At 39.4% G+C, this 72,089-nt stretch overlaps 2 protein-coding genes across 6 annotated transcripts in view; one reads left to right on the plus strand and one right to left on the minus strand.

The window, feature by feature from the left end:
* Positions 1-646, plus strand: part of USH2A (usherin) — a 733,563-nt gene extending 732,917 nt beyond the window's left edge. Inside the window, exon 71 of the mRNA XM_046679838.1 lies at positions 557-646. Coding sequence (XP_046535794.1) covers positions 557-646 — 90 coding nt within the window. The remainder of the gene's footprint in view (positions 1-556) is intronic.
* Positions 647-4,678: 4,032 nt separating this feature from the next.
* KCTD3 (potassium channel tetramerization domain containing 3) lies at positions 4,679-53,811 on the minus strand. Of its 5 annotated transcripts, none has more exons than XM_046678961.1 (18): positions 53,378-53,811; positions 49,098-49,151; positions 48,798-48,843; positions 47,109-47,182; positions 41,737-41,795; positions 41,381-41,461; positions 40,275-40,415; positions 39,737-39,827; positions 35,066-35,256; positions 28,474-28,589; positions 21,595-21,682; positions 21,348-21,464; positions 19,263-19,433; positions 15,205-15,360; positions 10,492-10,588; positions 7,454-7,638; positions 7,236-7,368; positions 4,679-6,345 (listed from the first exon to the last, which is right to left on the minus strand). In XM_046678961.1, the coding sequence occupies exons 1-18, from the start codon at positions 53,458-53,460 to the stop codon at positions 5,784-5,786; spliced, it is 2,445 nt and encodes an 814-aa protein (XP_046534917.1). In that variant the 5' UTR covers positions 53,461-53,811; the 3' UTR covers positions 4,679-5,783. The 5 variants fall into 5 exon arrangements, with proteins under 5 accessions (XP_046534917.1, XP_046534916.1, XP_046534918.1 ...); XM_046678960.1 differs by having other exon boundaries at positions 7,236-7,374; positions 53,378-53,810; XM_046678962.1 differs by lacking the exon at positions 47,109-47,182 and having other exon boundaries at positions 7,236-7,374; positions 53,378-53,465.
* Between the last annotated feature and the right edge of the window lie 18,278 nt (positions 53,812-72,089).

Here is a 72,089-nt window from a genome sequence, read left to right on the forward strand (position 1 = left end):
GTTTTTACTTGCTTTTGACAGTACTAATAATAGGCAGGATGCAAAACAATTCATTGGCAGCTTTTGAAGATTCAAAAACTTGGCAACATACCTGTTCGTTATAACATTATACTCAACATTACTAACCCTATTCGATCAATACAAATACAGTAAGAGAATGGGACACAATGGAGCACAATAGCTTGCGTTCTGGCTCCCCTGCTTACATTTTGAACTAAATCTTAAAATCTTAGTATCTCCCCACTTTACAGATGAGAAAACTGAGGCTTAGAAAGGTCAAAATATGGCACAATGTAACACTCAAATGACATACATTTTGGATTAGTCTATAGTCCATGCATGCATGTGACGTGATCATTTCAATAAGGTAAACTTGAGCTAAGGTAAACTTGGAGGCAAGGATGGCCTCAAACCACACCTTATAGAGGTGAGCATAGGATATTAGCCTTAAAATACTTACTGAGGACTTTTTACATTAACCTGAGAGAACCACCAGTTGAAGGTGAACTCTCTTGACAGCAAACATCCTAACTAATGATGATTGGCTTATTTTCAGTATGTGGATGAAGAGGACCTGATGAATGCCATCAAGGGTTTCAGCTCTGTGACTAAGGAACACACCACATTCACCGACACCCACCTGTGAAGGATGGAAACCCCCAAGACGTAAAGCTGGGATTCAACTCCACACCCCAGTCCCACCGGGTTATCACTGACGCATCGTAAATGCTAAAACGCCATTGCTTGTTATTCCGTAATCCTTTAAAGAAATGAGGATTGTTTTTGAAATTGTTCCTCCCTAATTGAGGTCTAAGAAACATTATTTCTCTGGTTGTCTGAAATGAGGGGTACTATCTACATGAAAATACTTTTTTTGCCCTAGTTATTTTGTGGAAGCTAAAGAAGTGTTTAATTTTCACTTGGCTGTTTGGCAGTGACGCCATTGATTAAATGAATAATCTGTGGCAATGTCAAGTTGGCCCACAGTTGTTACAAGTGAAGTTACTAGTTTACAAACTAAGGGAGCCTTCTGAGAGTATGTCACTGCTGCTCCTTGCAGTATCCTATTTCCATGAAGGTTGACACTATCCTGTAAGGAACAATTCTAATGATCACAACTACAAAATAACTTCCCAACTCCAGGCCAAGCTGAATCACTTGGAGCAAAGCAAACTCTGCATTGAGGCTTCACACTTGGCTGAAGGTCCTACTTCATTCCCATGTTTGGGGATAAATAATGACCAAACCTTTTCATAGGCCACCACACGCATTTACAAATAAACGTCTGTTCTTCCATTTATGAGTCTTCTGAAAATCTAAGGACTAAACAGCTCATTTAGATATTTCAGAGAGAAAATGAAGCGTTTCGACAGAAACACCTTCACATATTTGACATAGTTTTGAAACTCCAATCAGTACTTTTCATAAAATGCTGTCCATTCACTGAATCCCCCGGAATATTGACATCTTCAGCTTAGCACATTTCACATGGAAACTGCTACTCTATTTGAAGTATTTCATTAGCAAATGTGGAATTAAAAAAGGAAAAATTTTATTTGTGCTCCTTCCTGCTTTGACATTGTTTAAATTAACATTCATATGTAAACATGAGATTTACATATGCATATATATCATCTGTATATATGACTCTGGACTATATCCCTCCATTTCAGAGAACTACTCAATTCTAGTCCTACAATCACTAAGACCAGAGGATATTCAACAGTACCAATTTCTGTGGGTCCAATGTTTGTCATCTGTTCTAGCTACATTGCAAAGTTATTGGTGAAAGTCCTACAGCAAGAAACATTTTTTTTCCCCAAGTCATCAACATAAAATTAAAGGTAATTTTGTTCTTCATGGAAAACAACGTAAGAAAACCTCTCTTCTTCCTTAAGAATGACTCTTCTTCATTCTTAATGAGTCTTCATGACTCCAGGAAGTTACTCTGAATCTATATGTCTCATACTCGTTTGCGTGACAATATTTTGCGAATTACATTCAGAGGTAGGTGGATTTTCCCAAAGCTGAGCTGGCCAAAACTTGTAAAATAAAGGATAACTATCCATATTCTGTTTGAAAACTATGAATTACCCAACGTCCAATAGTCAAAGACTGTGGGCTTTGGGGGTACTGAGACTTTGACCAAATCTGTGGCACAGCAACTCCTCAGACTGACCAGCTCCCGGACAAACGTTGCCAACAGTAAGTGTCCAAAGCAGAGAGCAGTATTAAGCAGAAGTCCTGCCCTCTTGTTAGAAGTGCTCTACGCAAAGACATCTGAAATAATTGTGCCCTTTTGGCAGTGGATGTATAAATTATAAGAAGCTTTTTTCTCGCCAAAAGTTTTATACTTTCTGAAATGGAAACAGCATTGGCTAATTTAGTTTTACTGGTTTTAATTCCCATCTGTTGACCTGGGTGGATCTGTTGTTTAAAGCTGGCACAAAGGAGCCTTTCCAAGGCTGAGATTCTGGATTCACATGAGCTGCTTAAGGCACAGAGAGAAGACTCTTCTCCAGTCACAAACTTGGATCCTTGTCCTTGGTCTACACTTTCGCAAATAGAATTTGCTAGTCACACGTGCATTCAGATTGAGCTCATCCTCATTTTTGAAAAATTAACTAGATACTTTTATCACAGAATAAAATTTGTAAAAGAACACAGAGAATGGCAGGGGGGGTTATATTAAATCACCTCCACTTAATCATCTCATTAGACATTTAGTTATTACATGAATTCACTTAGCTCAATCATTTACATTTTGATCCTGTAGCTCAGAGTGGACAGAAGCCTGTATGGCTTCCAACCAAGAACACTGCCCCCTGAATGCTCTTAACCTGACTCATTTCAGAGAAGCAGCCCAAGATTTTGTTTTGTTAGTTTTAAGTGGTATTGCTTGCCAAGCCTCCATGAAACACCTGGAGAGTCTGATTCAACTGGTCTCGGGTGGGGCTGAGGCATGTGTGTTTAAGCCTCCAGGTGTTCCTAATGTTGAAAAGCAACGTAAAGCAACCTGGAAGAGCTCATGGACAGGAGCAACACACTGTGCCCAGGGACCATACTCCTTGGCCCACCACGTCTCCTTTTCAAACAAGCAGTTCTCTAGGAAGCCCTTTAAATCTGCTCTCACTCTTCTGACTCACGTCTTACCACTTGCAGAGGCCACATTCTCAGCGTAATTTAAGAACTACTATGTTTTGTTATTCCTAATATTAACTGCTTATAAGAGTACATAGCTGTTTTTATGAGCTCTATTAAGAATTGTGTTTGTAGGTGATCTATTGTCATTTCCACTAAATGGAAAACCTAAATATGGATCTGTTATGGTACCTTATACCGATCTAAAAGTCATGTTGGCATCAATGTAATTCAACCTGAACAATCTGTAAATAAAATATAGATCAGGTGGACTAATTCAGTGATAAGGAACTTATTATGTCCCACATGAAGAGTAGTTTATTTCCAATGCACATGATCATGTAAATTAATCTAAAGACGGTTTGCTTAATAAATATTTAAATGTGAACCATGTTTGATTTAATGTATGTATGAAAAAATACTCTAACAGCTATGAGTTGTATTTACAAATTACACACAAATGATGATAAAAGTGAGGCCATTTAAGAAAATAAGATGCTGTGGATAATGTCTTAACCATCAATGCACATTAGAACCAATGTGCTACTTTTTTCAAAACATGAGTCTCGATCACCAGAGACGCAAGTTCAGCAGGTCTAGAGGGAGCCCGGACAACTGCGCTCACACAGCCTCAGGTGATTCTGACATAAAAGCCTGGATGAGAAAGCCAGGAGCAGACCACAGGCTCCCGAAACAGGCGGACCCGGGTTCAGATGCTGGCTCGGTGGCTAAGGAGCCTTGTGGCCAGATAAGCTGCCTATGCTTGGTGAGCCTCATCTGTGAAATGAGGAAAACAGTGCCTAGCCTATTGGTATGACAATACTTATGAGTGCTGCTTTGAAATACGTAGACAATTACTTGGAAAATTCATTTCATCAGAATTCTAATTCTGTTCTTGTTTTCCAGTCATACCAAGTATAAAGATTCATTTCAATGTCTTTTTCTTTCAGTCACAAAAACCCTGCAAAGGTAGGTATAATGAAACGACTTAGGCACAGCAGGCATCATCTGCTGAGGGCCACAAAGTTAAGTGCCAGAGTAGCTCAACCCCTGCTATGACATCAAGGTTCAAACTCTTGTAAGTAAAAGAAAGAAATAAGATTTGACCTGTAGTATCATGCAATCCACGGTATAGTGAGTTGCCTTTTGTATGGGATTTTACTATATAAGAAGTCTTTTTTTTCCCCCAACGGCCTTTTACTCTTGGAAAAGGCTGGGTAAACACTCAATTTTTTTCTTTAGTTTTCTTCTTGCCCACCCAACTATTACACGACTGTGATGGGAAACAAGGGTATAACAGATAACTAGAATCCTTAGCAACACTGAAATGATTCCTTGCCCACCATTTTCCCTCACTGATAACATAAGTTCTCCCTCTCCCCTCCCCCTTTATTACGGGAAGCAGCAAAGACGCGAGCAAACTCATACAGGTGTACTTTAAACGGGTGACCGGTCCTTAAGCGACTGAAAACACACAGTCTTAATCATTTTTATTTAATTGATAAATACAAGAGAACCGTTGTGAAACCACTGGCAATATGGTAAACTTTAAAGAATTTATTTCAACTTCACTCACTTACTATGTTTCTTGGTATGGGAATATATACATTATGCACCAATAAATGCTTAATGCTTTAAATTTACAATTACTTGCAGAAAAGAAAATCATTCCAATTAAGTGGAAAAAAGTACAAAAAATTTTTGTTGTTCTTACAATTCAAAATATATTCAAAATAACATTTTTACAGCAGCCAAAACCTTTAATCAAAAATTCAGAACTGCAGTCTCATAAGCTTACAAAATGGCCACATTCTAATTTAAATCTTGATTATTAACACTGGAAAAAAACACGGCAGCTCCTAACACACGGCAGACTAGCAACTGTACAGTTTTCCCTTCTGGGCACTCAAAGCTTCGTCCTTGATTAGTATTTTTATTTCATCTGTTCAAACACAGACAACTGCTCCAACTTTAAACAAAGTTTAAACAGACTTTTGGCATTTAACATGGTGATGCTTGCTAAGATTTAAGAACTCCAACAGTGAGAATCGGAAAACGACCCACAATTAAAATCAAATCACCCTAAGGGACTTACTACTACACGGTGTAATCTGGGATTCAACATCAATAGTGTTTTGAATGACATGGTGTTTTTTCACAAACATAGCACCTCATTAAATATCTGGTAAGCACTCTGCAATCACAATAAGGGCTGAGACTCTAAGTTCCAGAGAGACTCATGTGATTCACTGAAGCTAACACCGCAAGCCAAGCGTGAGGCATGACCCAGATTCGGAATGCAGTCTGTGGGTTCCCACGCTCTCGGGGATGCTCACCTCTATGGGCACCATCTCAGTAAGACACCGGACTAGGTTTCCAAAATTCAGAGTAGTAAACATTGAAGTGGACTCTTGCTTTTACAAATGATCTGTTAAATGTACTTGTAAAACTAAAAAAATCTCCCAAAAGATCAAAAGAGATAGTTATTTTACCTCCTTACTCCAGGTAATTCTGTTAAAAAGATACTAAATGAAGTCCAATTTTCATTTGTAAAGTTTTGGCGTAAAAGCTAATGTACTGAAATCCAGTCAAGTTTGACTTTAACCTGAATTAACAAAACAACTACTCCTTTTGGTGAGTTTTCACAAGCTGTACTCCTGACCTAAAGAATCATTTTTCTTATGCCGAGGAGAGGGAGTCGTCTTCGTGGGCGACGGGGATGCAGTGCCAGGCGAGTCAGTACCTCCATCAGAGGTACTCGGTGATGACGCCAGATAAGGAACTTTCTTTCTTCCAAGGAATCCGCCTCCTTCAAATCCTCCTTTCTTCCTTAACTCCACTTTATTTTCACTTTCATCTTCTGATGGCCTTTTCTTGGATTCTAGAAAACCTTCAGCTATTTTCTGCACTTCCACTCCACTATCTGATTCTCTCCCACTTCTGACTTCCGCTGCAGGAGACCCTCTCTCAGACGCATTGCGCTCCCCTGCTGCCCGCTTCACTTCAGCTTGCATTGCACCCGAGTTACCATCTTCAGGGGCGGCTCTTTCCACGTTTCTGTTCAGATTAACAGTCTGGAAGTCCCTGTAACTGTGAAAGCTCTCAGTCCTCCTTGCCCTTGCTAACAAAGGACTCTCTCTGTAAGGCCTCACGGAGCCGTAAGTAGCTGCTTCGTGGATGGTTTCATGGTGCTGGAGCTGAAGGCTGAAATACAGTTTTTAAATGACAATTCAGATTTGTTTCTGACATTTTTCAGGGGCACATCTCATTAATTAAACTACCAATAAAAACACATCATATAAATATATAAAGACTATTTCATCCTTATTTCTATATATAGAAATAGACTTATTAAGTATTCTAGATTTTAATTATATGTGTGTAGGTGTGTATATGTATATAAAGTTACCAATGCAAATAATACTATACATATATTCACAGCCAAGCTAGCTTTGTGAACAGCTGAAAAAGCTGGGGCGGGGGGGAACCTTCAAAACAAATGTGAAATAACATACTTCAGTATTTGGCCCTTAGTTCAGATTTTGGAATTTCTTTTTTAATATGGTAACTAAAAAGATATACTATGTAACTGTATTAAAGTACATAATGTATACCAATATCAAATCCTTATGTTGCACTCTTGAAACCAATAGAATGTTGTATGTCAATTATACCTCAATAAAATAAATAAATAAATAAAAGTACCTAATGCCTAAATGTAAGATCAGACAAGATACTGTGATCACTTTCATTAGTGTGTCCCTGAAGCAAGAGGAACAAAAGCTCCACGTACTATGCAAGGTGGCATGGGATTTTTCTAATTTCCTTTGAGTGGCTTTTGGATCACATAAGAGGCATCCAAATTGGCAACAATTCAGAACAGAAGTTAAAGGGCAAAAAATGTTTTTCTATGCAAAGAACCAGATATACATGTAGATAAATTTAAATTTAAAAAAAATTGAACACGAAGTCGGAATTAAAAATGTATTTTGAAAAATACGGTTTTCAAGAACAAGTATGTGATTACAAAATCTCAGCCAATTCTCCCAAAAGCAATCCACTCAACTTATACAACCGTCAACTGTTTAACTGACCTGGAATTGGATTCACGGAGACGGCTATGCTGAACCACAGAGGTTGCCGGGCTGATGTTCGGAGTAGCACAGCGAGACGTGCTCAGATCACACTGGTCCAGCAATTTGAGCAGCTCTTCTTCAGTCGGCCCACCTACATCTTAGGAGAACATGCACTCGTCATCATCACTTCTGTCAGAAGCTTACCCTGCGACAGCCATCTTTCCCTATGGACCTACCCTTATCTTCGCTTTTGTTCACCATATCCATAGCAGTGGTGAGATCCCACATTTGAATGCTGCCGTTCGTATGGCCCGTGAACAAGTAGCGCCTTGGTCTTGAGCCCATCCTACTGGACCCCTCACATTCTCTCACTGTAAATGAGGATATTGTAGTACAGTCAACAGCCTGGATCTCACAGATTCTGCAAGAGATGATATACAGCTGTAAACCATGGGGAACAAATATCATTTATAATTCAGATTTTCGAAATTAATTTCTTTTTTGCAAAGTTATAGTTGAATACTCCACATATGTAAAACAGATTTAAAGAGGTCAAGGTAAGTCAACAGGACAAAAATTCCAGCCTTGTTTCTTTGAGTCTAGAGAAAAAGGCTCTTATAAAACAATGTGTTAAATACTTGAAATCAGGCAAATAATTTAAGTGAACCTTAAAAGAAAAACAGAAAGAGCCTTGATAGGAATTGAGTAATTCTTTAAAAGGAAGTTAGGAACCTAAAAAGGCAGAAAAAAACAAAGCAAGTAGCCATCATTCTAGAAAAGATCTTAGGAAGTCATTTAAAATTTACGTGTAAACTTAAAAACTGAAATCAGAAAAAATGTACAGCTGTATGAAGATGCCTAAATAGTCTCCTCCACCAGGATAATACTCAACTCTTTCAAAGCATTTTTATAGCTCTTGCATTGATTTTCATAAAAGAGAAAAAAAACTGAGAAAGAACAATTACTATCCACATTTCACAAATGAAGAAACCAACGGATAATGTTGAAAATGATTTCCCAAAGTGATAATAAGGGTTGACTGACTTGTACTTGATTCAATTATTTGTCCCAGTCTACTTCAAAACAGAGCGGACGGGACTTATTTAAAAAAATAATAATAATTAAGAACAATTACTACTATGCAAATGCAAGGTGAAAAAATAAAGGAGGAAGAGGAAATACAATCCATATTAATGTGAGAAACATTACAGGAACAGAATATGAAGCCTAGCTGAGGTTCCTGGCAGGCAAGGCAAAAGTGGGTGGGAGGGATTAATTCCTCCATGTCCACATACAGTGATAGAGGCTATTGTACTCTCACACCCAATCTCAAGGGAAAAGCTTTCACTATTTCACCATTAAGTATGAGGTTTGCTACAATTATTTTTGTAGACCTTATCAGATTAAGAAATTTACTCCTTATTTTTTAAGTGCTAGGATTCTTTATCATAAATGAGTGTTGAATTGTCAAATGTTTTTTCTGTGCTTACTGAGATGATCACAATTTTTCTCATTATTATAAATGTAGCAAATTACATTTACTTTTAGTAATAATCTAAATTGATATAAAATATTTTTAAAAATCTAGATTCCTGTTTATGTTTAAAATAAAATAAATCAACCCATGTGCATGAAAACAAACATGATTTTGCTCATTTTATTTTTCCTATGGGATAGATTCCTTAGAATTACTTCTTCTTTTAAAACTTTTTACAAGGTTTTTCCCCTGCCCATTTCACTTCTCACGCTTAAGAACTTGAACTCTCTTTAAACTAAGAGCTTTGCTTCACATTAGCTTCATAAGGGTTTGAGCTTCTATTTAATTCTACAAAGGAATTTTTGCTTGTTATTTTTATAACTATAGCTTTTCCTCTGGAATTGTACACTTAAAAACTGTAACATTTGTTTTATCCTGCAGAAATTATAGTTGATTACAAAACACTGCTACTGCCTGAACTAAGAGAAGAGGGTATGATATATTACACTGTTAGAGGATGTTATGACTGCAGTATTAAGAAACATTTGGCAGCTTCTTCACCAAATACGCACAGAACACTAAATCACAGTGATTTATAACATTTCTTAAGATAATTATTTGCTCTCTAACTACATTATAGGTTCTTAGTACTTTTTCTTTTAAAAAACAGCTGACAAAAAGATTGGTCAGTACATAAAAATTTTCTGGAATTAATTCACTTAATAGTTACTGATGACTACACACAATAAACTTCGATGGAAAGAAAATTTATCATCTCAAAGAGTTTATTCATTAAAATATTAAAAAACTAGAGACAGCCTGAAGAAGGGGTAACCAAGAAACTATTAAAAATATCAGTAGCATTAGTAAGATTAACAGGAAAATCTGTAACTTTTTAAATGACTACTAAAAGGAATTTACTTTTATACATTGGTTAGACATCAAAACATTTTGTTCTTAAAGAGAAATGTTACAGCTCATTCTGTTTAAGGCTAAATAATTTTAAAAGAAGTAAAATTTCAGTCAAATGGAAGAGGAAGAGGAAACTAACTTCTTTTGAGCATCTGTTATAGTCAGGGACAAAGCAAGACATTTCCTATGTTTTTAACGCATTTTATCCCATGACATCCTGCTAAGGTAGCTGAATCTTATTTTATAAAGAAACTGGGGCTCAGAGTAACAAAGTAACTGAAGTTGAATTTACACAGCTGGTAAGAGGAAGTGCAAGAACAGAATTTAGTTCAGTGGCCGGCCCCAGGACTGAGTGGTTAAGTTGATGCACCCCGCTTTGGCAGCCCAGGGTTTCACTGGTTCGGATCCTGGGCACAGACCTAGTACCACTCATTGAGCCATGCTGAGGCAGCGTCCCACTTGACAGAACCAGAAGAATCCCACAACTAGTATATACAACTATCTACTGGGGGACTTGAGAGAGAAGGAGGAAAAAAAAAAAAAAGAAGATTGGCAACAGATGTTAGCTCAGGTGCCAATCTTTAAAAAAAAAGAAAAAAGAATTTAGTTCAGCTGTCTGCCATCAGATTCACTGGGTTCTTGTCCTATTATATCACTAGTCCTTCCTAACCGTCCGCAGCCACAGTGAACATCTTAAAGAAATTCTAGAGAAAAAGCAGTAAGTATACCGTCTTCCTTTTAAGCTAAAACGATCACAGATAATGAACAAACTTCTCTCTCAACAATGTTTCTGATAGCATTCCTTTAACAATATCAAATTACTCAATACCTTTCATACGACAAAAGTGATTTCTGAGTAAAGATCTCTTTACAGTAAGGGGTTACCTTTTCCCAGTAGATGAGAGTCTTACAAACAGTTTGTTAGTGATGGGAACAACTTTTTGGATAAACACCTGTTGATCATCTCGCTCTCCAAAAGGCCCTTGGTCAGAAAACAGAAAACGCCAGAATTAAAACTTAACTGGTTTCATTTCACAAAGTGAACATTAATATCTATACCCACAAAGAACTTTCCATGCCTATCAATAAGGCACTGCATGCCGAGTCAAAACCAGACACAAACTGCAGTGCCACAAGTACTTCAATTTTCATTAAGAATTTCTTAAAGAAATACATATTTCAAAATTATATTTTATGCACTAAGGCTGTAAAAGCTGAAGGCAAGCTTAAGACTATACATTATCAGCACTAGCAGAAAACCCGTTAAATATAAGTTCTACATTCACTATCTTTGAGAATATGCTCAGTTCCTCATAACCTCAAAAAAGGGACATATGAATGAAGTTACTTTATATATTGACTTTTTTTTTTGAAAAGCCAACACGCAAAAACTTAAAAAATAAAGTGCAACTTCATTAATAGAATTAATCAGAAGCCTGTTGCACCCTGCAAGGTTTTCAATCTAAAAAGAAAGAATCTATTATTTTTACTTTACTGTACTTGGCAAGGCAGGTAAATGGGCCATATATTTTAGAAAGATTCCATGTATCTTCTTTGGAAAAATGTCTGTTCAGATCCTCTGCCCATTTTTGCACTAGGTTGTTTGATTTTTTGTTGTTGAGATGTATGAGTTCTTTACATGTTTTGGATATTAACCCCTTATCAAATATATGATTTGCAAATATCTTCTCCCAATTGTTAGGCTGTCTTTTCATTTTATTTGCTGTGCAGAAGCTTTTTAGTTTGATGTAGTCCCATTTGTTTATTTTTTTCTTTTGTTTCCCTTGCCTGAGGAGACATGATATTCAAAAAGATACTGCTAAGACCAATGTCAAACAGTGTGCTGTTTTCTTCTAGTTTTATGGGGTCAGGTCTTAGATTCAATGGATGAATGGATAAAGATGTGGTAGACATACACAATGGAATACTATTCAGCCATAAAGACAAATTCTTGCCATTTGTGACAACATGGATGGACCTTGAGGGCACTGTGCCAAGCAAAGTCAGTCAGACGGGAAAAAGCCAAATACCGTGTGATTTTACTCATATGTGGAAGACAACAACAACAACAAATAAACACACACAAAGACAGAGAATAGATCGGTGGTTACCAGAGGGGAACAGAGAAGCGGGGCAGGCAAAAGGGGTAAATGGTAACAACGAATTCTGAAATTTATATCATGTTACAAACCAATGTTACCTCAATAAAAATAAACAATAAAGTATGAGAAACTAAAGTTTCTGAATGATATAAAGAAAAAGCTTTTCCAAGCAAGACTTAAACACAAAATTTAATAATTCTCTTTTCCCATCATACTCACTAGCTAAAATAATACCAACTTACTATTCAAAAAAATTTATGTGATATACAACACAATTTTTAAAGACAGTGCAGTCATGCATAGCTTAACAACAGGGACATGTTCTGAGAAATGCATCGTTAGGTGATTCTGTCCTCATGCGAACATCATAAAGTGCACTTACACAAACCTAGATGGTCTAGCCTACCACACGCCTAGGCCACATGCTACGAATCTCATGGGACCACCATTCTATATGTGGCCTATCACTGACCAAAACAGCATTATGTGACGCATGACTGTGTATTCCAAGTTATCTTGTGTGAATCATATCTAGTTAATAAATGGAACAATACCATCTTTATTAGTTAGCAAACACTTCTATTGTGCTTACTGTGTGCCACGGTAAAGCATTACATGTAGCTCATTTTCATCATCAGAATCACCACATAAGGGATGCACTATTAACATCTCCATTTTACAGATGAGAAAACTAAGGCATCAACAGCTGAGTTAACCAAAGATCTCACAGGTCCTTCTTGATGGAAGTGGAATTCGACCCCAAGTGGTCTGGCTCTTCACTAAGCTATGCAGTTGCCCAATTCTTGGACAACTTTCTGAAGTCAAATTCTATTGAAATGAAATGTCCTCATTCAATAACCTATAAACAAAGTCAACAGAGTGATGATGAAGAAAGTAACTAGGAATGAGGACACGGGACCGTATCTTCTCTCCCGTCAAACTTTACATCAATGTGAGATTCTCACATAATTTAACTTTACTAATTATCCACACCTCTTTCTTTATAGTTTCTCTAACTCCTCTCCCCAAATCGGCTCCTTTCCTTCAGAACACAAAATATCCTTATCTCTCGCCTATGTTCAATGGGAAAGAAGGAGAAGGGATCAAAACTGAGACTTTTGAATTTCCTTGCCTTCTACCTAGCTCCAGCACTTCTTTCTTTCATGGTCACCTCTGATATTTATTACTCCATTACCCACTGCAGTCTCGATTCCACCCATACTATCCTACCAAAACTGCACATTCTATTCTGTTCCATTAATCTATACGTGTATCTCTTAGGATATTTTTTTTTTTTTGAGGAAGATTAGTCCTGAGCTAACATCTGCCGCCAATCCTCCTCTTTTTGCTGAGGAAGACTGGCCCTGAGCTCACATCCGTGCCCATCTTCCTCTACTTTATACGTGGGACGCCTACCACAGCATGGCTTGCCAAGCGGTACCATGTCCACACCCAGGATCCGAACTGGCGAACCCCAGGCCGACAAAGTGGAACGCGTGCACTTAACCGCTGTGCCACCACACCAGCCCCAACTTAGGATATTTTTAAAACAAAACTATAAAGAGAAAAAATAATCTCCCTGCTCCCTTTAAATATTTTACAGGGCTTTTTTAAAGTAAAGATCTTTTATAAAGAACTCAGTTGAATTATCATCATCACCACGGAAAGGATGCGCTATTATTACAGTTTCCAAATCTGTCTTTATTCACATTAGACATACTCCCCCTGATCTGACCCATGACCTGATCCCCAACCACTCAGCCTCGTGTCCTACTCTTCTTACCCACATGCCAGCAACTTATGACCCTCTTGACAGTTTCTAAACTTGTCAGGTTCTCTTGGCCTCTTTCCTCTTAACACGCTGTTTTCCTTGCCAGGAATGTCCCAATGCTAGAACCTTCCAAACTTTCATGTCTCCGCTCCAACATTAAGACCTCCAATGAAGTGTTCTCCGTCTGAACGTCAGTTTCCATCAGTGTTAAGTGGGGATAATAGCTACCTCATAAACTGATGGGAAGATTAAACGAGAGCACGTGTTACAACACCCAGCACAGAGCCCAGCAGTCTCCCCTGGGTGTTTTCTGCCCTATGAACTCGAGCACAGTGTGCAAAATACAACTGTTTGCTTTTTATTCCCACTGCTCACTCTCCTATAAGTTGATGTCCACTGCATTTTGTTAGATTTCTAATCCCTGGAACAAAAGTCCTCAATAAACATCTGTTGACGTTACACCTTAAACTTACACAATGATAGATGTCAATTATATCTCAAAATAAACCCAGGAAAAAAATGTGTTGATGAAATAAAACTGTAAACTTCCAGAGCCTAGCATCACATAGGGAACTGGGATGCCACAGCAACTGTTAAAGTTGACAACACTAAGCATTTCTTTTTCTAAAAATACAAAGACTGTGGAAGTATAATTCTCGTAAGTAGCTTATATTTTTAAAAGACAACTATTTTGAAATCTTTGCTGTAGAAGCTTATTTTGGATGGACACATATTTATAATAGTTTCATGCAAAAACAATTCTAATACACTCCCTTCTATTTTCCATCAGTGCTATAATTTCTGCTTGTACAAAATCATCAGAAAGGTACATTAGTTAACCAAGAGGTCCTACAGAATTAATAAAAGTACGGTAAGATACAATAGATATACAGTATAGACTCTTTCAGATGTGTGCTGGGGGAAAATAATGTCTCCATGAAGACTCTGTGTGTGTGTGTGTGTGTGCGATATACGGAGAGAAAAATCACACTCACTTAACATACCTTTTGCTGAAATCAGAGCCTATCAGTGGAGACGTGCTATGTTGTTTCCTAATGGATATTACAATACCATCAAAACCACTCTCAGTATTAAGAGCACCAGCCCTTTTCTAGGTTCAAATTTTATTTTCAGATTAATTATTAGCAATGAAAAAAAACTTAAGTTTCAAATATTCACATCCATCATGGCTTTTAGTTATACACAAAAGGGGTTAGCATTTGGAGATAATATTATTTAAATGAGGAAATGCTAATAAGATGAAAAATTTGGTCTCAATTTTTCTTTTTTTTAATAGATTTTATTTTTCCTTTTCTCCCCAAAGCCCCCTGGTACATAGTTGTCTATCTTTAGCTGTGGGTTCTTGTAGTTGTGGCATGTGGGATGCCGCCTCAGCATGGCCTAATGAGTAGTGCCATGTCTGTGCCCAGGATCCGAACCAGCGAAACCCTGGGCAACTGCAGCGGAGCAAGCGAACTTAACTACTCGGCCACAGGGCTGGCCCCTGCTCTCAATTTTTTAAACAATGAAAAATGATGCTATAATATAATTTTGCAAATTTACAGAATTTAATAAGAAAAATGCACTAAATTTATTTCAAATAAGTTTCAAAGTTAAAATGAAAAGTTTATATTTAAAACTCATTTTTTAGGTTTCTACTATAGTTCATACATTTCTTCTGCATTACCAGCGTAGTACTAGAAAATGCCCCACAACTGAACTCACCGATGTCATTCCCGGAGGAATAGCTTCCATGACTCTCTGTCTCCTCCAGAGACAGTATCTTGAATGATGCTAGAGGAGTGGAACCTGGCTGAGTAGAGATCATTCCTCTGAATCGTGTTACTGTCCAAGTCCGGACATGATTATTATCTGCACAGACTAGGAGAGAAAGAGAACACAAGAGTTGTTACACATAGATTATAAGAGCACCAATGAAGTCACCTTCATAGACACGTTTTAATTTTTTTCACTATGATCTACATTAAATAGATCACAGCACATTTTGAGTGGCAAATAATATATTTACCTTAAAATTACACTTAATTTGTAACTAGCCAACAAAAATGAGAGAATTGAATACAGTTTACCTTGCTGCAAATATAAGGCATATAAGTAAATCTATGCATCCTTATAAAAGTAGCCTGTAGGGTATAAATGTAGAAAAGGTTTAAAAAAAAAGTGTGTGTAAAAGAGAAGATGCTGAATATGATCCTGCTCTGTGGCTACACTACACAGCAAACAAGGTGCCTAGTTTATTTCTGTCAACCATAAACAGTCTCTGCTTACGTTATTCAGATATTAAACAACCTAGATCAGGAGTTACTGAAAATTTATTGTCACAAATGACATCCGTCAAAAACCTTGTAGGAATCAGCTATTTATTGCCCACTCATAGTTACATTAAGAAAAATTAAGATTCCATGGTAAAGTTGAGAATTTTTATATAAAATAAGAGTCTGTATTTAAGAAACATACTCCAATTAGCTCATTTTTTCAGGTAAATAATATTAAGTGGGTATGTATTGAGCTATCTCCTAGCAAGTAACCTATCTCTGCTGTTTCTTCATCTGAATAGATACTCCAATAGAAAATATAAACCAAAAAATGACATCATTATTGCAAGAACTGCACTCTTGTGGCATGCCTTAATAAAAAAAGTGTACTATTACCATTTCAAAAAATTCGTTATCATTAGCAATGAGCTATGAACTCATCAGTAAATACTAGGAAAGTATCCAAAATTTCTTGTAACTGTTAGGCAACGTTTCCGACTGGGTAAAATGCCACAGTTGCACACTTTAAACAAAACTTTAGGAAGAAATTTAATTTTGGGAAATGGCAATAAGAATAAAAAGCATACAGACGTTACTTATGTAACAAAATTCTCAGTTCTCAGAATGTGAGTTTTCTGGTGAAAAAGGAGACATTTACTTTAAGGCTGTTTAATCAGTTTCATGGAAAATAATTTCCTAATTTCACTATTAAGCTTACTAGGGTTCAAAAAATAGTTTAAATATCTTTAGCTGATTCAAATAGCCAATTATAGCAATTCTGTTATATTAATCATTATCTAAAGTTTTTATTTAAGACATAAAAACTAACACTATGGAAAAAAATATCATTACATAGTATGTTGATATCCACCAGGTGGCAGAATAACATAACTAAGTATACATAAAATATTGCAGATTTTTGGCTAAACTGGACATTTTTCTTGACAAATTTATTTAAATTTCAAACCTACATGAACTATTTGGCGCTGAAATGCAAACTTTACTAAGTAGTGCTTTGGCATCACATCCCACAATGACATCAATCGCCATCAAAATAAGAGCAATGGCCACGGGGTATCTCTAAGCACTGTCATTTCAACACCACAACGATCATGAAAAATAGTCTCTCTTCTCACAGGATCAAATGACCTCAGTTTATATAACATTTATGCAGCATCTTTTGTGTGTCAAGAATTATGCTAAGTGCTGAGAACAGAATGAAAACGAAAAGTTCCCGCTACTGCAGAACTTATTATATTCTAGAAGAGAAAGCCAGATGATAAACAAGCAAAGAAATAAATGATCAAGTGATGAGTCTATGAAGAAAACAACTCAAGGCACTGATAGAGAAAGCGACTGTCAGATAGACAATTGGCTAATTTAGACTGGGTGGCCAAGGAGGCCTCACTGAGCAACTATTTGAAATGGGACCTGAATGACAAGAGGGCGGCCAAACAAATATTTAGGAGCAAAGCATGTTAAATAAAAAGACCAACTGTAGGGATTCTGAGGTATTTTTAAGAAATAGGAAAGCCAATGGGTTAGGGTGTCATGAGCAACAAGAAAGGTGACGTGGAGGACAGGGAGGAGAAGCAGCTTGAAAGGTGGAAAGGATCCAGAACAGGAAGAGCCATAGTAACTTCTACACGCAACAGGAAGCCACTGGGAAGCTGATCTGGCTTGCACTTTTAAAAGATATTTCTGGCAGCTGTGTGGACCATGTACCACAGATAGGCAAGACAGAAATTGGGAAGCAACTGAGCAGCTCAGTAATCTAGGACAGAAATGATGATCTGAGCTGGCAGGTTGGCAGCAATGGACACAGAGCGAAGCGTGTCCGTGTGTTGAAGCAAAGCTAACGACTTACTGATGGATTACACCTACGGCAGGAGGGGTGACAGAAAGGGAGGACTCAAGCTTTATTCCTAGATTTTCAGCTTGAGTAAATGAACAGATGGTGATATCGTGCACTAAGATGGCTTTTGAGAGAGAAATCAAAAGTACTATTTTATCCAGGTTAATTCTGAGACGCCTATTAAACACACAACCAGATACAGGCGTTGGATATACGAGTTCGGAACTCTGCCAGTGTCACAGGTGAAGGAAAAGTCTGGGAGCCACCGACATACAGATGGTAATACTCAAATCACCAGGGAAAATACAGACACAGAAGAATGGAGAATCTGGGAAAGAGCTCTGAGGCAATCCAACACTGATCACTGGGCAAAAAAGCAGGAACCAACGGCAGAGAGTAAGACTCCTTGCTGAGGTGGGTAAGCACTGCTTCATGAAAGCCTAAAGAAGAAAGTGTTTCAGGAAGCCATAACTAGACCCATAACAATTAGACATTCGATAAAACCATATTCATCCATCATCCACCCATCCATCCATCCATCATCCACGTACAAGGTTTTTCAGCTCCATCTGGCATCTAATCAGACTCGAGAACAGTGAAAGATGCGTCACCTTTTCATATTATGCAGTCGTCATATAAACGAACTTGATATGTGAAAATGATGTTTACAAAAAGTTCAAGATAGGCAGGAACTGATCTGCAAAAGATTTAATATAAAAGCATGCTCTACTGACCCACCAGACTCACAAATCAGTGTTCCTACAGCCTTCTAGAAATCATCCATCATATGCAATGAATCTCATCAATGGACTTCTACTTTGTGATCATTTTACTTTGTACGTCACTCTCAATAAGCTTGAAAATCTGTATCTAATTTTTAAGTATCTAATTAGTATCTACATTTTTAAAAATTTTATATGATTATGAGGAAGAACAAACCCACAAATTATTTTCTTCAAATAATCTCTACACATTCTACCAGCTTTTAATATTTTTTAGGTGATCAAACAACAAATAAACATCTAAATCTACTATTTTAGCTTTAAACCTTAAGACAATACAACCAAATTTATATTAAATTCATACTTGAAAAATTTCTCTAACAAAAAATCCTCCTCAACAGGATCATAATAGATATTTTTTTGTGTGTGTGAAGAAGTTTGGCCCTGAGCTAACACCTGCTGCCCACCTTCGTCTTTCTGCTTGATGAAGCTCGTTGCTAAGACCTGTGCCAGTCTTCCTCTATTTTATGTGGACCAGCACCACAGCATGGCTGGACAAGCGGTGCTAGGTCAGCACCTGGGATCTGAACCTGCGAACGCTGGGCCGCCAAAGCAGAGCATGCAAACCACTACACCACTGGGCCAGCTCCTGACAATATTTTTAAATAAAATATGCTATAAGAACAAAATACTAGAAAAGAGAATAAATGAAGACATGATACCTCCTAAATTTATGTATACTACAACAAGGCAAAATCAAAGAAATCCTTAAAAGACAATCAGAAAGTTTCTTCAGTTATGAAAGTTTTCTATCATTTTTTTAATACGTTTTTATATTCTTTCAATTTGTGGCAGGAGTCTAGAAAATTACACAGAAGGCAAGGTTTTACATGAGGCGACCTCCTCACAGTACTAATAAATTCACTTTACCTGATACAAGATGCTTCTCGGAGAGCATGATTTTTGTGACGGGACTTCGGTGAACTGTGAAAGTCTGAAACAGCTGAGGGCCTGACCCAACCGTCTCCGGGTGCTGGACGATGACTCGCACTGCTCCCGAGCTCGTACCATAGGCGATCTCAATCCAGTTACCACTGACACCTAGTCCAAAGTTGAAAGCGGTATATCAGATGACAGTGAAAAAAAGCTGCCCTTGCAAAGCTTCTGTGTGACAGAAGAGGCAGGGCTGGATTCCATGCTTGTATCAGCCCCAAATCCAGCTCAGCACAAGAATGTGAAGACCTCTGTGACCATCTTAAAATTATTATTTCCTTTCCAGGTCTGTTCCTCACCCTCACTCACAGATATAACTGCTCACCCCCTCCCTTGTACTATGTATTATTTTCTATCATAGCAACTACAATGCGCTAAACCTCAACCTATTTCCATATCTATCTACCTCTACTCCTTATTGACGGACTGAATTATAATCATCTTTTCATCTATGTCACCTTACAGAGTGGCTGAGACATAGTAGTCAATAAATGCTTAAAGATTAATAAATCTGACATAAACACTAAGAAGACCACATACACAACACAGCATTCCTGAAGCAATATTCCACACTACTTCTAACCTAGAATGACCTTCTGTTTGACTTTTACTTCTGCTACAACAATGAATCTTCCTTGATTAATCTACTCCTCTATACACTATTTAACAGTTTCAAAACACTGATCTACGGAATAAGCACATCCATGACATTGCTGACATCAAACCTATCTTGTCTCTTCTTAGTATGTACAGCTCATCATGTCAGGTTCATCTGTGGCTTTGTTTTTTAAACAAGCACCCAGACTCCATAACATATTTAAAGACAGGATAGAATATGGTGACCTGTAGTTTTAAGCTTCACTGAGAACCTCTTAGCTTTAATGGCTGTTCTTCCCGATTCACCCAAAAATACCTGAATCAAAGCAAAGAGAGCATGCTGTGGAAAACACTTCTGAGAATCTACAAGGTGACTCCCTTCTCCCCTTGCCACTGTAAAACAAGTTTTATCCTCCGTTTCTAATGAGTTGAAAAAAACCCAAAAACCAAAAACCACCCTGCACATCTCATTCTAGAGCAGGGGTCAGCAAACCTTCTGTAAAAGGCTAGAGAGCAGACATTTTAAACTTTGCACGCCATACTCTCTGTCACAACCACTTAACTCTGTCATTGTTGCACAAAAGCAGCCAAAAAATAACAGGTAAAACGACTAACAAAAAGAGCATAGTTTGCTGACCCCTGTGCTCATGCAATATAGTTAAAATCCTACTAAAATTTCGGTCAAAATCATCTGTGTACACTAGAACATTTATTTCTCTCATACCGAAGATAATTATTTCTTTCAATGAATTCAACAAAATGATGATTTTATATAAGTAACACATTCAAACCTATTAATATTACTGGATGCATGTTAATATTTCCTAGAATTCCTTTAATTACAAATAAAAATTTTAAATTTCCCATTCATGTTTATCTTTCACTCTAGAATATAAAAATTCTTAATAATTTACAGAACTAGTTTGTTAGTTTCATTGCAATGGCCTTTGAAAAGGCAAAGTTACAGACATTAAACTTCCAAATAAAATATACTTTTTAACAAATTTAAAATTTCCCACAGAAATAAGCTCACTTTCCTAAAGAGATTAATAATCTAAGAGGCTTTTTTTTGTTAAAAACAGAAAAGGTTCTAATTTCAAAAGGAAATCAGCTACTATAATAGGAAGGTAAACGTGTGGCTAATTTTTTTTATAATCTCAGTTAATATTGTAATGATATGGCTTAACAAATACAATTCAGAAGAGGAAAGCTCTAATTTCCCATCTCATATTCTGTGTTTACTGGTCATGTTTGACTTCAATATAAAACCAAATATAAACTTTAGATTAACAGAGATGAAACCCTTGGCACTGCAGTTCTCAAAAAGAAAGGAGCTGATTCGTTTTAGCCTAATAAACCAAAGAAGAGACACACACATTCTCAAAAACACTCCCAGGCTTTGTCATGATTTTGCTGTGTACTAACTTGTTTTGGGTGTGAGGTAAACACTCAGAGCAGTAATAGCATCATTTGAAGGATCGTGGTAAAGTTCAGTTACAAGAAGATCATTATCCTTCATTCGCAAAGGGAACTTCTGCATATCTAAAAAATAAAAATTTATAAATAAACATTAAAACAAACAGATCTACATAAAACTTAAAAAGGTAATGTTTTCTTGTTCTCATTTTTCAAACCATATTCCACAGACCATGTTAAGTGCCTGTACACTTACCAATGTAATATATCGATCCATTGTTACATCCCAGCAGAAGGAAGGACCCAGCAGTGTCGTAACTAGTTATAGGAACAACATCTTGAACCTGATGTAGTGAGATCAGTATTAGAGGTTAGATATTACAATTTATATTTTCTGCTCAATTGCCTCAAAACTTTGATCACTTTAATAAAAAGGACACTAATATGCAATTTAGTAGGGCTTAGAAAAGACTTTCTGTACACACACCCTCCCCAAACACACACCACCCCCACAGACAGGGAAGTCCGAAGAGCCACCAACATAGGTTCTTTTAAAGCTTTTTAAAAATTCCTATTTCCAACAGCAGCACTTTCCTTTCAGAATTTAGATGGCTTATCTCCTTTGTCAGTACATGATTCTGAGATCACAGCACACATTAGGACTAGAAGGCCAAGTCCGACTAGCTCCCTTTCGTCCTTCCCTCTCTCATCTAAGAGATTAAACGACCTGCTCAAGGTCACAGAGTAAGTAAGGGGCAGAACAGAAACTAGAAAACAAATCAACTCATTTCCAGATCTGACTTGCTCCTTTGATAACTTATCATCATTTCTTTGAAAAGGTGGTATTCTCAATCTTCACTCTCCTCACTGAAGACTTTACCTGTCTCCTAGGAAATGACAAGACAGACAAGTTCTCGAGAATATGCTTTTCTTTTTTCAAGTACTAAAATAAAAAAATCTGTCTTCCAAGCAAATCTAGTTAGAAATTAACTCCTGTATTTGTGCTGAAAGAAAAGCAAAGGGCATGATTTCTACTACAAAACAAAATGAAAAACAAATAAAAAGTGTTAGAGTAGTAGCAACAAGATCCAAATGAATCTTCCCTGTGGGTGGCCAGGCCAGAGAAACCTGTGAGACTTCACAGATGACATTTAAATGAAATACTTTCCAGGTACCAGATATTATCCGAGAGCAGGTACTGGACTGGACAAGGCATGTGAGGTGTCATTTTTGCTCTGTAGGAGCTTGTCAACTTGTGGGCAAGGAAGAAACATAAAGACAAATACAGCAAAACATGCACTAAAATAGGGTGTGCAACACAACCACAGAGGAGAGAGGAAGGATGCTCATCTCAACCCCAGTGCACAGGGAGAAGGGCAACGATCAAGGAAAAGTTCAGACAGCAGGCGAGGCTCGAAAACTCAGTCACCTATGACTCAGGTAGAGGAAAGGGAAGGGGCAAGTCTGACAGAATGGCAAGTCTAAGAGCACAGAACCCAGGTCCATTCTAACTAAAAAAACAAATTTAAAAAGGAGCTAAAGCTTGGAAACAATGTTTCCTATAAGCCATCCATGTACATGACCCTAATTTCTGTGTGTATGCCCTGCTGTCATGCACGGTGTGGGTTACGCTAGAAATATGTCCGCAGTCTCGATTACCACGCCCTTACCACCCCCTAAGCCCAGGTCAGGCTTCTGTTTCATCAGAGTCAACAAGCTTTGTAGCAGGTCAACACTGAGAACTTTTCAGCGACAGGAGTAAAGATGCCTGGAGAAGGCAGGGAAGGCTGCTTCATATCCCGCTGACCAATCTTCTCACACCAATGTCATTTCTTTTAGCGCCAGCACTTCGGAAACAGCTTCCACTCCTACCCCAGAATCTTCACGATAGGAGGATGGGGGCAGATAGAGCCATGAGATGCTGCTCCCTCGGGCCCATTTTTCAAGGGAAGAGTGGAGCAGCCTGGAGCTTCCCCAGGCACAGCTAAGATAAACGTTTTTACCATTTGTTCTCCGGGAGGACGTGCTCTAGGAGTAGAGGCTTTCTACCTCTTTTTCTGCAACCCTTGAACAAGTCCTGCTGTCCTATTCACGCCCACCCTTCCATACAAGGAGAAAAGAAAAAGGAGAGGATAAGTATGGTTGCAGAGGAGTTAGCACTGCTGAGGTCTTCTCTCCTAGTAACGAGGGGTCAGCCATCTTGGGGCTTCCTCTTCTTTACCCTAGCACCTTCCCGTCAGGAACCTGAGAAACCGCACTCCTTGGTATATACAGTTCGGTCGTAGTGGTCACAAATCTAAGATGGAAGGGGATTTTCTCTCCTGAAGCAGCATACAGTGATTTTCATTAATTTCTCCAAGTAAAATTTAATAATTTACAATTTAAAAATAAGCAGTCTATCTTCTCAAGCAATACAAGGCCCCCAGACTCTTTTCTTTCTGATTTCTTTTTTTAAGGATTGGCACCTGAGCTAACAACTGTTGCCAATCTTTTTCTTTTTCTTCTTCTTCTTCTTCTCAAAGCCCCCCAGTACACAGTTGTATATTCTAGTTGTAGGTCCTTCTGGTTGTGTCATGGCTTGATGAGCTGTGCCATGTCTGTGCTCAGGATCCGAACTCGTGAAACCCTGGGCCACCAAAGCAGAGCGCACGAACTTAACCTCTAGGCCATGGGGCCGGCCCCACCGTTAGACTCTTTTAACCACAATCTCTAACTGGATAATCTTCTTTTTTTTTAACAGTATGTTTTAACCCTCATCCATTACTTTAATCACTGTTTAGATTTACCAACATACCTACCAGTGTCTTTGCAAATAATGCTTACTGCATTCCACTCCTTCCCCTTCAAAGTATAAACAACCTTCTTATCAGAGGGCCTTTCCTTCATAGTCCTCTCACTGAGGATTCTAAGTGACAGTTCTCTAGGTATTATCTGCAAACATCTTTCTCATTCATGTCTGAATGGTAGTTTTGCTGGGTGTGAAGTCCTAGGTTGAAAGTTATCCTCCCAGGCAATCTGTGAACATCCTATTTGTCTTCCGGCTTCTACTGGTGGTGACGAGGAGTCTGCTTTAAGTCTCATTACAGTTCACCTGTTGTTACTCTGTGGACACTTTTGATATTTTTATCTTTTATTACACCAAAATATATGTAAGTATGAATTTGATTTTATTTAACTTGTCGATACCTGCTGTATTTCTTTAATCAACAGATTCCTATCTTTCTTCAGTTCTTCAAAATTGTTACCAATTATCTTCTAAAACACAATGGAGTACGTTCTGTTCCTTTACGAAATAAAACTTTTTCTTTTTCATATTTTCGATCCCACTCTCTCTGCTTCATTGTGACTGATTTTCTCAGATGTGTCTGTCAATTCATGGATTTTTCAGTAGTGCTTCTATTTAACCCATTAAGTAAGAGTTTTGCTTTGTTTTTAACTTTCGATGATCTTTTAATTTCTAGTATTTCATTTTCCTTCTTTGCAGACTGGTCCTATTCTTTTATTACAGTCTATTCCTTCTTTTATCACTTTAATAACTTTAGAAATTTATTCTATCGTAGCTTTCTAATTGTTCCATTAATTTCAGTTTGGGGGGACAAATATTCCCATGGTTTGCATTTGATGACTTTCCCTCATTTCCCAGGACTAACTTCCAAAACTGTCTTTCTATTTTGATTTAGGAATGAAACATGTATAATCTGTGTTTCCAACAGAAGTCAATTTAAATTCAAACAACTTGGGAAATAATGCCTGAAGCTGCTATGCTGCCATGTAACTCAACCTAAGCTAACTTCTGATGACACTAATTAATTCCTTACTGTTAATCTTATGTAATTTTGCGGGGGAGAGGGTTAAACAAAAAAGAGAGAAAATTGAAACATTTCTTTGAAAATGTAATTATTTTCTTACTCAAATCAGATCCAATGCTTTCATAAAATCTTCACGAACATTTTATTGAAGCTGTCCTAACAAGTGATACACCGACGAAATTTCACAACAGCTTTTAGGCTTAAACGCATACACTCTCTCGTGCATCTGCCTCAAATACTTCAAATCAATCTCCATTACACACACAAAGAACGACAACGGTGGTCCTGTGTACTTTCAGCGTTATTCAGGGGCAGAACTGCTGCTGAAGGCCACAGAAGAACCCACTCGAGCAGCAGCATCCCAGCAGTGGGAGGAGTCAGCCTCGGGTCACACTGTCTGCTGAGATTTGCAGATCAGACACTGAGATTTCATTACAGACTCCTCTGCGCTGCACAACAGAGACACTCATCTAGCTGCTTGATAAGTTGCCGCATGAACGCTGAACGCTCAACTTTCCCGAGGTCTTCCTGAAACATAGTAACAACCTACTTTGTCAGATACAGTTTTCAATTCATGCATCTACCAAACAAGAAGCATCAGGTTTTATATGGGACTAAAAGCTTAAGAATAAAGAATATCCACTTTGAGCACACTAGTACAGTTTTGAGGATCTCGAAGATATGAAAACTTTTATACATAGTTTTGAAAATGTTAGTAAAAAAACAAACAAGGTAATAAAGCATGTTCCTTTAAGAATCCAAATTCACCTTAGCAGCTGGATGGCACAGATAGCATAGCTTCCCTCAGCCACTAAAAGCTCAGCCTTGACATAATTAGCCAAGTAACCCAACCCTAAGAACAGACCTTCCATAAATCATTACAATTCACATTCCTCTCTACAGAAATATCACCAGCTGAAGAACCCCTCTCATCAACTTCCCTCTACCTAAACTTTAGATCCACCTAGATCAGTCTTTTCCCACATTCCCTGGCCCAACATTTTAATGGTGACAACTATTATAATGCCTTGTGCTGTGCCTATATGGAAGCTCCAGCTAACATTTTTTCCCGCAAACACGACTTCTGTCTTCATCTAAAATGAAATCTAATTTTCCCCGATTGTAATCCCTTTCATTGGAAGTCATTTATTCTCTCACCATCTCCCCAGTATCTCAGGGCTGTAAGATCTCAAGAGTGGTCCCCCCCAAGCTCAGCTCAGTCATGACACTGAATTACCATCTGCCCAGACTATAACTGCCAGATCAACTCATCACCATTGCCGAGGATGTGGGCACCCGGATCAGTTTACTTTTATCCCATTCTTTACTACTATTCTGGCGCCTAAATGTCCATACTGATGACCCTTACAGTTCTCTGACCCATTTCAATTACTCTCACCTTTAAGTCAGTTCAACACATGATTTAAATGGTTACACCACTCAGAACTGCTCCAACTCCTAAATCTTAGATTTTTTTTTCTTTCCTACAATGCTCATTCTTTATAAGTCATCAGTGTGGTTTAAATTCCCTCTAGTTCTTTGACATCCCTGCATTCTTCTCTGTCTACCTGGCACTTGTTCACTTCTTGATCTCACAATTTCAACCACTTTGCCATCTTTACATCGTCCCACCCCTTGGTGGGTCACATCCATTTTATTACCTCTCCAATCCCCAATCAAGCCAATAGCGTTTGCTTTTCTTTTGCTCCTATTTCCAGTCCTGAGCACTAATGGAGAAACTCACTTAACTGTCAGGTCTACTACATTGTATGATTTATAATGTCTGCAATCCCTGATACAAACTTCCAGTGTCTTTCTCTTCCAGTGAGTCTTCTGCCACAGAGGAAGAAGTGTCTCTACTCTGTCGGGTGGCCCTCCAGCTGGGTTCTAGATGCCATACACTGCTTAGTTCTGTGGACTAAAAATCATCTCCATTCTTTCAACCTCCACATGCCTTCTCTGGCAAGTCCCCTCTCTGACTACAAGCAGGCTCAAGCTTCTCCCATCCTAGATAAAAAATAAAGCACTGAACATCTTTTCTTCAACTAGCCTTGCTCCTTCAACTATCACTTTGTTTCTCTGTTTTCCTTCATAAACAAACGTCTCGCAAGATAATTCTGAGTTTGCTGTCTCTAATCTTTGATCTTTCATGCTGCAGTTCCTGCAATCTGGCTTCCCCTAGCCCCCCAGCCAAAACCTAATTAACTTACATTTGCAGATGACATCCTACTGCCCAAACCAATGTCACTCTCAATCACGTAATACGTGTCCCCATGGCTCTTGGATTCCTATCTTGTCCCCTTAGATGCTAATGTTTCCCAGGGTTTTAATTTTGGCTTTTCTTTCTCTGTATAGACTCTCTCAATGAAAATGCTCATCAATTCTTATTTTTCAATTATCACAGAAGTGTGGTTTCCAAATAGTTTTTTCTAGCCCTTTCTTTCCTAAATTCCAAAAGGATACTCCCAACTATAACCTGTACTTGGATGCCCATAGGAATCTCAAAATAAACATATTTATCAATCTAATTTTTCATTATACTATCCACCAGCATATCTCCTTCTCTTCCTACGTTCCTTATCAACTCAAAATATTACTAGCCACTCTATTGTTAAAACTAGAAATCCAAAACTAGAAATATATATCTCTCTCTTTCCTTCCTTAATTTCCACACCTAATCAGATGCCAATCTTGTTTTTTAGGAAAGCTTATGAAACATTCTTCAAACAGTCTCATCTTGGTCATCTCTTCCACCCCTGTCCCTAGTTGAATCTCTCTGTGTCTTCTGCAGGATTACCCACGATCTCAGCCTACCTTTCATACGAGCTACTACTGTTATCTTTCCAAAACATGGATCTGATGGTGTCACTCTCTGCATAAAGTATTGTAACTCTTCCTCACTCCTTCAGAATCAGGTATTAGCCTTTTTTTAGTCTTATCTCCTTCTCGTTCTTCTCAAGTACTCGAGATCATTGAGCTTGCTATCTTCTCTGAACAGGCTTTGTGTTTTCGCACAGATCTATGCTTCCATTCAGGAACTGAAGTTTGCCTGGACCACTATTCCAATGCACAGAATTTAAAACATTTCACGGAAATGAAGGAAAGTCAAATCACAGTTTAAAAACCCACTCATTTTGCAAAGTAACTTAAAATTCTTGAAAACAGTCAAATCCGTATCTAGAAGCAAATCTACCACTAAATACATTCAATATTCTGTAAACCCAAAATAGGAAAAATATGAATTCCCTGAGAATAAAGCAGATGCATCAACAGCATGAGTTTCAGAAGTACTGTTATTTCTGTAACGAGCTTTAGTTAAAACTAACCTGCCAGTGCTGAGTGACAGCATTCCACACCCCCACTTTCCCTGTATGACTCGTGGCCACCAACTGGTTACCAATAAAGAAGAGAGCATCGACTGGAACGCCAAGGCTGAACACTCCTTAAATGGTAATAAAAAATAAAGAGGTTAGTCAGTCACCATCTTTAGAATTAATCAAAACCCAGATTAAAAACATCTTACAGGTGACTAATTTAAACCTATTCTCATGTCTACAAATTACGTGCTGACACTTTGGGGACCAGAAATAAACTCATCAGCTCTTAGGCAGCTTACGCAACTCCTAGCACAGATAAGTGTGCCCCAGGCAGCCCCACACTGATAGGACCCCGTTATCTGCGCTGTGTTCGCACACCTAGCTGGTCACCAAAATAACTGAGTATTGACAGTGAACAGAATAAAGTAAAAAGGATCCTGGGATTCATGCCAGACCTGATAAATCGGAAAACCCACTGCATTTTTACAAAATCTACAGGAGGTTTAGCTACAGTTTGCTCATGGACTGGACATTTGGGAATCACTGATCTGAAGACTGACTTGGTAACCTCAACTATCTAGAATGTGTCTAAAAATATGGACACAGGCAAAAAAGAAGGAAAAAAAAGCAGTAAGAAGTCATACTATACCCCAAATAAACATTCACGCCTTTACTCAGAACTTATTTTAAAACCCCGCATTTCCTAGCATTGTGGATCTCAATTTAATTCATTCAAAAGGCACTACAGTAGGCAGTTGGATTCAAAAACATGGGAAGACAGGATATTACTAGGAACTTACGATTTAGAAGAGAAAGAAATGCAAACAACCAATACAATGCAACAGTAACGGAAGGATACACAGGGTGCAGTAATATCCAAAGGAGGGAAAAGGGGGTTAGCTACAAAAAGGAATCTGAGAATATTTCTTAGGAAAGCAGTCATCTGACTTGGATTTTCTTTTTTTTAAAGATTGGCACCTGGGTTAACAACTGTTGCCAATGTTTTTTTTTTCTGCTTGATCTCCCCAAACCCCCCCTGTACATAGTTGCATATCTTAGTTGCAGGTCCTTCTCGTTGTGGGATGTGGGATGCCACCTCAACGTGGCCTGACGAGCGGTGCCATGTCCGCACCCAGGATCCTAACCCTGGGCCGCCACAGCGGAGCGCGTGAACTTATCCACTCAGCCACGGAGCTGGGCGCTGACTTGGATTTTTTTAAAGGTGAGTAAGAGTTCACCAAATCTGGGGAAATCAGCAAGCCCAGGGAAACTGAGAAAAGGGCAGAGGGATGTAGGCAAGGGAGGCTGTAAGGAGCAAATACCCTGCGTTAATAGTAGAAGAGCCAAGACGGTAGAAAGCAGAGAACTCTAGGCTCATCGTGGTGTGGCAGCTATGGCCCTACATAGCGGGCCCTCTTGAGCAGAGTGCCCACTGTTGCAACAGTCAAGAGAATATGAGCTGGAATCCTGGCCCTGGGAGCACTTTTCTCTGGCCCCTTTCTGGTTCTTACTTACCTCATCCAAAAAACAGGGTCCAAGCCAAATGTCTAATGCTCACTTTCACCTTAAAAATGCTATAATCCAATTCTGACACTTACATAATATTATCTTAAATATTTGAAAAAGCACCTTATGAGAAATATCTTTTTACCTAACAATGTTGGGGAAAAAGGCTCACCTCTACTATATTATGTTATGTGGATCTTTAGCTGTTTAAGCAACAGTTTTTTTATTTTTTAAAAAAGTACTTATTATGTGACAACATAAACAATTTTCTCAGCATCCAGCTGAGAAAAACAAAGATGCATAAGAGCTTCAAGAACTCATGGGAAGAAACAAACCAATTAAATGCAATTCCAGCACATATTAAAAGCAGAAGCCAGAAAAGATAATTGATTTCTTTTGAATCTTACACTAGTGCAGGGTATTTCTCTTTATGTTCAGAACTCTACTACATAAAGACAAGACCAGTGGCAATAAATAACACCTTGAAAATTCTTAACCAAGCTTGAAAAAGCCAGGTATCTAGCAGGAAGAAAAATGATATACACTGAACTTTTGTTCCAGACCTGGTAAGTATTGCTAGGAATGTCTTCCATATATACATTTTAATTTGTACGTATTAACACTTATTTATACACATGAATGCACCATTTCAGCCAATCTTATCAACCAAAATGACCAGACCAAAATAAAACACATTACATATAAAAGCTAAGCTCTCTGACCAGAATTGGTTGAGAAATAAATTTGCCATTTCAAAGCAGAAAGCCATCATTTCACACATAATTTTAGAAATTTTTATGTAATAGCACTTTAATTTTGCTGCCAAACATTTTTCAGAACATGAGAAGCTAACTCTTTCAGTACTGTGGGCTATGTGAAAGGTAGAAATAAAAACGAGAAAATCAACTAACATCGATTACTCCAGAGAAGGATGAGGTTCTGGGAAATCAAGGAAGACATTCCGAACGATCTTAAGAAATTTAAAGTGTCACTCCTGCTCAGGCTCAACAACCCTGACCACTATGCACAGGGAAGACAAGAGTATAAGTAATGACAAGTTGCTGTCTTAAGGGACCCTCTCGGCAAAACATTGCTTATAGCAGCAACCCAGGAGCACTGTCTTACATAAGTTATGATGAAGGGCGGCCAGCCTTTGGGAGAGCTCTATCATGGATATACCAGACCTAACAATTTTCTTTGGATGGTGCTGTCAAGTTGTGAAGAACATTTGTAACAACAAATGATTTCTTTGACAGGGCGCGAACAAATTACCATGTACTATCTCCTAACATAGCGCCCAACCACATTAGCTTTTGAAAACAAAGCAAGGCATAAAATCTCCTTCACTTAGTTGTATGTTACAAGTAGCAATTAGGAAAAAAGAAAAAAGAAATCACAACTGATTCCTTCTCTGTATTATTATTAGAATATTATAATTGCAAAATTTTAACATTAAAAATTTTTTTCTAAAGTTGTCAGGGAGGACTTCCACTGCCAGTCATGATGGAATTAATGGCATCAGATTATTCCTCGCTGTAAAACAATATAAAACTGGCCAAAATACAGGAGGCAACTGTTTTTAGGCCCTAGACAACAGGCAGCAGAAGACTTGAAAGACGGGAAATCCAGCAGATATACCCCACGTCCACCCTGAAGTTCTGCGTTAGGGGAACTCTCCTGGCCAGACCACAGGGTGCTGAAACTCAAGCCTCCTCCCCGAGCTGCAGAGGCTGAGCTCTAAGTCCAGAACTGCTGAGGTGGCTGAAATTTGTGGGCACGTTCTAAGAAAGCAGGGAGCTGCATGCACCAGGGTGGGGTGGGGACAGCACAAAGGTGCACGGGGGTGGTCCCTACGCCTTGGCTGAAGTGAGACTGTAGCTGGACAGGGAGAGAATCCCCAAGGAATAAGAGAGAGGGGCTGCAGAGAAGTGAGCTGAGGGGAGACACCAGAGGGCACATGCAGGCAGGTGCAGTAGTTCTGGCTCAGTAAGAGTGGAGAGCCCTTGCTGAGCACCACAGGCATCCAGTTATCTCCTCAAAGGCACCGCTTTAGGAATAAGGGCCACACCCTTGAGTAGGAGCCAAGCCCTAAAATAAAAAGCAAACTGAAGGAGGCTATCTATCCTTAACAAAGCATAAAAACAAGCCGAGCAGGATCAAGAAGAATCCCCAGTAACTTAATTGCCTGCCAGAATAGAACTCCTATCTTCTAAAGGAAGACAATATAATCCACACCCTCTACATAATGTATCATGCACATGTTCAGCATATATGTAATCAGAACTTTCTAGACCTGTGAAGCAGGAAAATACGACCCAAAATAAAAACATGAGATGACCTAGAAATTTCACACTTGAGTATTCACCTTAAGAAAACATGGCCACATGGGGCTGGTCCCGTGGCCGAGTGGTTAAGTTCGCGCGCTCCGCTGCAGGCGGCCCAGTGTTTCGTTAGTTCGAATCCTGGGCGCGGACATGGCACTGCTCATCAGACCACACTGAGGCAGCGTCCCACATGCCACAACTAGAAGAACCCACAACGAAGAATACACAACTATGTACGGGGGGGGCTTTGCGGAGAAAAAGGAAAAAATAAAATCTTTAAAAAAAAAAAAAGAAAACATGGCCACAGAAGACTTCTACTTAGATGAAGGCTATGCACTGATCATAGGACTTAGCAGAGTACACACCATGAATAACATTAACAGCAGCAGTCTTATGGAGTCGTTGGGGGACAAAGCATGATTAGAGCAACTTCCAGAGAGAACAGAACAGGACAACATAGAAACAAGATCAGGTAACTATTCTCTCTTGCTTTAAGAGGAACAGAAAAACGGAGGAAAAACTGGAAGAGAATGTAGGATAGTTTTTGTTGGTTCTCTTAAGGCAGAATTACAGCATGGTCGTATGCTGATGGAAACAATCCAGAGTGGGCAGTTTTTATGATGTAGGAGAGAGGGAACAACGGCTGGAGCGATGTCTTGAGTAGGTGAAAGGAAGTAAGATCTAGTACACAACTGGATATAAAGAGTGGGCCTTAGATAAGAGCAGAGACAGTTTAAACACAGTAACAAAAGGGACAATAGAGTATATGAGCACAGATACACACAGACCGGCAGATATGATGGCAGAAACTAAGGAAAAGTCTCTTCTGATTTTCTCTGTTTTCTCAATGAGAATAAGATGGTATCGGAGGTTCAAGGAAGAAAAAACGTTATGAGACAGTCATTTAGGAGAGTGACAGAACTGACAAAGATGTGTAATAGGGTTTCTGGGTAGCTTTTAAAGGCACACTGAGAGCAGATCATGAACTGAGACAGTATTGTTGTGTGTGTGTGTTTCCTGGCCTTATTTAGCTATCCAGGTGAGAAGGTGGATCTGGCCAGGACTGAGGTTTCTCCAAGTGAGTAAGGCAAAGGGAGAGCTGCAAGAGCACCGAGGCTCTATGCTAGAGTACTTGTAATGAGAGAATCCAAGCCTGATGAAAGGGAAATGAGAAGTGAAGACCCAAGTGGAGATAAAAAATTGTTGAGTTGGGGAACTAGAGCTAGTCACTTCACAGGAATGAAAGATAGTGACCCAGAGGGCAGCTGAAGACTACATCAAGTACAAATCCAGAGGGTATGAGATTCAAAATGGGGCGGCTGGGGGGGTGCAGGGGAGGGGGGCAGAGGTTGGGAGAGAAGGGAAGGAAAATGGTCTAGAAAAATGATTCTCAAAGCATGGTCTGGGAATTCTCATGGGCGTCTGAGACCCTTTTCAGAAGTCTGAGAGGTCAAGACCATTTTCATGGTAATATTAAAGCATTATTTACCTTTTTTACTCTCATTATGTTAAGAGCATACAGAAGAGTTTTCCAGAGCCTACACAGCATGTGATGGGGTCATCATTATGACAACTAATGGAATCTACGTTATGTAGTCTTATGTTTTCTAGCATTGTCTACAGTGGAAGGTTTAGGGTAAGTCTGCCAAGGTTGACTTAGTTTGTTCTAAAATACCTCCACTATGTTCCTTACTAGCTATCTTCAATTATATCTGTCATATAATCTCTAACTTCATTATTGTTCAGTAAGTTATTATTTTGAAATCTACATTTTCCTTGCACCTACAAAGAAACACAAGAAGAAATAAGTACCCTTTTCTGTGCTTTGCAATGTTAGTTTTAAAAGTATTCTGAAAACCTTTCAAATTCTAAAATTTTTACCTAAAATGGTTTAAAATATTTTATTCTAAAATAAATTTATTTTTAATATATTTTTCTTATACAGTCAAGCGCCACCTAACAATGTTTCAGTTAATGACGGACAGTATATACAACGGTGATCCCATAAGAGCCTAGGTGTGTAGTAAGCTACACCATCTAGGTTTGTGTAATTACACTCTAAGATGTTCACACAACAAAACTGCCTAACAAGGCATCTCTCAGAACATATCCCTGTGATGCATGACTGTACTTAGTGAAGGATCTCACAATAATTTTTGGAAAATAGAGTTATTTTTCACTAAAAATGCTATTCATGTTACCATGCAATGGGTTTCTTATTGCTATTTTTAGATTAACTAATAAATGTTTATAAACACTTCAGTTTTAATTCCTATTATGGTAAATACCAGTAGATATAACCTACACAGACAAAATCTCTTAACGGTTGTGAATGCCGTTTTAAGGGTATAAAGGGGTTCTGAGACCAAAAAGTTGAGAATTTCTGGTCAACAAGCAGCAATGAGGAGGAATGAGCAAGTTATTTACCCCATCTTTAGGCGCAGAGTCATGAGAGGGATGGAGAGAAAGCAGCCAGCACTGAATGTGTTTCAGGAAAAGCAACATTCTCATGGAGCAGCCAGGTTTCGGCTGGAGAAGCTGGTGGACACTCTTCCCTCTCTCCTGAAACACTGATTTTTCCCTCTTTACCCAATCATTCCTCTCCCACTGAGGGGTCCTATTATCACCAGACCCTGGGAAGATGATGTGGCAGCTCCTGCTAACCTAACAGCCCAGGTTAGTTTTGACATTTATGAGCAATCCCTGTTAAACTTCAACTTCAGAATAATAGATATACCAGCAAAATGCAGCATATACAAAATTGTTCCTACCAATTTCACTTCCACTTCCCCCATCTTGAACACTCCATAAGATGATGCTACTCTCTGAGGCAACAGCAACCATCTTGTCTTTATCTCCATGTGGACCTCCGACCACTTTTGCATTTAAAGCTACTCGTTCAATAGTCCAATCCAAATACGGGCTGGTAAACACTTGCTGCCATCCTGAAGATTCTTTGATTCTGTTAAGTAAGAACACAAACATAAAGTAAACTTAGCAGCAATTAAGCAAACAGAATACAAATGAATGTACCCAAAAAAATATTAATCACAGCTACCTATCTTTATGTTAAATATAACATTCTATTGATATATATCATCTAGAAATGCAGAATATTATTCCCAAGATATCTTATATTTACAAGCCCGGGACTATAAGGTACTTAAAAAGAGCCTGCAGACTAGAGTTCTATATTTCCCCAAAGAACAATTTAGGAAAGCCCTCCAAATTGTAAAAAAAAATTAACAACTTTAAAAAAAAAAAAAAGGTTGGATCTTTCACTTTTCTCCACAAAAAAGTGCTACTGTCATTATCTAGGTAGGAAGAGTGAACAAAAATCAGATTTTTGGATTATTATTCCTCCCAGTTACTAATCAGTTATTCAGCTATATTATTAACTATATGCACTCAATCTATTGGTTTTTTGGTACTTCAACTGAGAGTCTCCACAGGCACACTAAGAGAAGGGCGTGACCTGGTCAAACATATGTCCTCCAACACCTGGACAGGATCAAACGCAGAAAATGTGAGGCTTGGAAACCCTTCTTTGAGGACTGGATTTTTTTAAAGGTTCCGGTCTAAATGAAAAGTCATGGGAGCCTATCCATGCCCCATACATAAAGGCTTACCCGGGTTCAGATTTGCAGCTGACTGAATATAAATGCATTCTTTAATACATAATTTCTAATAAACATACTTGCAAATCTTCAATAATTTTTTTCTGCCCTATATGAATTTAGTCTTTCAGACATGTTTTCTGTGTGACTACCTAACAAGGCTGCACACATTTAGAACCTACACAGTTGTGCAATCGTAACAATGAATGACCAGAACTTTAACTATGGAATATCTATTTTTAAAATCACACTAAACAGGCGGCTGGCCCCGTGGCCGAGTGGTTGAGTTCGTGTGCTCCGCTGCAGGTGGCCCAGTGTTTCGTTGGTTCGAATCCTGGGCGCGGACACAGCACTGCTCATCAAACCACGCTGAGGCAGCGTCCCACATGCCACAACGAGAAGAACCCACAACGAAGAGTATACAACTATGTACCCAGGAGGCTTTGGGGAGAAAAAGGAAAAAATAAAATCTAAAAAAAAAAAGATCACACTAAACAAATGATCCAAACAAAAATGTGAAGCTTCTCTTTGCCTCACCTAAAGAGAATAAACAACATGAAGGAAACAAGTGCTCTTTTACATACTGTCTGGGTACTACTGTACTAGGTATTCATAAATCATGGTCACCTAAGGAACTAAATGAAATCACTTTAGTTTCATTTTTGTTTAAAAATGTAGCTAAAGTAATACAACTATAATTGACAAAAATACACAATCAGTCTTCTTAATTTCAAGAATTAATGATGTCTTTAATTAAAAACTTCAAAGCAATACATAGAAAAATTAGTTTTTCCTAAGACTATGATCTGTAATTACCCTATTCAGCCACCAGATGGAATTCATGTGTTAAGATAAACGGGTGGAAGTAATTACCTATTAAACTCTAAAAACTGACATTAAGAAATGAAATATAGATGCTCTTAGGAACTGTCAGATGGGGCACAAAGTAGGGATTGCCAGCACTTCAGGAATAATGGCAACAGGCTGCTATCTGGATGCAGACGTGCTAGGTTCCTAACAGTATTCAAGGAGGAGACGCTGAACTGATTGAACGAGGTGAATGCTGTGATGTTACAATCATTAATTTAGGACTATAAATAGTAAAACTACATGTGATCTAATCTTTTACAGAGATCACATTTCTGAGTTATTTTTCTCTATAAAAATGAGGTTATTATAAAATAAAGAATGCCAAAAAACACTACAAGAATCAGGACAGCATATATGAGAGCGATTATATCAATTACAGGATTTAACTCAAGAAGATACGTAAATGTACTTCCGTTTTTAAGTTAAAATTAAGTACAAAGAAGAAAGAAACACATATCTGCTCTATAATTTTCCATGCAAGCAATACAAACTATAAAATATGTGAAATGAGAGAACAACTCTGACAGTTCAGCCCTCCATCTCCTTACAGCCCTAGTGAACCAACACTTGGGAGTCAGCACGGCAACGCAAAGAACGTGGTTTGAGTCCAAATTAAGATCTCAAAGAAGTGTAGTAGAGGGAACATGCCCTACAAGCTTCCGAAACTTACAATAAGCATTCTCTACCTCAAATGTACGGAAATAGACAAGTCAGAAGAACATGAGAGAGTCTAAAATTAGATCCAGGTATACATATTGGATATATATATATAAAGCAAGATAAAGGAACTTTCAAATTAAGTGTGAAAGGATGATTTAAGTAACAAATAATCAAAACATCTAATTACCAACCTACCTGGAAGAAAATAAAAGATCCCTAAATCTCACAGCTCATACAAAAAGTGAATCCCACATGGATTAAAGATCTAAAGTGGGCCATAAGCTCCAAGAGGGCAGCAATTTACATAACTCTTCTTTGTGAATACAAGTAACACCGTCATACACTCAGCAAGAAAAGAAATACGAGTAAAGTCTAATGATACAGAAAATCAGTAAATCTAGGTGAAGAATATACAGGGGTTCACTATACTACTCTCTCATTTTTTGTAAGATTTTAAATTTATTGATATAACAAGCTGTGGAAAGACAATTTGTACGAAAGAACACACTCTTAAAATAATTTGAATATTTTCCTTTATTTTGAAGTTTTATTGCCATTGTTTTGAATGATTTAACTGTCTATGAGGAAATCAAGTATGTCCTCAATTCTTTTCCCTTGTCACTCTGCATGGGCATATTGCTCTGACATCACTGATACTCAGTGGAAGAAAAGAAAGGTCATAGTCAAAAGCAAACACAAAGAATGGAAAATCTAACAGCATCATCCTTCTTATATTTGTCACTCAATGAAGTTTTGTGTAAAACTGCATGTCTCTGACTGGCAAACAGAAATCTTTAGCACTATTGTGCAATAACAAAGATAAATTATGCTATTACACCTGGATAACTTACCAGAATTGTTTCACAACTCCTCTGGAATCCTTTATCAATAAAAATTGTGCAATATTTAAACAACAACAAGTTTTCTCAATTTAGATCCACAAGATGGTAAGTTCAAAACAACTCTTCTTTTTTCAGATTTTATTTTTTCCCTTTTTCTCCCCAAAGCCCCCCGGTACATTGTTGTATATTTAGTTGTGGGTCCTTCTAGTTGTGGCATGTGGGATGTCACCTCAGCATGGTTTGATGAGCAGTGCCATGTCCACGCCCAGGATTCAAACTGACGAAACACTGGGCCGCCTACAGCAGAGCACGCGAACTTAACCACTTGGCCATAGGGCCAGCCCCTCAAAACAACTCTCTTAAAAAAATTCCTTTCTTCAAATCAGTCTTGCTTCAAATAAAAGTCATCCGCAAAAGAAATTATCTAAAAAGTCATTTCCATATTATTCAATAATTAAAGTAAAAAATACACAGAATCCTCTCAAAATGGAAAGTCTGCATTGAAATCTCTACTGCAATGAAAATATACAGTGGAGACGACTGATATAAAAGACTTTTTCTACCTATAGCAAATCTATCATCAACTGAAATTTTTAAAAAATACACCTGGGACTCTTTAAAATATACCTGTAAACTTTTGAAGACACTTTAAGTATTTTTAATCTATTGTGGCTATTTTTCCTTCACTAAACTCAATGGTGACAAAATATTTCTATATCCTTTGGTTTTTCAGCGATTCTTAAATGGGACCACCGTCTAAACTAGCATCTCCCAACCGTTTTGTGCTTTGACACCACCGCCATCAACACTTCTCACTGCAATAAGGACTGTGAAGTAAGAATCCTACCCTTTCCCCACTTTAAAAAACTCGCTGGTCCACACTCTTCCTCATTCCCTTATAGTTTCCGAGAATGCGAGAGTTAGTAAAACCAAACTCCGTCTGTGCCAGTCTCACACACGACAGATGGTACACTACGTCACCTCTGTCCACAACTGTCCTGCTTCACTACCTCACTCGTAACCATGTGGTGGTCATGACCAAAGCAGAGTCTTACTCTTCGCTACTACGGAGGACAAAAGACTGAAACATTACAGAGAGAAAATCACGAGGCTCACGTTAATAATCCTGCCTAGTCATTTTAACACAATAGTGAAATGACTCAGAAGCTGGCTGTAATAAGCAAGAAGGAGTAACTTCAAGATATCTGTCACATCACTGTTCATATTGCCTGGGAAATATTTAAGACAGATTAAGGCTATCAGCAATATTTACCAAGTTAGGAGTGAAAATAAAAGCAAACTAAATCTAATCAGGAGATACAGAAGTAGGTAAATATGCAGGGAAAAAACTTGATAACTAAAAGAAACAGCTCTTCAATCTATAAATATAAAACCATAATTTTTAAAAACTAGCCCTTCAAATAAAAAGCAAACATTATTAACGATACAGTACCTATAACACACAGCAAAATGGGCATACGCAGCTACAATCCAGTTGTGATGGCCGGCTACAATTAGCACCTTTCGTGGATCCACAGGAAATCCTGTTGATTTCAGAAAAAGAATAGTTTACATTCTAAAGCAAGAGATAGCAAACAATGGCCCACGGGCCAATTCCAGTCCTCTACCTGTCTGACAAATAAAGCTTTACTGGAACACAGCCATGCACATTTGTTTTCACACTGTCCGTGGCTGCTCTCATGCTACAACAGCAGGGCTGAGTGGCTGTGACAAAGCCTACGATATTTACCATCCAGCTCTTTACATAGAAAGTTTGCCAATCTTGATTCTGAAGATTTAGAGCAAACAGAAGATCACATACTTTTTAAATAAAAATCATTTCTTAAATGAGTCTTTAAGATACAAATGATACATGTGAATTAAAAAGAGAGAGGAGGTAAAAATTATGTCTTTAAAAATAATTACTCAACATCACCTAGAACAATAAACACAGGTACTTTTCTTCTTCTATTTAGGTAATCTTTGCTTACCTAGCCTAACAGTCTCCTCTCCAGTTCCGGAGAGAACAGGCTGGGTACCATTTCCCCGAGCTTCACCTTCTGTAGAACTTAGTCCATTCCTAGAATCAGCAGGGGCTCTAGCTGTGTTGTTTATTTTACGACTAGGAATACCTATAAAGGAAATGAGAAGAGACATTAATTTCTAAGTTTGCCTACCAAAAATTCAAACTTTCACATGGTAACAAAGAAACATAAAAATGTAAATTTCATTATGGCTGAAATATATTTTCCAATATAGCAATTTATTGCAAATAATTTAATTACCATAAAAAAACAACAAAATGAAAGTGAAAAAACAGTAAAATTCTTTACAAGACTTATCATATTATACTGCCTTTTCACCTAGCTCTAGGTTAGTGAACTCAATCATTAACTCATTCAGTCTGTGGTCAGCAGTCTATTTCAGGTACGGTTCCTAGGTGTAAGGTACTATGTACTAACAAACTGCTTTAAAGATGACGCACTCCCTACTTTCAAACGTCTTTTACTTGGCAGGGAGTCTTTTCTGGAAGGAAATCTTACTCAGAAGCCCACTGCAACACAGCTAAGAGCAGAACTCTTCTAACTAACCAAGGTGGGGCAGAGCTGACACGCACCTCACTGCCTCTGTCCTGTACGCTGACCTTCTCTGCCAGCTCCTGGGATCCTACAAAAAGGAGCCCGACAACCAGAGCTCTAACACGGGGGTTGGCAAAGGATGGGCCTTGGCCAAACCCAGCCTGAGGGCTGTTTGTGTAAATAAACTTGGATGGGGCATGGTCGCATCCATTCATTTCTGCACTGTGTATGGCAGAGGCGAGTAGCTGCCACAGAGATCTAGCTCACAAGCCTATCCGAGCGTTACAGAAAAAGTCTGGCGCATCCCCGCTCTAACATAGTATGACTTAACTTCTATTAAAACTAAAGTTGTGAGCTTTCTAGTAGATTTATAAATGAGACTCAATAATTAAGGGACAGATTTTCCTTCTTCCTATTTATACATTTGTATAAACATATTTGCTTAATGCTTATTTGTATATACTTGCTTAATGATAAAAAGAATTTTTAAAAAGACTAAATAAATAAAGCAGAAGTACCTGGTGGAGGCAAGTAACCGTGAAAAAGGACACTGCCACAAGATGAGCGCTCCAATTCCTCACATAAGAGCAGCCTTCTTACTAAAAACATTTCAAAGCAAACTGGTCAAGAGTACATGCAAACAGAAAAATAGTACTCCACTTTTATTTTCTCTAGTTAAAAAGGATAAGGAAAAAAAAGGAAAATGTTTAAGTTAAATCGGTTGACAATATCTTTTTACTATGAAAATCCACAAAAAGTAAGCACTGAACTAGTCTACCAAAAATTAGGACCTGGTATAAACCATATTTCATTTGGGCAAGTTTAGTGCACAAAGGGTAAAACCATAAACAGAAAATATTTGGAGAACACATACCTAATGGAGTGATTCCATAAAATTCTGCTTCATGCCTGAGAACATTAATACTCACTCCCCTACAAAGAAAGAAACAAATGATGTAAATCCTCTACCAATGGCAACTTGGATGATCACCTGAAGCAAAAGCACTCAGTTCTTTATGTGAAACAAGACCATGCAGCTTTAAAACTTACTTTTCTCCTAAGATCCTTAATCATCTGAAAAAGTCTAAACTAAAAAACTGCACACCAACAAAGTACTTTCCTATTTAAAAATTATTCATGCATAAATGAATTGGGTGACTAAATGCGAGATTAGGGCTTTATAGGGTTAGTACAAGTAAATTATCAAGAAGCATCTAACAAGGCAAACAGGATTGGAAATTGTTCTTACACGGCATTAACCACTTTTAACATTTTATCATAATTATTTCTAGGCACATTTTAACTTCCCCAATTACACTGTAAGCTCCCTGCAAACATGATCAACTACTTTTTTTTTTTACTGAAGTACAGTCGATATACAATATTATATTAGTTTCAGGTAGACAACATAGTGATTCAACATTTATATACTTTATGGAGTGATCACCACAATAAGTCTAGTAACCATGTGTCACCATACAGTTATTACAATATTATTGACTATATTCCCCATGATGTATATTATACCCTCATGATTTATTTTATAACTGAAAGTTTGTACCTTTTTTTTGGTGACGAAGATTGGCCCTGAGCTAACATCTGTCACCAATCTTCCTTTTTGCTTGAGGAAGATTGTCGCTGAACTAACATCTATGCCAATCTTCCTCTTATTTTATGTGGAATGCCACCATAGCATGGTTTGATGAGTAGTGTGTAGGTCCAGGCCCAGGATCCAAACCTGCAAACCCTGGGCCACCAAAGCGGAGCACATGAACGTAACTACTATGCCACCGGGCTGGCCCCAATAAAGTTTGTACCTCTTAATCCCCTCACCTATTTCGCTCATCCCTCTACTCCCCTCCCCTATGGCAACCACCAGTTTGTTCTTTGTACCTATGAGTTTGCTTGTTTTGTTTTGTTTTTTAGATCCCACATATAAGTGAAATCATCCAGTATTTGTCTTTCTCTGTCTGACTTATTTCACTTAGCACAATACCTGCAAGGTCCATCCATGTTGTCGCAAATAGCAAGATTTCATTCTTTTTTATGGCCGAGTAATATTTCACTATATATACAGACACATATATACACACACTGCACCTTCTTTAACCATTCATCTATTAACGGACACTTAGGTTACTTCCATATCTTGGCTATTGTAAATAACGCTGCAACGAACACGGAGTGCAGATATCTTTCCAAATTATTGTTTTCATTTTCTTTGGATAAATTCCCACAAGCGGAATTGCTGGATCACATGTTAATTGTATCTTAACTTTCTGAGGAATCTCCATACTGTTTTCCATAGTGGTTGTACCAAGTTACACTCCCATCAACAATGCATAAGGGTTCCCTTTTCTCCACATCCTCACCAACACTGGCTACTTGTTGTCTTTTTGATAACAGCCATTCTGACAGGTATGAGGTGCTATCTCATTGTGGTTCTGATTTGCATTTCCCTGATAATCAGTGATATTGAGCACCTTTTCATGTACCTGTTGGCCATCTGTCTGTCTTCTTTGGAAAAATATCTATTCAGGTAAGCATGATCTACTTCTGATCTATTTTTGTATACCTCACACAGCGCCTAGCAAGGTACCTGTACATAACAGTTACACAATAAATATTGTTGAATGAATAAATTCAGATAAATGATTCTCCTCTCATCAGAAACCAAAAATAAAAGCAAAGTAGAAAATTGGGGGGGAAAAGACCAGCCTTAAGAAAGGCTATGTTATCCAGAGGAAAATATGAGTACAGTTAAGTAATATGAAAATATAAGTAAAAAGAATGAAGCTTAAGCGTTTACAATACTAACGATTCATTTCAGATTTCAGTTATAGTATGTCTTTACTTCAAAAATATTGCCTGGGCAGAAATGAGAGGGGGCATCAGCGTAGATCCCACAGAAATGAACAGGACATTATAGGAACACTATGAACAACTCTACGTCCACAAATTTGATAACCCAGATGAACTGGACCAATTCATTAAAAGACACAATCTGTCAAAACTTACACAAAAAGAGATGATCTGAATAAGCTTATATCTATTAAAGAAACTGAATCAGTAATTAATAATCTTCCAAAACAGAAACAGTGGCCCAGTATTCATTCTTCCAAACATTTAAGGAAGAAATGATACCAATTTTCTAAGTCTCTTTCAGAGGATAGAAGCAGATGGAATACTTCCTAATTCATTTTAGAAGGCCAATATTACCCTAATACCAAAACCAGACAAAGATATTCCAAGAAAAGAAAAGAAGACTACAGACCAATACCTCGTGAACATAGACGCAAAACTCCTGAACAATGTATTAGCAAACTGAATCCAACAATCTCTAAAAGAAAACACAGGATCACACCAATAGATGCAGAAAGAGCACCTGACAAAATCCAACACCCTTTCATGATAAAAAGTCTCGGTAAACTAGGAACAGAGAACTTTCCCAACTTGATAAAGACTAGCTAAAAAAACCTTACAGCTAACATCATATTTTATGGTGAAAAACTGGAACTTTTCCCACTAAAACCAGGTACAAGGCAAGGATGTCCCCTCTCACTACTCCTTTTCAACATCATACTCGCAAGCCTTAGAAATGCAATGAGGCAAAAAAAGGAAATAAAAGGCATATGGATTGGGAAGGAAGACATAAAACTACTGTTCGCAGATGACATGATCTTCTACATAGACAATCCGAAAGAACGGACAAAAACGCCTGGAACTAATAAGGAATTACAGCAAAGCTGCAGGATACAGGGTTAATGTGTAAAGGTTAACTGCTTTCCTATGTACCAATAACGAACAAGTAGAATTTGAAATTAAAAATACCATTTATATTAGCACCCCAAAAAATGAAATACTTAGGCATAAATCTAACAAAATATATACAAGATCTATATAAGGAAAACTATAAAACTTTGATGAGCAAATCAAAGAACTCTAAATGGAGAGATATTCCATGTTCACGGATAGAAAGACACAGTATTGTTAAGATGTCAGTTCTTCCCAAACTGATCTAAGATTCAATGCAATCCCAATGAAAATTCTAGCAAGTTATTTTATGAATATTGACGAACTGACACTAAATTTTATATGGAGAGGCAAAAGACCCAGAATAGCCAACACAACATTAAAGAAGAACAAAGTAGGAAGACCGGCAGCACCCTACTCCAAGACCAACTATAAAGCCATAGCAATCCAGTGTTTTAGAGAAAAGAAAAAAGAATCTGAAAACACTGCATACTCTATGATTCCAAATATGACATTTTGGAAAAGGCAAAATTATGGAGATAACAAAGTGATCAGTGGTTGCAGGGGCTGGGGATCAAGAGGCAGAGCACAAAGGATTTTTAGGACAGGGAAATACTTTGTATGATATTAAAATGACAGACACGTCATCACATATTTGTCCAAACCCAGAGAATGTACACACCTAGAGTGAACCGTAAGGTCAACTACGGACTTTCAGTGATTATATGCGTCAATGTGGTTCATCCTCGGTATAAAATGTACCACTGTGGTGAGTGAAGTTGACAACAGGGAAGGCTACACATGTGTGGGGGGCAGGGGGTATATGGGAAATTGCTGTACCTTCCTCTCAATTTTGTTGTAAACCTAAAACGGCTCTAAAAAAAAGTCTTAAAACAAGGGACAGGAAAAAAATTCCCTGGGATTTTTGATAAACACATGCAATTGTGCTATTAAATTGCTTTTATTGGTGAAATTGGTTGTGACTGGTTTAACATAAGAACAGTTAAAGCTTTCTTATTTTATTTCAAAACCATTTGTGTTAACAGTACAGTAGTACTGGCTAATTACAAGGTGGTTCAGGACACAAAAATGTCCTTGAGGAGCTCCAGTCACCTGAGGAGGACAGGCAAATGAACACAGTCATGACAGTACAGTGTGATAAGGGCAACACGAGAATTTTATGCAAGGAAGAGAATCAGAACATAGTATTCTTTTTAATTCCTTCTCATCTTCTTTTGGAAGGTACTAGTCAGGGAAGTTTAATTTGCTATGCCCCTTTAAGTGAAATAAGGCAGCATTTGTAAGAAAAGTAGTCAGTAAATACAGATATTTAAAATAACTCTGCCTTTCATGGGATTGTGGCTTAGTCACAAGGACACTGATGAGAAGTAAATTCATTCTTTAATCAAATGCTGTGTCAAAAAAATTTTACTCAAGAATTAAGTAGTTAGTAACATACTTCCTACCTCTACCCGATCCCAGGCCAAAAACCAGACAAACAAAAAGCCCAATGAACTGTTATTCAATAAATATCTACGGGGCAGCTACTCCATGCACTGTCTTCACACTGGGAATACAGCAGGGAAGCAACCAGACAAAGAATCTTTGCCTTCAAGGAGCTCATATTCTAGTGAATATAAGACAAAAATTATACAATATTATAAAGAGGCAGCTCAAATAAACAATCAGAATTTTAAAAACTATGTCTAAAAAATGTAATAAATACAAAGTGAAGTTCACTAGGAATATATGAAATAAAAGAACAATAAAATACAAATTGCACTCCTATAATCAGACTATGGCAAAGGTAAACAAATAGTTTAAATGGTCACTCATCTACCCACACACACAAAAACACCCTCATGTACTGACCCCCTACTGTGCGTCAAGCACAAGGCCAGATCCTGGGGATGTATAATAAACGGTGCTCACCTTTTGGAAATTAAAGTCTAACGGAAGATAGACTGCTGAACGAGCAGTAAGTGTGATAATGCTGTGGGAGTGTCAGTACAGGAAACTGTGAATACCTATATTAAGTGGAGACAGCAGGGATCACTGATGGAGTCAGCATTAAGCCAAGAGCAGAAAAGGTTCAAAGTGCTGAAGTAAGAGAAACGAAGCAGGGGCCAGATTAGAGACGGCTGTAAGAAACACTATCAAAACACCAAAATCCTCAACCAGCAGTCCAATAACATATTAACTGTGGGTTTTAAGGAGAGGAGTCATCAGATCAGATTTATATTTTTAGAAGATGATGTTGACTACAGTATGAAAAGTGAATTAGAGGGATGCAAGGATGAAGGCAGGAAGCCTGGTCAGGAAGCCGCTGGAGCAGTGGGGACGAAGATCACGGGGGCCCGGACCACGAGAGTTTAATTCCGAGGAAGCTTTTTAGCCAAATAGTCTCAGGAAAAAGCCCACTTTTTCTTCACAAAATATACCAAAAACACAAACCAATCAATAAGAATTTATTTAAAAGGATGGATTTCCTACCTTAAGTCTAGCTCTTTTGTCCGAAGAAAATTTAAAATGGGTGCAAATGCTGCTGGATCTCTATCAATAAATATCTGTAAATGAAGAATTGTTTTATTTTCAAATTATAAACAAAACTTCTAACTTTAATGTCTGTAACACTAAGTCAGGGAACAAAGACTGAACTATTTAAATACTATCTTTCCTTGATTCCACTCTTAAATTTTAATGCTTCTAAAATTGGAATGCAGTTATAACTGTGTGCATTTAATGTGGCATTGTCTATTTTTCCTGAAAAGCTATTAGATTGATGATATTTTACTATGTAGGAAAATGGTATGTAGTTAAGTCAGTTTTCTCATTCCTACTTATTTATATCTTTGGTTAAACTGATACCTCAAGCAAAAATTTTATCTGAAATATTCTAGAATTCAATAAATACTTTGAAATTATGCATAAATAATACTTTCTTCTACTGTCTGATCATTAATCATAGATGAAAGTGATTGTGACTTACATAATTTGTGATTCAAAGGTGAATCATTAAAACAACAATGTACTTTCACAGTACACACAGGGGTAATCAAGAAAAGTGAATACTGCACACTGCTGTCAAAACTGGAAAAGAACACTTTTCTCATAATACTTTTACAACTCACCATCTCAATTTCCTTGGGGCGGGGGGATGGGGGTTGGGTTGATGACAAAAAACATTTTTTAAAGATAACAAACACAGTACCACAAAATACATAAGGGGAAAGGAAAATGCTTAAAAACATGAAATAATTAATAACTTTTTACAGGAATATGTACCAACATTATTTTAAATCAATTACAAAAGCCCTAACCATAAAACTGAATACTTTTTAAAGCTTACGTAAGTCAATTAGACAGGGAGATGGTAGCAAACAATAAAACCTTTTTTTTTAGCTATGATCAATTACGTAAACACGAGTGAGGTTCTTCCAGCTTCATAAATCTCTGCTTTTGCTTTTATTCCAACCAACTGGAAGTTAAAGACCCATCACAGACTGTGGAGCTCTTATTACTAAGGTCTTTTTTATAATCTCACACGGACATACCTGCTTTTTCTGCTTTATTTCTTCTGCAGGTCTCATCACAGCAAACAAACCCCTGTGGTCACTTAGCTGCCTCCAAATAGAAAGCCCTTCTGCTTTTGTGAGCACTCGACACTGGCTTGACACACTACAACTGCTTTTTAAATGTATAAACCAATTTTTTGCTACTGAAACTTAATACTTCTTTACTCCCCTCTCTCCACCACTGCTGTACAAGTTCTTAAGGTTACCCTCCAAGATAAAAACCCATAGGACTTCACTAATTTGCAACATCTTTTTCTAATTCAATATCAAAATATGTTAGTAGTCACATTCAGCTGTTTACTGTTAAAGTTTTAACTATTAATTAAAAGAACTATTTCCTCTATTGGAAATGTAAACTTATATCTTACAATTTCTCTAATCATGAATACTTAAATTGCTATATGCAATTTAGAGTTCTCTTCTATAAACACAGAAACACTCTATACATGACAGGAAATAAAAAACTTGACGTACGTGTCACTTTCACTCAGTGGTTATTAAAGTGTTAGCTTTTCTATATTCTTAGAGTTACCATATAATAAGGATCAAGCATTATAAGCATTAATTACTCTAATTTAGAAATATACATCAACGGTATTATACTCACAGCACCAGTTTCATCCCGAAGAGTTGAAATTCTTCCACTCAGCAAACTAGAAGTCATTAACAATAAGCTAGTTAGTTTTTAAAATCTGAGTATGAATAAATGTCCAAATTCTTTATCAAATGTCAAAGACCAACACAAATGAGTCATATCTTCAAAGTAAAATTAAAAAAATTCTATTTTAACAGTTAAGATTTTTTATTCAAGAAATAAAAACATTAATTTAACAGACAAGGAAAAATTTTATTATTTCGATAAATAACAAATGCAATAAAAATGGTACTAAAGAATTATATGAAATACCTGGAAAAAAAAGAATCTGGAATCCACATGAGAGTCTGTCTTGAGGTACTAAATCTGCAATTGAAAATTATCTGGTATTATAAATGAGGACATGATTTGAAATTTCAATGGTAGTTCACGTACTTTAATATGCTGGCCAACAATTTACAAGTTGTTGCATAGCTATAGCTGTATCAATTATATTTATTACATTTAATATTTTTAAATTTTGCTACTTTCAATTCAGAGTTAAGATTATTCAAAGAGCTCTCAGAAAAATCAATTAACTCACTGACATATAATGCTTCCTAAAACGTGACTTTCCAGCATGTCAACTTGCTGAAGAATCAACAGTTAGCCCATCCCACCAAGTCTAAACCTCTCAACCTAACATTCAGGTCCCCTATCATCTCTCCATCACAAACTGTTTTTCCCTCTGATAAGAGAGTACTTCTTAATATTCCAAACAAGTCATGCCTACTATCAGCTCAGTATCTTCATTTATCCCAGCTACACAGCCCTCAGCATGTCCCATAATCCAAGGCTCATCCAGCTTCTTGATGGCGTTTAGGTTTTACCTTCTCTTTAAGGGCTTTTCCAGTAGTCTATCCTATATTATCATTCTGAGCTCAGAGTAATTCCATTGTACAATATGCATTTAACACTTTCTATGTAGTTTTGGCCTCCTGGCAAGTGTTGCGTTCATTCCTTCAAAAGTCACTCAGTAAATATATCATTGTTTTGAGGTTAACTGCCATCTGATCAAGGCTGCTTATCACCACCAATGTGGGCAACTTTACGAAAGCACTGTCTAACAGACTGGGACAAACAAACCCACAGCTACTGTAAACTGACATGACCAAGAACGCAATATAGGGCTCATGCAGCCCAGCCTTCGTTGTCTGAATATTTTCGTTTTAAAACTCATCACACTGAACTACTATGTATTTTTTACTCTGTCCCTATCACCACGTGTCCCCACACAGAGGAGAGCCTAACAGACCTCTACTTTCACTCTATATTCATTCTCTAGCACGACAAGCTTGTTTTAAAGCAGCTCTCATGCCCGTCATTAATCAGATTTAAGTTAGGAGCCAAACTGTTTATTCAAGAAAACATAGCAACTGTTCCCAAGTGTATATCTTAGCAGAATCTTGGGAAAAAATGAGAAGTAGATTACAACTAGTCACAGGAAACTGACTGAGTCAAATAAATAAAAGGAAATCCAGTCAATGGTAGACTGAAGGATCCAAGGATCCACTGCAAAAATGAATCACTCTGTTTTGGACGCCATCACATAAATTCCATGTAAGGATCACTTACAACTTACGACCTCTCATGTTCACTACTTATTCAGAAACTGTCTGCCAAATAACTCAAATTTTGTGTTACTTAGAAAATTACACAGGTCTGCTTAAAGGCATACTAGCAATTTCAATTAAAATCAGCAGTTTGGGGTGTATTTAGTAATCTTGAATTTCTGGGCAAAAGGGTTAGACTCTTATCCCCACCAATTTTTTTCCCCCAAACAAGAGGAAGACAGAAGAAAAAAATCCACAGAGCTTTAAACTGGTTACAAATATGATTTCATGAAAACTATGGCATTTAAAATTACATATGACAAGCATAATTCTCTGCAATGTATACGAAAGCCCTTTCTATGTTTTTTAATCTCATATCCACAGTGTGCCAGGAAAAGGGTCATGTGTAATCTCGTCTCAATAACAGTTATACTAAAGATATTAGCACATCCATATTTAGTATACTCTATGCTACTTGTTTCCTACTAAATTAACTTGGAAGCAATCTAATTAAAATTATTTATTCTGCAGTGTTACTATTAATAATGCCAGTAACCCCTGCATTTCCCATTTATTACTTCAAATTCCTGTATCAATCCTGGAAGGTTGGTACTATTACTGTCATTTTACATTTTAGGAAACTAAGCAATAAAAAATAACTTGCCCTGGGTTGCTGAGGTAGTTGGAGATAAAGCCTGGGAACTGGAATTCCTATCAGTTGACCCCAAAGTTCTCTGTCCACGAGTCCCCCACTGGCTGGTCCCAGACCTCTCTCACGCGGCCGCAAATCATACTCATTCTAACAGAATTAATCAGAAACTGAGTCATATTGGGTTTCTTTCACTTCACTAGTTGCTTTTTGTAAATAATAAATATTAACAATTCCAAACGAAGCCTCATCTTCTCTACTTTCTGAATCATCCCAAAGTGTTAAATAAATCACAAAAACTGGTCATTTCTATAATTCCTTTGAGTACGTCCATTTTCATGACTCTCTCCTCTTGGGAGAAAAAAAAAGACCTTACCTATGGCATATGCTTCTCTGCTCATAACAGACCCTCCCTTGGGGTTTCACTCTGTTACTTCAGAGCCAACTTCGATTCTCCGCCACAGATGGTTCTCCCAGTGGCAATTCTTCAACTTTAATGACAACCACATCAGGACTTTTTCTTTTACAATCACTTAAGTGACTGTTAACCTGTGTCTTGCACAAGATATAGATGACTTCTAGACCCCTTCTAGCTCTAAAATGCTGCAACAAAAGCTAACTCAAGAAAATACCCTCAGGACACTCAAAGTTGGATGCTGTTTCCCATGGCCCATGTCATGACTTATGTTAGAAACTATTTTATCCTAGAAATCCTAAAGTTTGTGAGTTTTTTAAACCTTACTTCTCATTCCTATGTACTTTCATCTGTCTTCTAAATTTTTAATCTAATAATTTATTTCTTATTTTGTATTCTTTGTTAATAGCACTTAGAAAACTTTAGAACCTAATCAAATCAAGTTCCATAATAAAACATAAATTGTTCCAGTTCCAAAACACCTGCCTTATACAATTTAAAATTTTAAACTGAATCTAGTCATTACAAGAGTTCACCCATAATTAAGCCATTCACTTTCAATCTCAGCATTGTTTAATTTTTCTCATGATACTCTATGTCCTTTAGAATGCCTGATAAGGAATACAGCCACAAGCAATAGCAGTTAGAAACCAGTGCAGGGATTTTAAATGACCAAAGTGCTGCTCTTCCATATTAACACATTGAAGGTTACTCTTGCAGGGTATCCCATTTTTGCATCCACAAATTACCAAACCTGCAATCTTTTCATGTGATCTTAGAAAAATACCCATTTCTCCCCTAAGATTGGTATCTATATAGTGGCAATAATGTTGTAATTTCTTAAACTATTAAACAGTTTTGCTTTGGGAGATGAGGGAAAAGAAAGAGCAAGAAAAGAATGAAGAACTACTTTCCTTGTGTTGAATCCTTTTAGTACACTTAGAACACTATTACATGTTTAAGATTAAAACACCATACATTTTTATCACAACGGTTCACACTGTTGCAATTTTCCTTTTCAATATTAGTGAAAAATCTTAGATGTTGAAAACCCTTCATATCAGCAGCACAGCAAAATACACTATATTCCAGGGCATTTCATCACTTATCTCCCACCAAGCCTAAAATTCAACGACCCCCTTCCTTCAAACAGAATCGGCCAACTCCTATTTCTGAGGAGTGACTCAGAAGCCATAGAAAATCCACACACAAAAAAATACGATGTTTTTCCCTAACGAGCTTAATAAACGTCATAGACAGGAGAGGAAGGCAGAGGGAGCATCGACGGAGAAGCGCTTTCGTGTGTTTACTACGAGTGCGCCACACGGTGCCAGCATCCAGAGCTTCCCAGAACCAACTGTGCCAACTGCAGTTTCTGGACACGTTGCCCTAAAAGTTGCACAGATCCTTCCACGCCGAACACCAGGAAAGTCCGAAAACAAAGCACGACGTACGGCGAATCCACTGCACTGCCTCCACCGAAACTCTTCGAGATGACAGACAGCCCTTAATTAATGAGGCGTGGAAAAGAAAAGGACAGTGTATTCTGTTCCTGGTCCAAGCAAACCGACACCTTGTTGACCCGAGAGAAAGGGAGGCAGGTTCACGGGCAGCAGACAAACCACAATGCCAGGCTTCCACAAAATAAATTCCTCAAATACACTCTAAGCTCAGGTGAGGATGGCTATGGAACATCCCTTCTGGCCCGACGCCTTAGAAAGGGGGAGGCACAAAGGTGGGCATCCTAGGAGGGAGCGACCCGGACCTGTGGCCCTCCCGCCTCTCCCTGCCCGCAGCAGAGCCTTCGCCGACTTCACCGAGACCCGCCCCCCGTCCTTCCCGCCTCGAGGGCCTGCGCTCCCCACCCGGCTCGCCCCCCGCGTTCCCGGGGCCGCCCGCCGCATCCCTACCCCGACCCCCTTCCCCGCCGACTCACCGGGTGCCCCCCACGTTCAGCTGCACGATCTCGCCGCTGCCGGCCGCCGCCGCGCCGAAGCTGCCGCAGTGCCCGCCCGCCATCTCCGGCGGCTCCGGCCGCGCGCGCCGCCCTCCCTCCCCGGCCGGGGCCGCCGAGCCCGCGGCGGGAGCCCGAGGCGGAGGCTGCAGGGCCAGCGGGGCGGCGGCGGCCGGAGGGCGAGAAGCGCGCGGGGCCTCCCCCACCTTCCCGGCGGCCAGGCGTGGCTCGCTCGTGTCCGCCTCTTCGCCTGCGCTCGGGCGGCGCGGCAGGGCGGCCCGGCCTCCCCCACTCGCGGCCTCCAGGCCGCCGGCCGGCCCGTGCCTCGGCTCAGCGCGCGGCTGCCACGGTCGCCGCCACCGCCACGGCGGCCGCCGCACGCCCGGGAGGAGGGGGCGCCGCTCGGGACAAAATACCGCGGCGCGCTCGCCTTCGCCCGCCGCGCTGCCGCGGGGGCGGGGCAGGAGGAGGGAAAGGCGGGGCCGGCGTGGAGGGAGGGGCGTGGCCGGGCTCCTGGCAGGGCGCCTGCTCCAGTAGGATCCAAATTCTCTCCTCCTCCTCCCCACGCAGTGCCAGCCTCTTCCCGTTTACACTGAAGAATTTGTAGCTCGAGGGGACACATTTCCCAGCTTGAAGGCAAGTCTGGGCGAAATGTTCTGAGCATCTTTCTTGTCTCCCTTCTCCACGTGGATTTGGGAGATGAAAGGAAGATTTCCTGGGGGCGGTAGAAGTTGATGCTGAAATGTAAATAGTGGAACTTTGGGGATTTTAAAACTTGATAGCGCTTCTCTCAGAAAACCCCTTGCCTCGTCCTCTTCAATCTCATCCCTCCTCTCCCAAGCAGTTTTTTGTTGTTAAAAAGGGAAGGAAACAAAAGGACAAAAGAAAAAAAACCCTAGGATGTGTAGGGCAACAGGTTTCTGGAGTACAGCAATCACTCAAGTAATGTTAGACACACGCAAATAAACGCAATTTTTAAAATTTTAATTATTTTTGCTTTAAACAGTGTATGTTGAACCCCAAACCACAGAGGCTTCCAAAATACTTTTTTTTTTTGGTGAGGAAGATTGGCCCTGAGCACACATCTGTTGCCAATCTTCCTCTTTTTCCTTGAGGAAGATTGGCTCTGAGCTAACATCTCTGCCAATCTTCCTCTATTTTATGTGGGATGACACCACAGCATGGCTAATGAGCCGTGCATAGGTCTGAGCCAGGGATCCGAACCTGCAAACCCCAGGCAGCTGAAGCAGAGCATGTTCTGTTGATGAGGATCGAGGCTGCCCCAGGGAGAAAAGCCCAACCAGTCTTGGCCTATATACCCATCTATATCACCCTCTGGGAAGTATAGGACATCCTGACCTGATTCAACCTGATTCATATGCAAAGTTATAGGATCACCAGATAACCAGACCCCACCTGCACTGATACCATTTTAACGACTTTTTTATGTGATCTTTCCTTTGTCTTGTAAAGAAATAACTCACATACCTATGCCTTATAAATTTAGCCCTGCCCTCAACCCATTGCAGCTCTTCACTGCCCAGGGGCCTGTCCCCATGCTATTCTCTGAATAAAGGAGCACTACTGCCAGACCTTGAGAGTCCAAGAAATCTTTCTTTTGACTCCTCCTCAGGTCCCCGAGCCTGCATCAGATTTACCATAAGAATTCAAATTGAAGACTTATGTGATGTTTTTAATTTCATGGTAGTAATTTTTTAAAAAATCTCTGCTAGGCAATATACCAGAGTTACAATGACTTTATCCAAATTTGATTTAAAAGAGGATGGCAGTATTTATAAATATAAGATAAATATTATTTACCCCAGTTCATGATGATAATAATAGCTAATTTGTATTTATTAAGGGTTTATTATATGCTAGATGGTTCAGAAATTTTCTTTTTTTCTTCACAATTATTATTATCACTATTTTAAAAATAGAAAACTGAGGGGCTGGCCCCGTGGCCGAGTGGTTAAGTTCTCAAGCTCTGCTTCCAAGGCCCAGGGTTTTGCGAGTTCGGATCCTGGGTGCAGACATGGGACCGCTCATCAGGCCATGCTGAGGCGGCGTCCCACATGCCACAACTAGAAGGACCCACAACTGAAAATATACAACTAAGTACTGGGGGGCTTTGGGGAGAAAAAGGAAAAATAAAATCTTAAAAAAAAATAGAAAACTGAGATTTTAAATGATTAGAAAACTTGTGCAAAAACTCATAGCTGACACATGGCACAGCAGGAGTTTGAAGCCGGTTCGATTCAGGGTCACTCTGCACTGGACCTCCTACCTTCACTTTATACTGAAAAGATGAGTAGCAGTTCAGACTGAGGTAGCAACAAGCTAAGAATCCCTCACACTTTAAAGAGTGTTACCTATCTTTGCTCTAACCTATAGTATTTGCTTCTATCAGGATCTGAAACTCTGCTTTCCAATTTGCAGGCTAGAACTAGGTGGTAAAAAGGCCATTTAATTGTCCCTAGGCCCATACCTTGGAAGAATGTGAAAGAACACCTGCTAACAGGTTTTGCCTTTAATGAATTCCAGAGTCCACCTGGAGTTAGAATATGGCCTGTGATATTGTACTGATAATAAGAAATAAATATTTGCTCTTCATCCCTGATTCTGGCACAGAGCTCCTAAAACCATTGCGGTTTCATAAGAGATGAGAGCAATAATGGTTTCTTTTGTTATGTTAATGGTGACCTTTGGAAAGCACTTTAGGTAACCTAAGGATGGGAGCTGGTTGCCAGGGGAACCAACCCTGTGATTAGAGGGTTGAAATTTTCAGTCCCACCCTCCCTACCCTCCGCCTCCAGGGAGGGGAGGGGAGGGGAGCTGGAGGTTGAATCCATGCCAATGGCCAATGACTTAATCAATCATGCCTCTGTAATGAAGCCTCCTGGAAAATCCAAACGGATGGGGTTCAGAGAACTTCCAGTTTGGTGAACCAGACCCCACTCACATGCCACTGTGTGGGGCCCCAAATTCTGTGAGATCAGAAGCTCCTTTGTTCCAGACGTTGCCCTATGTATGTCTTCATCTGGCTCTTGATTTGTATCCTTTATACCCTTTGTAATAAACTGGTAATCTAGTGAGTAAACTAGTTTCCTCAGTTCTGTGAGCCACTCTAACAAGTTAATTGAATCCAAGGAAGGGGTCATGGGAACCTCTGATTTACAGCCAGTTGGGTCAGAAGCACAGGGAACAACTTGGGCTTGAAATTGGCATCTGAAGTGGAGGGCAGTCATGTGGAACTGAGCCCTTAGCCTGTGGAATCTCCTACTTTCTCCAGGTAGATAGTGTCAGAATTGAGACGAATTGTACGATGCCAATCTGGTGTCCAAGAATTGCCTGGTGGTGTGAGAAAAGCCCACACATGTTGAAATTGGTGATCAGAATTTTAGGCCTCATAAATAAAAATATTTGTGAGAAGACTTCTTATCTTTCCTGAAATAAATAAACGAAATAATATTCATCTCATTGCATAGTACTTAGTAACTATTAACAAGACATCTCATCAGAAGGAAGAGGTCTCACTATTTTATAAGACAAATGGTCATTGATGAGAATGAAGGCTGCCTCAGGGAGAGAAGCCCAAGCTGTCCTGGCCTACTTACCGATCTATATCACCCTCCAGGAAGTATAGGACATCCTGACTTGATTCAACCTGATTCGTATCCAAGTTATATGACCACCAGATGACCAGACCCCACCTGCACTGATACCATTTTAATGACCTTTTTATGTGATCTTTCCTTTGTCTTGTAAAGAAATAACTCACATACCTATGCCTTATAAATTTAGCCCTGCCCTCAACCCACTGCAGCTCTCCACTGCCCATAGGTCCTGTCCCCATGCTATTCTCTGAGTAAAAGAGCACTACTGCCGGACCTTGAGAGTCCAAGAAATCTTTCTTTCAACTTCTCGGCTTGCCAAGCCTGCATCAGTCATGACTTTTTCATGTGTCCAGATCAATGTGAGATGTATCTGAAGGGACTTCTTACTCATAAAACTTAAAATTTGTATATGATTTTCTTTTTTTTTAAAAAGATTAGCCCTGAGCTAACATCTGTTGCCAATCTTTTTTTTTTTCCTTCTTCTCTCCAAAGCCCCCAGTACATAGTTGTATATTCTAGTTGTAGGTCTTTCTAGTTGTGCTATGTGGGATGCCACCTCGGCAATGGCTTGACGATCGGTGCTGAGTCTGCGCCCAGGAGCCAAACTTGTGAAAGTCTGGGCTGCTAAAGCAGAGCGAACTTAACCACTTGGCCACGGGGCCTGCCCCTACTTTTTAAGAATAAATTGAACACTTAACGAACTCAAAGACAAAGAGCAGAATGAGAAAAAATATTTGCAATATCAATCAGACAAATGATTAAAATTCCACAGCATGTGATTGTATGTACATCATTGTACAAATCAATTAAGAAAATAAAAACAAAAAATATGGGCACAACCAGAGGCACTCACAACTAGAACATACAACTATGTACCAGGGGACTTTGGGGAGAAGAAGAAGAAGGAAAAAAAAAAACGGGTTGGCAACAGATGTTAGCTCAGGTGCCAATCTTTAAAAAAAAATATGGAAAGTATACCAACAGACAAGTAATGGAATAATTACTAACAAAAATACTAAAATGGGGGCCATCCCTGTGGCATAGTGGTTAAGTTCAATGGGCTCCACTTTGGCAGCCTGGGTTCATGGGTTCAGATCCAGAGTGCAGAGCTATAGCACTCATCAGCCATGATGTGGCAGCAACCCACATACAAAAAGGGGAAGATTGGCACAGACGTTAGCTCAGGGCTAATCTTCCTCAGCAAAAAACAAACAAACAAAAACACTAAAATGCTTATTCAAAGAGCAGAAGAAGATGTAATTGTCACTCATGAGCTTGGCAAAAATTAAGAGTTTGGGTAAAATCCAGTGTTGAAATGGTCACACTTATGCATTATTCACTGGAGTTTGAAAGGGTACAGAGTTTTTGGAGGACAATCAAGAGTATCAGGGCTGGCCTGGTGGTACAGCAGTTAAGTTCGCACATTCTGCTTTGGCGGCCCAGAGTTCACCAGTTTGGATCCTGGGTAAGGACCTACGCACCACTTGTTAAGCCATGCTGTGGCAGGCATCCCACATATAAAGTAGAGGAAGATGGGCACAGATGTTAGCTCAGGGCCCATCTTCCTCAGCAAAAAGAGGAGGATTGGTGACAGATGTTAGCCCAGGGCTAATCTTCCTCGAAAAAAGAAAGAGGATCAAAGATTTAAATGTACATCCAATTGACGTAGCACTTCTCTTCTAGGAACATATCTTATAGACATATTACACAGGTGCATATCAAGAAGTGCATGTTCATTATGCAGTGTTATAGTAGCAAAAACTTAGAATCAATCGGACTGTTCAACCATCAAGGTAGGATTTAAAAGATGATGCTGAGTACTATGGCTATTATAGGGCAAATCTATATGAACTGACCAGACAAGGACTCCCAGTATATTTTTTAGCTGGGGAAAAAAGTCAGGTTACAGTACAGAATGAGTACAATCTCATGAGAGTGGAGCCCTCATGAATGGGATTAGCACTCTTATAAAAGGGACCTCAGAGAGCTCTCTTGCCCTCTTTCTGCCATGGATGATACAACTGAGAAGATGGCAGTCTGCAACCCAGAAAAGAGCCCTCATCAGAACCCAACCATGCTGGCACCCTGCTTTTGGACTTCTAGCGTCTAGCTTTATGAGAAATAAATTTCTGTTGTTTATAACCCACTCAGTCTATGGTATTTTGTTAAAGCAGCCCAAACTCACTAAGATACCACGCTAACACTAGTAGGAAGAAAGCTGGAGTAGATATATGAATATCAGACAAAGTAGATTTCAGAGCAAAGAATCTTACCAGGAATAAAGAAGATAATTTCATAATGATAAAGGAGCCATGTCATTAAGACAACATAACAATCAAAAATATTTATGTGCCTAATAACCGAACTTAAAAACACAGGAGGAAAAAACTGATAGAACTGAAAGGAGAAACAGACAAATCCACAATTACAGACAGATGTTTCAATACTCCTCTTACAATAATTGATTGAACAAGTAGATGGAAAATCAGTAAAGATATAGAAGATTTGAACAACACTGTCAATCAACATGACCTGTTGATAATAATAGAACATTCCACTTATCAACAGCAAAATGCACATTCTTTTCAAGTGCTCATAGAACATTTACCAAGACAGACCATATTCTGAGCATAATACAAGTCTCAATAAGTTTAAAAAGATTCAAGTTATATAGATTATGGTCCCTGACCACAATGCAATTATATAAGAAATAAGTAACAGAAAGATATCTGGACTATCCCAAAATATTTGGAAACTGCATAACACAGTTCTAAATAAAGTATTGATCATAAGGAAATTAGAAATTGTTTGAAATTAAAGTGTTTTCAAACTGAATATCTAAAATTGTGGGCTACCACTAAAGCAATACTTAAAAGAACTATTCATCACTCGGCTTGTATATTAGAAAAGAAGAAGGGTCTAAAATCAATGACCTCAGGGTCAACCTTAAGAAAGTATGAAATGAAGAGCAAAGTACATTCAAAGCAAGCAGAAGAAAGGAAATAATAAAGATCAAAGTGGAAACCAATGAAATAGCAGACAAAAAAACAACATAACCACAACCTGGTTCTTTGAGAAGTCAATTAAATCGTAAACCTGTAGCCAGACTGATTAGGAAAAAAAAGAGGAGACACAAATGACCAATTTCAGGAAGGAGCGAGGTGACATCACTACTGATTATATAGATATTACAGGAAAATAAGGAGATGTTATGAAAAACTTTGTGCCAATAAATTTGACAACTTATATGAAATGGACAAATCCCTGAAAGACACAAACTACCAAGAATCAAGAAGCTTAAAATCTTCCCACAAAGAAAACTCCATCACAGATGGCTTCACTGGTGAATTCTACTAATATTTAAGGAAGAAATAACATCAATCCTATATAACTCTTCCACAAAACTAAATAGGGAAGAATTTCCAACTCATTCTCAGAGGCTAGCATTATCATGATACCAAAATCAGAAAAAGACATTATAAGTGAACTAGAGACCATTATCCTTTATGAACATGGATCTGTAAATGAAAACAAAATATGAATGAAAATATTAGCAAATTGAATCCAACAAAATGCAAAAAGAATAAAATATCCATGATGAAGTGGAGTTTATCCCAGGAATGCAAGGTTAGCTTAGCATTTGAAAATCTATCAATGTAATCCACCACATAAAGAAATGAAAAATTAAAACCATTGTTTACTAGACAAAAAAAGCATTTGAAAAAAAATCCAATATCCATTCCTGATTAAAAAAAAACTCATAGCAAACTATGAATAGAAGGAAATACCCTTTACTTGATAAAGGACATCTATGAAAATCCAACTATCATTATATTAATGCTTAAAGATTGAATGCTGGGCCGGCCCAGTGGCTCAGCGGTTAAGTGCACATGTTCCACTTCGAGTGGCCCGGGGATCACTGGTTCAGACCCCAGGTGCAGACGCGGCACCACTTGGTGAGCCATGCTGTGGTAGGCATCCCACATATAAAGTAAAGGAAGATGGGCATGGATGTTAGCTCAGGGCCAGTCTTCCTCAGCAAAAAGAGGAGGATTGGCAGCAGATGTTAGCTCAGGGTTGATCTTCCTCAGGAAAAAAAAAAAAAAAACATTGAATGCTTTCCCCCTAAGACCAGAAACAAGACAAGGATTATCTTTCCTCACCACTTCTACTCAACATCACACTGAAGATTTTAGTTAATGCAACAATGCAAGAAAAACACACAAAGACTTCTTGATTGGAGAGAAAGAAACAAAAGGGTTCCTTTGTGAAAGTGGAATTTAATGCTATTTAAATTATAATTTCAAATTTATGCTCTGGGGCTGGCCTGGTGGCACAGAGGTTAAGTTCGCATGTTCCGCTTTGGTGGCCTGGGGTTCCCTGGTTCGGATCCCAGGTGCAGACCTGCACACTGCTTGTCAAGCCATGCTGTGGCAGGCATCACACATAAAATAAGGGAAGATGGGCATGGATGTTAGCTCAGGGCCAGTCTTCCTCAGCAAAAAAAACAGAGGAGGATTGCTGGCAAATGTTAGCTCAGGGCTAATCTTCCTCAAAAAAACAATTTATGTTCTACATCTCTTAGGCATCTTTCTGTTTCTTGATTTCTCTATCCATGAAACACCATTTTGAGAGGACAAGTTAGTGTTGGTCCATGATGAGCAATGTAGCCAAGCCTGGGTAAATTGGGAATTCTCTAGGTTAGAAACAAGTTATAAAATTTACATTTACAGTGGAGAAGGTGTCACAATATTTAAGGGGATTATCAGGCCAGACAAGAGGACACACCTTTCTCCGTGCCAGTAATCAAATTAATTAAATAGTTATTTTTATAGGACAGTGAATAAAAGATTCAGAATTTTAAGAAACAGACATTAAGTCAGAAAGGTCAACAAAGTCTCTTTACGTCCCATTCAATATAATATTAACAATAATTTTACCAGAGCCACATTGATCTTATGCTTTCTGCTGATGAAGCCTTTTAACAGTCAGAACAGAACAGGAAACTGACTCCCTCTTTCCTACCTGAGGCCAAAAGGAGGTTCATTCATGGTCAAGCTCTGTGGATGCATCCTGGTCACTGTTTCCCTTCAAGGAAACCTGCTTCTCTTTAATATGCAAAATAAATGATAGTGAGGACTCCACTCGCGATGTTTGCTTTCTCATTCAGGGGCACTGAGAGGTGAACTTCCTGTCTTCTCTTAGAAGTAAGCAAGCATGCTGAAGTTCCCATGACAGAGTCGGAGGCAGGAAAAGGGTGAAACATCTCATTCCTTCATGCCCCCACTTCTTGTAACTTATTTAGATTAGCCTGTGAAGATGGAATGGTCCAAGCCATCCCTTTCTATCAGTCCATGTGTGCTTGCAGATGAAGGACGTATTGTCTCATGGTAAATGGCCAAGAAGCAGCTGGCCTCTTGGGGCAAGGGTATCAGAGTCCCTGATTCAGACACTCACAGGAATTGGAGGTCAGAGTAACTAGTGAGCCAGAAATGAAATATAAGGACACTCGGGGTTACTGAAAGTCAGGGAAAAGTTCAAAACTTCATTCTGGGATCAGAAACTGAGTGTCACAGAAACAAAAGGATCAAGGCAAAGGGAGGATGAAAACGATTTGAGTTTATAATCAAGGAGAACTTGATTCAAGGCAAATAGTTAGCCAGAAGCTTCTTTCTTTTATGGGGTTTCTGTTGACTTGGAGGCCAATTCCAAGTCAGAGCTAATCTAGGATAGACAAAATTGTACGTTATTGAAGGTGAAGATTGTTCAGCAAGTACTCACTAAGTTAGAGGCACTTGTTTAGGCAGAAAAATCACATCCTTCTCTAGGATCGCACGTTTTGGTCGTATGTAAATTGTAATGGAGTATAGTAGGTTGAGTTAAGATGAATGGACAGAGTGCTGTGGAAATGCAGAAGACCCAGTAGCTTTGTCTGGGGGTGTTATGAAGGGGACATTGGACCTGAGCTTTAAGGATGGATGAGGAGGAGTTGCTTAGGCAAAGAAGTCTACTTGAGGTAGGGAATTTCACGCCTACGAAAGACCATGGAGCGGTTGGGGAACTGAGAAAGCATGGTGTATAGGGAAAAACCCACAGTTTTTTCCTCCTGTGAATCCTTCTTTACTACTCACACAGAACACTTCACTTCTGACACCTGTTCTTCAAATGCGTAGGGTTTTTTCCCCACACCAACTCTCTGCAACACCAGCTGGGGGTCCTACAATTTACCCCAATTCTGCCACTATCTACCTGGAGGTAGCGTCAGATCCCACAGGTGAAGGGCTCAGTCCCACAAGACTGCTCCCACCCTGCTTCGGATGCCAATTGCAAGTAGTAGGTCCCTAGGTTACCCACAACTTCCATCTGACTTGGCTATAAATCAGAGGTCCCCAAGACCCCTTCCTGGGGTTCAATTAATTTTCCAAGATGAGCTCACAGGACTCAGGGAAACACTTACTTACATTTACCAGTTAATTAAAGGATATGGTAAAGTATACAGATGAACAGACAGATGAAGAGATACATAGGGTGGGGTCCAGGAGGGGCCAGAGCACAGGAGCTTCTGTCCCCATGGAGTTGGGGTGTGTCACCCTCTCAGTTTGTGGATGAGTTCACCAACCTGGAAGCTCTCCAAACCTTGTACTCGTGGGATTTTTATGGAGGCTTCATCACTAAGGCATGTCAATCTTTAACTCCATTTCTGGTCCTTCTCCCAAAAGACAGTGGGAGGCAGGGCTGAAAATTCCAAGCATCTAATCATGGCTTGGTCTTTCTCGTGACCAGCCCTTGTGCAGAAACCATCCAGGAGCCCACCCAGAGTCACCCCATTAGAATGAAAGAGGCCCCTATCACCCAGGAAATTACAAGGGTTTCAGGAGGTTTGTGTCAGGGGCCAGGGTCAAAGACCAAATATTAGAACAAAAAATGCTCCTGGTGCTCTTATCACTTAGGAAATTACAAGAATTACTGGAGGTCTGTGGCAGGAACCAGGGGCAGAGGCCAATATATGTATTTTCTATTATCTCCCTCATGGTAATTGTCCGGATGGGGTGGCTCTGGTGGTAAGAATGAAGGGAATGGGAGGGTATGGTAAAAAGTAAAAATAGAGTAATAGGTAGGGGGCATATCACAAAGGGTCTTGAATGCTAAGCTGGAGAGTTTCGACTTAGTGTTATAGACTGACAATCATTAAGGGACTTTTACATAAAGGAACAGTAAGATGAAATGTGTATGTCAGAAAAATCAGTATGATAGCAGAGTTGAGAAAAGACTGGCTGGGAGAGAAACTGGGGGTGGGTGTCTTGCTAAAAGGCTCTTACATTATGTCAGGTAAGAGACGCTGAAAGTATGACCCAGGACAATGCCAGTGGCTAAACTGGAAGGAAACGCTCTATCAATATTTATAGTTTGCTCTTCCTGTGTAGACGTCAAACATCTGTTCCTGTGAAACCTTTTAACTGGTACTTTGAGACAAACTTAATGGAGTTCAATGCTTATGGAGCTCTAATTATGAGCTAGCACATGGTTGCTGCTGATTACTTTTTAAATCTTTACTATATATTTGATGAAGTTTTTGCTAACACTACTGTTTAACCAATATTCACTTGCTAAATGTGGACATAGTGCACATAGGTACAAATACCTGGACCTTTTCCCTCTCTTTTTCATACTTGTGCCTCTCATTTTTGGAATAATGCAGTGTTTGGTATTATTTTCTATAGTACAACATAAACATCTAATCAAATTCCTATGATAGGCAAGTGGCTAGCTGTCAAGTAAGGAAAAGGAAGCCTTGCCAAATTAAACTAAATGTTTTAAACCACTTATATTTAATGGGAAGGAAAAAGAATTTATTCCAAATAAAGAACCACCAAGAGCTTCATGGCTACCATAGTTCAGACTAAACTTTCTGTATTATCTTTGCCTTTAGAAAACTATTTCTTAGTTTGGAGAATAAAAGGCCAAAACAGATCTTAAAAGCAGCTTAAAATTGGAATAGCTTTTATGAAAGAATGTTTTGATGAATTAAGATTAAGCAAATCAGAAATAGGTCTTAAATTTTCTTTGAAATGCACATGAGTACCACAACAGCACAGTTTATAATCAATCTGGAAACTGATTTCTTAGAATAAATATAACAAGCAACTTACTACAATAGTAACTTATCTTCTTTATGAATACATCATACACACATTCACACACATATATACACACACAGGTGCAAGCACATATACACATATCTATGCACAGAAACCGTCTCTTGGTTCTATAATGCAATGATATTGTATCATTACCACCTTCAGCCAAAATAGGCAGATATTTGTAAGACTATTTGTAAGAAGTATCCTCTGATATTAGGATTGTGTCCCCATATTGAATCAGCACCTGAAAAATAAATTGAACATTTTGAGAAGCTTCAATATTAAAAAAAAAAAGAATAGTGGATTTTATAATCTTATGAATATTGGATTTTTATAAACTTAAGTTATTCTCCAATAAATGTATGGGCTTCAGAAACAGTGCCCTCGCATCAGTTTCTGTCTGGAAATTGCAGACCATAAATTTGATCATATCAGCTGTCAGCAATGTATAGTGATGGAACGAAAGAGCAGGGAGAAGTTCTCATACATATTCAAACAATGCCTTTCTTTAAAGAAATACATTGCTTTGCCAATACTATTTCATTAAATTTGAACTCGTTACTATAGGAAAAGAATTCACTTTGTGCTACCAAGGAAAAAGGAATAAAGTTCACCAAGCAAGTTTACTGGGACTAATTGTGGGTTCTACATTGGACCCTGCCATTTACTAGCTTTGCAACTTCCTGCAAGTTTCTTGAACTTTCTGAGTCTCATTTTTGTAATAAATAAAAAGATGTTAAAAATATGTCACCCTACATGCCAATGTTGTTGTAGCATAAGATGTATGCATTCAAAACTATTGACAGACCATCTACTCTGTGTAGAGCACTAAGAAACTAATGCAAAATAAGGACAGTCCCTGCTCTCAAGAGATTTACAGATCATTTGGAAGAATAGACACGTAATTAGGCAATCCTGTTAGAACTCATGAGGATTAACACAAAGAAGTTTTTTATCCTTTGAGGAGCTGGTATGAAAATTCCTCTCATAGTGTTAACCTTAAAAAAAACCAACAACTTGTTATTTTACCAGCATAATGAGTTTATTCAGAAATAGCCAAAGAATTGCAAATTGGGAAATGCATGCTATAGCAGACCATGGACAAATCCAACAAATAAGGGAGAGGAATGTTATTTTACAGAGAAAAAGGAGGAAATTGGGACAGGTTGTTTTGAAGAAAGTCCATTGGTGAAGAGTTCAGAGTGGTGATGGTTTCTCCTTGGCTGAGTTGCTGGGGTAGTTGACTTCTGTCTGAGATGCAATGTACATTTCTTTCTGTAATTGAGGATTCTTTCCTGTCTTCCCATTGGGAACTTCTTTCTGTTGGAGGTCTGTAACTGACTATCTTTCCTGTAATTGACCTCAAATGGTACCACATCGGAGCTCCCCTTCTGGCCTCCTGACTCCATTTTAAATGAGATTTCTCTTTATTAACTTTAACAGTAGTTTACAATATATGCTCAGAAAAAAGACTCTGGTAAAGCCCTTGATGTGGAAGGAGACGCTCAAAAGACACTCAATTAGCCGTAAATGGTTGCCAGACAGACATCTAATCAGATGGATTCTGTAAACTACAAGCATCTTGTTGCACTCTGAGGCTAATGCATCAGGCAGTTTAGAGCAGAGCGGAATTGCTCTGTGCAATTCAGGAAAGGTGTCGATGGAGATGGGAGCTGAGTAAGGAGTGAGAAAAGAGACCTGTTGGTGGTGGAAGGTGGGAGAAGACATTAAGGAAGAGAAGCAGCAAAATGTATAAAGGGGTTTTATTAATTGAGCTGTTTATTGTGCCAGGTATGATGTTGAGTATTTTACAAATATATCTCATTTATGTCCCCAGCAATACTAGGAGGTAGGTCATATTATATCCATTTTGGGGTTGACAAGATCAAACACTTGGTAGGTGCAAATTGTCTTGGAATGGTTTATGTAAGAAATGCCACCTGTTCTGCCTCCTCTACGAAATCCCCAGTTAATCTAGAATTATTCACTAATATTTTATAGAAGTGGCTTTTTGGGAGGTGGTGTGAAAAGACTTTTGAGAACACTGCTGAAATCTAGGTTATATGTGGAACGGGCATCTAACTCAACATGAGAGGGTCAGGGGCTGCTTCCTGGAAGAGGTATGATTTGAACAGACCTGATGGAAGAAGAGGTTTTAGCCTAAAGGACGTGGGTAGGTTACAGGATATATGAGGCAGAGAGAGGAACATATACCCAGGCTGAGAGTCAAGAGCACCTACAGCACATTTGAGGAACCGTTAAATGTTAACTTTTGCTACATGAGGGTCATGCATAATAAAGAATGTCATATAAGGCTTTGTTGCAGTTTCTTTCTCTCTCTTCTTTACTTAACCATGGCTCCCATTAGGCATATACTACCCATGAACATTCTGAACATGCATAGAAGATATGGAATATATCAAAGCAGCCATTTCAAGTTTCATTGTCTATTTTAAGTCATTAGCCAAGGTGATCCACCTATTTTATTAACCATTCTATTGCACCACGTCTATCACAGTTGTCTTCTTTATACTCCCCCTACTACTGTTACCCAACAAGGGCTCACTGCCTGATGTGCATAGAAGCCAATACTACTGAATCGGCTTTTGAGAGAAGAAAAAGATTTACTCCAAGGTTGACCACCAGGTAGACAGAAGGCAAGGCTCAAATCTGCCTCTGCGAGCTGAAGTGGGACTGACTTTTAAGGAGTTGGGAGTGGGCGTGGTTATGCAAAATACTAGCTTGGCGGAATCTGATTGGAGGGTGGGAGTGTAACAGTCTTATAAGTCCAGTGTGCTACAAATCAAGGGCTTTTTATTAGGTTCCCTGCACCGCTTTCTCTTCACATTGAGCTCTGCAGTTAGGGAACTTTGGGTTCCTAGGCAGCTCGAGGACATCTCAGGACAAGGTTTCCATCTTCCGAGCATGCTCCAGCTACATGAGTTACAGTTTTTGCTTGTGCAGTTTTGCTTGTGGCTCATCCGTTTTTGCTTATTGCCCAGCAAAACAACTTTCACATTTTCTTATCCATAAAATAGGATACAATAGGGTCAATACGAATTGGTCTATCACCCCAAATCAGGCCTTTTTAGTGTTCTACAGGAAGATAATGGTTTACTAAAGGCCTTCACACTGTTTGTCTTCTTTCCCTGCCAGTTAATCCCCCACACTACTGTCCAAATATACATACAAGGTCCTCTGACCATGATCCCTAGTACAATCCTTAATAAATTAGCTCCAAACTCCTTAACCTGGAATTTTCCTCTTTGTTCTGATCAGTTTGGTATTACTATCTGCTATTAATTTTCAACATGTAAATGTTCACCAAAACACATTCTCTAAAATACCCAATATTTGCATATATCAATGCTTTTATTCCTTATACTTATTCATCTTGGAACTCACACCATCCTGTGTCTCCTTGCAAGGCCCTACCCTTCCTCCAAATTCTAGCTTTCACTGAGACTTTCCTGATTCCCTCTTCATCATTCCCTATGGAGCACAGTTGAGATTAAATCATTCACTGAGCATCCACTGGTATTTAGGCTTATTTTGTATATTCTATAATTCTGTAATATGTGCTTTCCTCATTGTGCATGACTCCTCTTGCTAGGCTCTAAGATCTCGAGGGGCAAACACCTCTAGCCCCAGAACTTGAGGGAGGCCTGTCAAATCCAATATGCATTCCTACGACCCCCAGCCTTCTGGAAAAAGGTGAGCCTGTCTAGCTTCTTGTCTGCTATCCTTCCTCATTCAAAAAATGTTTATAGAGCATTTTCTATGTGCCCATTAGATAGCATTTGGGGCCATATAATGATGGCATACGTTTCTTGCTGCTGTGCATTTACAATTTTGGTAAGAGAGTGGGTGAAAGGACTAACCCTCAAATAATCGAACAAAAATTATTAAATTTCAATTCTCTGAAGCACTAAAAAAGAGAAGTATAAGATGCTCGGAATATTATCAATACTATTCTGGACTTCCTTCCATTGATCAATGTTTGCACTGTCGTTTTCCATCAAAATCCTCGCCGTGGTGCTTCTTGTGCCTGCATTCCATTTAAGGAATGCAACAGTCCTGTCATTTAACATTTTCATACCGTGGGCCCTCGACCAACCTGCTCTAACTAAAACTTGGCTCCCCCCTTATACCACCTGTCGTGTAGTCCTCATGAATGGACTACCAGGAGGCATTTTTCTTACCTACCCTCACCTCCCAGCCTGGACCAACCACGTTCTGCTTCCAGGCCAGAGCTTTTCCAACCTCAGTCTAAAACTCTCCCTTTCAAACTTAGATTAAGTGTTTGGAAAGAGCAGTGAATAATCAGGGAACTGAGAGAAAGTCAATGTGGCTGGAGTATTGCATGAGGGGGAGTGTTTTATAAAATGTGACTGAAGAGACAGGCAGAGCTCAGACCATCCAAGCCCTCTGGGCCATGTTGAGCTGTTAACCTTTAACATACGAAATCCAGGTGTGAGGAATTCAGCCGAGTTGGAGAGTGCTGAGCTGTCAGGCGTCCTCTGATTAAAAACCAGGAGCCAAAATGAAAGTAGCAATCAAGCCTTTAAACACTTACTATGATGGCATAAGCAAGAGGTTAACCCAGAGAAAGCATGGACCTGGTGTTCCTTTTGCCCTCATGGAATGGCACGCCAGTGTAGGGTGAGGTGGATCAGCACAGCTGGAGGGGGTAGTCTCACTCCTGAGGGAGCCCTCAATAAAAGGCTCCTGCAGTTTAACAGACCCAGGGGTGGGAGGAGGGGGTCATCACCCTGAAGTCAGATATTGTGGGAACTCTGATTCCTTGCCTGGTGTAACCATGGCATCCTGGATGAGAGACACCTGTAGCCCTGGTTCCTGGTGTGGACCAGATCCTGATCAGCAGTATGATTAAAGGGGGACCTCCTTTTGCCCCCTTTGCTTCCGTAGTATCAGATCATATTGTGGGGAGGCCCCCACCATCCACGAGAATACCCAGGTGCTTAGGCTGGGCCATGGCACAACAGGCCTGGAGGGCTCCAGCTGCCAAAGGCCTGCAGAAGGCATGTGTACTGTGCATGCGCGTACCCTGAGGTTCAGGTTAGCCAGACACAGGGAACAGTTCAAGGTCTCGAGAGGCTGAATCACACTGTGAGGGCTCTTGGGGGAACCACGGCATCTGACTGACTCCCAGCCTTAACCCAACCAATAGGGCCTATTCCTCTGAAGGCAGATCTAGGGGGAAATCTAAGGTCTTGCCAGGGCGGAGCAGGTGGGACAGCGCTGGCAGAGGAATCCTTCAGTAAAGGACAGCTGGGAGCCCTGGTTGCTAGAGTGACCACTGTTGCAGGGCACCTGGTATGGAAGAGGAACCTGCTCATGTGGATTCCCATCAGCACTCTGCAGCAGGAGGGGGAATGCGGGTCAGCTCGGGTCCCTTTACCGGGCCAGGAACTGGTTCAGGAGTGGCAGGGTCTCTATCAAGGGCTCTGTGGGGAAACCAGGCATCTGCTACTGTCCAAGCTCGACCCTATCCAACAAAAACTGCTATCCCCCTGAAGCCAGGTATCTCGGGAACTCTGAAGCCTTGTTAGGCAGTCCAGGAGCATCCTGGAAGGAGACAACTTGGAACCCTGGTTCTTGGAGAGGCTCGGGTCGCCATCAGGCAGCAAGCCCAAATGGGGACTGCCTGTTGCCAGACCATATGCATTCCCCCTACAGGTACCTCTGGTGGGAATTGGGTTGCCTTGCCAAAGTGGGTCAGGCCGGAGCTGGCTGGGGCATCCTCCAATAAGAGACACGTGGGTGTCCTGGTTGCAGGAGGTGCCCCGGTCCCTAGCAGGCAGTACGTCCAACTGGGGACTGACTGTTGACAATTTGTAGCTGCCTCCTCACACTGTTTTTGTGTGTGTGTGGGCATGTGGTGTTTCCCTCCACCTGGGAGAATATGCAGGCGGTTAGGGCCCGCCCTAGCTCCACAAGCCTGTAGACCCAACGCCTGCTGAAGGGGTGCCTACTGCGCCTGCACCTGCAGAGCTCTTCAGGGTAGGTGGGGATCTGGAAAAGGCCCCGGGTCCAGGAAGGCCTGACCACACGATGCAGGCTCTAGGGGAACGAGATGTCTGCCTTATTGTAACCCCTAACCAGACAATGGCGCCCATCATCCGCTGAAGGCCACTTGGAGGGGACCCACCGCCTTGCCAGGGCCGGGCGGGCTGCCCAGAGTGTCCTCCAATAAGACACACCTAGGAGCCCTGGTTGCTGGAGAGGCTGCGGCTGCTTGGGGCTTGATGCAGGAGGGTTAACTGCACTTGCAGGTCCCGAATATCCCCCTGGAGCAAGAGGAAACAGGTCCTAGACTCGTGGCCCACATGGAGACAGGCCCGGCTCAGGAACGGCAGGTCACTATCAAGTGCTATTATGGGAAACAAAGCAATGTCCAATGCCCTACCTATAAAAAGGAGGACATCCCCCTGAAGCCAGATATCTCAAGACCCCTGAAGCCTTGCTCAGTGGGACAAGCGCGTCTTAGAGTAAGAGACACCTGGAACCCTTGTTCCTGGAGATGGCCAGATCTCCATCAGGCAGAAAGTCCAAGTGGCGATTGACTGTCAACAATTTGCCACTGCCGCCTCAGAGTGATATTTGCAGGGTGGGCTCCCTCCCCGCTGGAGCCTATGCTGGTGTTTGGGTTCGAAACTAGCTCCGCAGGCCGGGAGGACCGCGGCTGCTGTAGGCCGGCTGATGGGGTGCGTTCTGCGCATGCGCGAGCCGTGCAGTTCCGGGTAGCCAAGGACCACGAACAGGGCAAGAGTCGGGAGAGGTGGGGTTGCAGGAGCAGGACCTTGGGGAACAAGGCCTCTGCCTAATTCCGAACGCTAAGCTACACAAACTGCCTGTTCCCCCTGAAGGCAGAGCATGAGGATACCGGCGTGGGCGGGCTGGCTGCTGTATCCT

This window comes from Equus quagga, chromosome 12 (genome assembly GCF_021613505.1).
Source record: "Equus quagga isolate Etosha38 chromosome 12, UCLA_HA_Equagga_1.0, whole genome shotgun sequence".
NCBI lineage: Eukaryota > Metazoa > Chordata > Mammalia > Perissodactyla > Equidae > Equus > Equus quagga.

Excerpts from the sequence above, each read along its gene's own strand:
- KCTD3 (XM_046678960.1), bottom strand. The coding sequence starts at position 53,460 with ATGGCGGGCGGGCACTGCGGCAGCTTCGGCGCGGCGGCGGCCGGCAGC. Across the intron at positions 41,462-41,736 it reads TTATGGAATCACTCCATTAG|TAAGAAGGCTGCTCTTATGT; the intron begins GTATGTGTTCTC and ends AAATGTTTTTAG. Across the intron at positions 7,375-7,453 it reads GAACAAAAGCGAAGATAAGG|ATGTAGGTGGGCCGACTGAA; the intron begins GTAGGTCCATAG and ends TGTTCTCCTAAG.